Source organism: Macaca thibetana, chromosome 7 (assembly GCF_024542745.1).
Source record: "Macaca thibetana thibetana isolate TM-01 chromosome 7, ASM2454274v1, whole genome shotgun sequence".
In the NCBI taxonomy this organism is placed as follows: domain Eukaryota; kingdom Metazoa; phylum Chordata; class Mammalia; order Primates; family Cercopithecidae; genus Macaca; species Macaca thibetana.
In genome coordinates, this window is record NC_065584.1 from 12424272 (window position 1) to 12496360 (window position 72089).

General features: G+C 39.5%; 1 protein-coding gene across 1 annotated transcript; it reads left to right on the forward strand.

The window, feature by feature from the left end:
* Positions 1 to 6727: 6727 nt before the first annotated feature.
* Positions 6728 to 54558, forward strand: DICER1 (dicer 1, ribonuclease III). The gene is given in 27 exon segments (XM_050799008.1): positions 6728 to 6769; positions 6771 to 6890; positions 7531 to 7693; positions 8896 to 9026; positions 10352 to 10486; positions 10911 to 11071; positions 13811 to 13979; positions 15884 to 16356; positions 22779 to 22911; positions 23822 to 24064; positions 24702 to 24856; positions 27253 to 27385; positions 28209 to 28284; positions 29005 to 29144; positions 31948 to 32127; positions 32357 to 32570; positions 32694 to 32847; positions 34510 to 34692; positions 34966 to 35071; positions 35499 to 35674; positions 36629 to 37403; positions 40800 to 40955; positions 44029 to 44917; positions 46601 to 46869; positions 49396 to 49558; positions 49652 to 49727; positions 50089 to 54558. Coding segments are annotated over 27 exon segments (5766 nt in total). The 5' UTR covers positions 6728 to 6742; the 3' UTR covers positions 50255 to 54558.
* Positions 54559 to 72089: the final 17531 nt, after the last annotated feature.

Sequence of the window (72089 nt, forward strand, 5' to 3'; positions counted from 1 at the left end):
ATTACCTATTGGATTTTTTAGTCTTGGATTTGTTTTCCCTAAATAGAAAGGGCGTTACTGGGGCCAGTTATTGTCCACTAAATGAATGAAAATTAATTTAAACATTGTAACCTTATGGAAAATGTAATTGGAAGGGTTAAATTGTTGTTCTTTATGTCCTTGTACATCCTCTCTCCTGCACTCATCTCTCAGGGCTGGTCGGAGTGGGATAGATGTGTGTTTCCAAACCGAATAGAAATATATCTTGATTCTGTTCTGTATATTGTTTTGTGGACATTCATGAGTCTCTAATTCAGTTTGTCAAATATTTACTTAAATGTATATACAAAATATTGTAGCAGGAAATTTAAGAGGTGCAAAGAATAAGACTCACGTCTTGTTCTTATGGAGCTGTGCTCCAGTAAAAGAATAATGTGTATGTTGTGTATGTGTGTCTGTGAATAGATGTAAAAATCTGTGATAGAAATTATGAAAGGCAAATAGAAGCTGTTTGAGGTTTTAGTGTCACTCAGGTGGACATTGTTTTCATTCTAACAACCTGCAGTTTTGTTTACCATGTCCTGGATGTGGTTCTGTACAGTGGGTAATACAGGTAAGGGTAAGATATGCAACTCCTGTATCCAAGGAAATTCTAGTCTAATTGGTTATATTTTAGTGAGAAAAGAGTTAAGAGAAATTATCTAAATAAGAATTCATATAAAATTACAGAAGTACATTTTATGGATTAAGACTATACCCCAAGCCTCTGTAATATAACTGCTAGGATCACTTGGATTGAGCACATAGGATTGAAATACAGGATTAAACACTTACAGTTGGTCAGTCAGGGAGGATGCATAATATGCTGTAGGCTTTCAGCCAACAGGGATTACTCTTCTGTTGTGGAAGTTGCTGGTGAATGGTGGTGAGGCAGCAGTAGGATAGCATTCTAAGCCTGGTCAACAATCTGAACGTAAGGTTACAGGTGGCAGAGGTCAGGCAGTCATGAGTAGGGGATGGCACTTTTCAGAGTGCATTTGGGACTAGATATCACAGAGAGTAGTGCTTTGCTTAATTTCGTTTTTAAATATCAACTTTTTAATGAATTCCCTTCCAATAGTTTGTATTATTTTCTTACACATGGTTTTTTGTGAAAACTGATAGAAACCTTACTCTTTTCAGATATTTTTGGTTGCAGATGTTATTTCTGTATTTCTTTATTGTTTGATATTTATTTTTACCATGTAAGGTATCTTATTTTCTCTTTACTTAGAGTCTAAATAATGATAAATGTATACCTTTCATTTCTCTGATTTTTTTTCACTTTTATTCTCAGATTGATTCTTAGAAACCAGCTACCTATCATTTTTTCTAAACCCTGTGAAAGTTGTGGGGTGGGGTGGGGCATTTATGAGAAATGTTGTGTTTGCTAAGAAAAAAAAAAATCTCTGTCTTTTGAAATGCCAGTAACAGAGCCTGGACACTGAGTGAATTTGCAGCTTCTCCTTTGCCAAGCTCTTTACCTGCTGGTTTGTAGAAATAGGATTGACATACTTGAGTGAAGTTGGTGTCTTGAGGTGAAACCAGGCATGAGGAACCTTGGAGGTCCAGTTCTTATTTTCCAGATAGAATTTGTTGGTCTTGGGCCAGCTTCCCTGCCCTGCCTGTTTTCTCCTTTGTGGTTTTATGAAAGCGAAGGAGGAAACAGGCAGGCCAGGGAAGCGCTCTCTACCTCCCTCGCTCTCTTGTGCAGAGGGAGAACTGTTCAGATTTTTCCTCAATTTGTTTCTGAAACAAGCAGCTTTGCAGTTTCAAAAATAATTTACTGATAGCAGAAAGTGAAAAAAATACTCCTAAGGACAAGTAAGGTGAAAATTTTCAAAGTCTTAGAAGCTTCTTGGTAGAGCTCATCCCTGGTTTCTTGGTGTCTAAAGACCCTTGACTTTTACCTTACAAACAAAGCTTTTGACCTTGCTTGGGATCTGGCTGCAGTACTTGTTCATTATCTCAATATTTGTGGCCTGATGGCTTTCTGCTTTGGTCCCTGACTTTTTCCCTTTCCCTTTTCCTTCCCTTTCCCTTCCCCTTTTCCTTCCCCTTCTCCATTCCCTTCCCCTTTTTCTTTCCCTTTCCCCTTTCCTTCCCCTTTTCCTTCCCCATCCACATTCCCTTCTGCTTCTTCTTTCCCTTTCCCCTTTCCTTCCCCCTTTCCTTCCCCATCCCCATTCTCTTCCCCTTTTTCTTTCCCTTTCCCCTTTCCTTCCCCATCCACATTCCCTTCTGCTGCTTCTTTCCCTTTCCCCTTTCCTTCCCCCTTTCCTTCCCCATCCCCATTCTCTTCCCCTTTTTCTTTACCTTTCTGCTTCCCCTTTTTCCTTCCCCTTCCCCATTTCCTTCCCATTTTCCTTTTTCTTTCCCCTTTCCCTTCACCTTCTTCCACTTTCCTTTCCCCTTCCCCTTCCTCTTTCCCTTTTCTTTCCTTTTCTCCTTTCCCTTCCTTTCCCTTTTTCCTTCCTTCCTTTTTCTTTCCCTTCTTTCCTTTTTTTTCTTTCTGTTCATATCTGTTCTTTGCTTTCCTCTTCTCTTTTCTACCTATACCTTTTATAGGAAGTGATAATAGTGATTTAGACAGTGTCATTTGGTTTGCTTTTATCCCAGAATATTCAATTCAAGCTAGCTTGGACAGTTAAGGAATTTGTTGGCTCAGTTAATTGGAAAGTCCCTTGTTAGGCTGGGCTTTGAGATTGGTTGATCCAGCAGTTTATTGATGTCATCAGTGACCCAGGTTCTTTATTTTTGCCGTCTGCAGTACTGGTTTCATCCTAAGGCTGGGTGTTTTCATGCGTCTGCGTAGTGTAATTGCAGCAGCAAATGGGGCTAATAATTTCATGAGTCATCTTTAGAGGGAAAGAAAGACAACTGCTTCTCTTCAACTATCAAATGAAAGTTCTAAATTTTTTGCTGTTGGATGAGCATGAACCAATTCCTCTGGCCAAGAGTAAGTTGTGTGCCCATCAGCTTAGGTTTGGGTGACTGGCAGATGGCAGAAAATAAGAAACTAGAGACTAGGCAGCATAGCGAGACCCTGTCTCTACAAAAAATTAAAAAATTAGCCAGTTGTGGTGATGCACACCTGTGGTCCCAGCTACTTGTGAGGTTGAAGCTGCAGTGAACCATCGTTGCACCTCTGTACTCAGCCTGAGTGATGAGTGAGTCTCAGTCTTGGTGAAAAAAAAAAAAGAAAAAAAGAAACTGGATCCTTGAAGACTTCAGTGAGCCACTGTTTGATTGAGACCAAGCAGAGTTGAGCATGGCTATTACCTGTAGAGGAAATGGAGTATTTCCTCTAATCACCTGTCCTTGTGCTTTTGAATACATAAAGGAATGAAGTATTTATTTATATTTGAGCAGAAAATGAAAAAGATTTATATTGGAAGAATAGGACAAAAATATGTACTGTACCCATTTTACCCCCTTGCTTTATCAGCTCTGTGTGTGTGTGTGTGCGCGTGTGTGTGTATCTACATGTAGATTCTTTTCTGTACCATTTGAGAATAAGTTACATGTATCATAGGTCTTTACCCCTAAGTACTTCAGTGTATGTTTCCTAACAATAAGGGTATTGTCTTACATAGCCACAGTGAGTTATATCAACTTCAGGGAATTTTAACATTGCTGTTACCTCATTTTAAAAATGGATTCAATAATGTCCTTTATGAATGAGATCACTATTTATGTTCTTTGCAACATTATTCATAATAGCCAAAATATTGAAACAATATAAGTGTCCATCCACAGATGAATGGGTAAAGAAATTGGAATATACAAACACACATGGAGGAATATTATTCAGCGCTAAAAAGAAGGAAATCCTGCCATCTGCAATAATGCAGATGAACCTGGAGGACATAATACTAAGGATAATAAGCCAGGCACAGAAAACCAGATACTGCATGATGTCACATGGGAATTAACAAAAGTAGAATTCTTACAAACAGAGTAAAAGAGAAGAGGTAGAATATGGGGAAAATGGGTAGATGTTGGTGAAAGGGTACAGAGTTTCAGTTACATGGAATGAGTAAGTTCTAGAGATCCAGCATACAGCATGGGATCCATAGTGGATAACAGTGTATGGAATACTTGAATTTGCTGAGAGAATAGATCTGAATAATTCTCACTACACCAAAAAATTGTAGCTATGTGAAGAGATGGATATGTTAGTTAGCTTGACTATAGTTTACTGCATATATGTGTGTCAAAACATCACAACAGTATACCTCCAATATTTTCCGTTTTCCATTTCTGGCGTTTTTCTCCTTCAGATAGGATCCAGTCTAAGTTCAGGTATTACATGTAGTTGTCATGTTTCTTTATAGTCTCTTTGTCTTTTAGATTCAGAGGGTATGTGTGTGTTTTTTTATTACACGGGTATATTGCATACTGGTAGGAATTGGACTTCTAGTGTACACGTTACCCAAATAGTGAACATTGTACCCAATGGATAGTTTTTCAGCCGTGTGCCCCTTTATCACCTTCCTCCCTTTGGAGTTCCCACTGTCTGTTATTTCCATCTTTATGTCCATGTGTATCCATATAGTCTTGTTAATCTGGAACATTTTCGTAGTTTTTCTTTGTATTTTATGGCATTGATGTTTTTGAAGAATACCCTCCCCAGCTTTAAAACAAAACATTCCTAATTTATTTTTAGACTATTTTTCTACAGTTATCTATTGTTATTACTAATGTTATCTATATGAGAAGAAATGGTGACAGTTGTAGGGAGGAGGGAGTGCTGCCGGTTCCTGGACATACCTGGTTTGTGGAAGTAGGAGAAGATGTGTTGGGTATTTAAATCACGGCCCTCTTTTCTCCTTTGTTTTATATTTTCATCCACCATCAGGACTTAGACTTGTTTCTTGGTACCTTTTACTGTGTCTTTAATAAGTCTAGGATTAGCATTTGGGTTGGGTGAAAGTGAAGGGTCAGGTTTAAAGTCCTAGACAGTATGCAGTCTGTAGTCATGAAGGAGAATTGTAGAGGTATCACGAGAGTGGATTCCAGGTGGGAAGGTCAGTGATGGGACCCGCAGGTCTTAGCCTTGGGCCTTCAGAGTGGCCTCTTGATCTCAGACATTTTTGTAAAATAGACTTCCATATAGGGTTCTTGGCAGTTGTATTAAGAAAAAAGTTTAACTGATGAGCCTGCAAGTCCTGAGTTCTTGCTGAATTTGGGAAAGTGGGTACTAGGCTTGGGTACTAGGGTGAAAGAAATGGCTCTTGGGGCTTTGATTCAGCAGAGATTTAGCAGATTATTTTTCATGAAGAACATAGTTCTCTTTGATCCAGGGAAATTATGGGTTAATATTATCTCATAAAGTACTCTGTGGTGCTTTGCTTGTTCCCTTCTGGAAAGATGATGAGCATGATTGTGCTGTTAGGCCCACAGATGTGCTGCCTTACTGGGCTCTCAGCTCCTGCAGTGGGGTGCCCCTGCACTGCTTACTTGAGATAATACTTTATGGTCGCTGAATGTTGAATTCTTGTCAACAGAACTAATTTCTCAAATTAGAATTCAGTATTGTGCTTCTGTATAAGAGACCCCACACTTGAGACTTCTTGTTGAAATAGTTGCAACAACTTAAGTTGTGTGTTCTACTTAACACGTCCGGAGATTCAAAAGTTTTGGTTGTTAAGTAACAAAGAACTGAATTCTCTCTTCTAGTTTCATAGAGTAATAGCAATGAACACTCCAAAGCAGTGCAAGAGAGGAAATTTCCTTCTGTGGGGCGAGGAAGTCCTGCTGACAGTAAAGCCAGTGGTAGGCTTTCACACAGATATTTGAATCCCTGACCCTCTGTTTGAAGGTTAGGAATTTTAAAGATTCAGTTTTTATCATTTTACATAGTCAAATTTATCTGTGGGAAAAACTATATGAAATATAGAAAATGCTTAGATACCATGAAAAAATTTTTATTTCACAGAGTGGTGTCATTTGTTTTAATTTATCTAGGATATGTATAATTTTAAAGATATATATTTAAATAGTTGGTCAGTTGTTCATTTATAATAGGTTGTCAATTGAGAAAAAGGCCTTCTGTGTTCATGGGCTATTGATAAAGTGACAATTTAGCAGGTGTCTAAATCTTTCCTCGTGCAGGCACGTGCTAAGTGCCTTCCATACATTATCATTTTATCAATAACGTCATAGAATATACAAAAATGTTCAAAATATATTTATATATTTACATATTTTATATATGTACATGTATTTAACAAGGCATCATACTTTACATATTTTAAAGGTTTATAATGGACATTGTTCTATGTCAGGAAATACAGATATGTGTTATAATTTTAATGGATTCAAAGTATTCAATTATAGAGTCATACCATAATTTATGTAGCTTATTTTTTTACTAGTAGATTTTAAAGTTATTTCTTATTTTTAAGTAATAATGCAACAACAAATATTCATGTCCATCTCTTTGTGCAGTTGCCTGATTCATTCTTTAAGACAAGTTTCTAGATGTAGAATCACTGGGTAAGGTACAGAATGCTTGACTCCTAAAATGATCCTCTTAGATCAAGAAAAAGTTAAAACAATTATAGGAAGAATTTGAATGACTCGTAGGAATGATATTCTGATGTTTCTCTTGTTTCTGTGCTTTCTTTTGTTTTTAACCCTGCATGGTTGTGTAATGGTATTCTTTTTCCCTTTTGTAGTAAGCTGTGCTAGAACAAAAATGCAATGAAAGAAACACTGGATGAATGAAAAGCCCTGCTTTGCAACCCCTCAGCATGGCAGGCCTGCAGCTCATGACCCCTGCTTCCTCACCAATGGGTCCTTTCTTTGGACTGCCATGGCAACAAGAAGCAATTCATGATAACATTTATACGCCAAGAAAATATCAGGTACTAATGCGAACACTAATACTGGAGCATTCTTCACTAAAATGGAATAAATTAGCATATAGTTGACACAACTTATATAAAACTCATTTACCCTTTCAAGCCTCCCACTTCTGATTAATTTTCTCATTCAAAATACTTTTATTCTTAATAGTCCTTTTCTTTTCTAACATCTGCTGGGTAATTGGATTTGATAGTTGTATTTGTGAAGTTTCTTTTTTCCCCCTCTGAAAACCTCACTGTTCTTTAATATTCACTTGGATGTGTCTGTCCTAGTGAGCTGGGTAGAAACCTAGATTAGTTTGCAAATGTCCAGCCATGAACTGGCAGAACCACGATTACTCTAAGTTTAGTTATTCATGTTATTCTAGAGAATTATTCTGTGTATACAAAAATAATGCTTAAAGAAAGGGTAAATGCCATTTCAACACATATTTACACAATACAGCATATATAGCAGCAGGCATTTTATTCCTCTTGAGTTATTCTTGTATAAAGACGTAGACTGTGGGGTTTTTTTCGTAAATTTATTGGAGGAAGATTTTAGAGAATAGTGAAATTTCCTGATTTAAAATAAAATCCAATTTTATAAATTTTGTACTTAGGTAAGAAGTGCATAACTTTTTTTTCACCATGTTTCTAGGTTGAACTGCTCGAAGCAGCTCTGGATCATAATACCATCGTCTGTTTAAACACTGGCTCAGGGAAGACATTTATTGCAGTACTACTCACTAAAGAGCTGTCCTATCAGATCAGGGGAGACTTCAACAGAAATGGAAAAAGGACGGTGTTCTTGGTCAACTCTGGTAATAAAAAATTATTTCATCAAGTTGTGCAGGGGAAATTGGATGGGATTTTATGTTTAAACAGATTTTCTTTGTGTTTCTTAAGTTAAATTATTGAAGAAAGTTTGACAGATAATGTACTCATTTAATCTCTTCTGGCAGAAATTGTTTTGTCCTATGTCTTTTTGGTGTTTCTCTTAAATGTTCTGGTTCTGTATTTTGTTTGAATGGATTGCTTTTGGAACATAAACGTTGGAACATATGTACATTAGAACATAATCTGGCCGGGCGCGGTGGCTCAAGCCTGTAATCCCAGCACTTTGGGAGGCCGAGATGGGCGGATCACGAGGTCAGGAGATCGAGACCATCCTGGCTAACACGGTGAAACCCCGTCTCTACTAAGAAATACAAAAAATAGCCGGGCGAGGTGGCAGCGCCTGTAGTCCCAGCTACTCGGGAGGCTGAGGCCGGAGAATGGCGTGAACCCGGGAGGCGGAGCTTGCAGTGAGCTGAGATCCGGCCACTGCACTCCAGCCTGGGCTACAGAGCGAGACTCCGTCTCAAAAAAAAAAAAAAAAAAAAAAAAAGAACATAATCTAAGATGTTACATTTATTTTTGCTCTTGATGTTTTAGCTTCACCAAGTATGTCAAAAGGTGCTTAATTATGGATAGTTAACTTTTGTACTTAGGATTTTGCTATGTCAGTTGTATTAATAGAAAGAAAGTTACATGCTGCTTAGAAATTAGATATTCAGTTAAGAGTTTAAAATACTAATTTTTATATGCTTGGATTATATATAAAAATAAAAAATATAAAATGTGAACCTAAGCTGGTAGGGTCCTAATATATTCATGTGACTGCTCTTTTTTTTAGATTGTCTCAGTATAACGATGTGCTTTAAATACATGTTAGACTGTCTTGTTTCCATCTGGTTTTATTGAAGAAAACAGGAGGGTGGCTTAGAGGAAATCAACTGTGAAGAAGAAAGGTGGTATAGGGTTCTCTGAAGCAAGTGACAAAAAGTGAGGTGGCAAGTCTAGTAGGTGCCATTTTTTTGGAGGATAACCTTGGAACTGTGGTTTTAAAGAGGCTATTAAAAACATTGTTGGTTGGGTCTAATATAATAATAAGGATTTCTGTAGACTGTTAATCATTAGTAGTCCAGAGAGCCAAGTAGACAAGATTTCTCGTATTTACATGGAGTGTTATATTTGTAATTAGCAAACCAGGTTGCTCAACAAGTGTCAGCTGTCAGAACTCATTCAGATCTCAAGGTTGGGGAATACTCAAACCTAGAAGTAAATGCATCTTGGACAAAAGAGAGATGGAACCAAGAGTTTACTAAGCACCAGGTAAGACTTGTAGAGAAATTTCACTTTATAAATCCCTACAAGTTCTTGACTTGGTTTGTAAGATTATCTGTAGCCTTGGTTGTCTAATTTAGATTTGAAAACTAATTTCCTGTACTTAATCAACCTAGAAACTAGTCCTGATGTACTCTATCTTACTTTAAGTCTTACCTTAAAACCGAATAAAGGCTGGGCACGGTGGCTGCCACCTGTAATCCCAGTACTTTGGGAGGCTGAGGTGGGCGGATCACCAGAGATGAGGAGTTCAAGACGAGCCTAAGCAATATGGTGAAACCCCGTCTCTACTAAAAATACAAAAATTAGCTGGGCGTGGTGGTGTGCACCTGTAGTCCCAGCTACTCAGGAGGCTGAGACAGGAGAATTGCTTGAACCTGGAAGGTGGAGTTTGCAGTGAGCTGAGATCACGCCATGCACTCCAGCCCAGGTGACAGCGAGACTCTGTCTCAAAACAAACAAACAAACAAAACTAATAAATTACTAATTTTTATTGCTCTTAACTTTGTAGAAAAGAAATAGCTTTCAGTATGATCTGCTTGCTTGAAAAACACAAATTCCTATGACCTATTTCCAACTTGCTGATAATGCGCTTTCAAAAAATTTACTCTTGAGTTAAATGTCTTGAAACTGGAGAAGTTTGTTGCTTGAGGTGTTTAGGGCTTTGACAGAAACTCCCTCTAACTGAATGTTTGCGTGTGGCCAGCGTGTGCTGGAGACTCCTCTAACTTACATGTTTCCATGTAGCCAGCATGTACTGGGGCTTTTGGTGTATTAGTCATTGGGGGATACACAGTGGTTAAGAGGCACTTCCTCACTGAACTGAAACAGCCCAGCCTACTAGTGTGCTTCACATATTGGGATAAGTCCTCATTAATAAAGCACTTAAATATCCACATAATGATAGGCTACAAAAATAACATTTAGTCTGGGTTTTCTTTCAGAAAACCAAGTCAGTTCAGCAGAAAAAAAAATAAAAAGTGTGAATTGTTTTGTGATTTGCCTAAATTGACATATCTCATCAGTCATAATATGGCTGTGGGGATCTAAGAACCTGAAGTAAATTTGGATTTGTCATCAAGACATACTTTCCATTATCAAGATATTTTTTCTCTACTCTTTTCCCATGTTTTCCTGATTTCCTTCTTAGTACTGATATAAACAATTATATATATTTAGTATATTAGTTTTAATTTTGACTAATGAATTCCTTAATTCTCACCTATGATACAATGGCTCTATGATCTGATTTTATGTAAGTGTATCCAGGCAGTGAATGCCATGTTTGTTTATTGATGTTGATTTTATTTTAGGTTCTTATTATGACTTGCTATGTCGCCTTGAATGTTTTGAAAAATGGTTACTTATCACTGTCAGACATTAACCTTTTGGTGTTTGATGAGTGTCATCTTGCAATCCTAGACCACCCCTATCGAGAAATTATGAAGGTAAGTTTTAGACCTAAGTCTTAGTAATTCTTTTTAAACTATTTAGTATAGGCAGATTTTTTTTCTTTTTAGATTTCAAAAGCAATAATATTATCAATATTGGGAGTTTGGCTCCAGCGTATGAATGAATGAATATTAAATTAATGTTCATTTAAATCTAAAATAAACTTTAACATCATAATAGTAAATTCTATATGATTTTCATAGTGTATCTAATTGAGCCTTTTTGAAAAACAGATCTTTTAAACAAACTACAGTAATACTATGAGTAATTTTATGTTATTCTTGGTATAGTGGCATTTCCACCAAACAAATTCTTTTTTAGTATTTGTGAGTGATTTTGATATGTTTTAATATGTGATGTCTCTCTTGTTGTGGCCTTGCAAAATGAAGTCTTTACTGTCAGTATCTTTCATTACATTAGCTCTGTGAAAATTGTCCAGCATGTCCTCGCATATTGGGACTAACTGCTTCCATTTTAAATGGGAAATGTGATCCAGAGGAATTGGAAGAAAAGATTCAGAAACTAGAGAAAATTCTTAAGAGTAATGCTGAAACTGCAACGGACCTGGTGGTCTTAGACAGGTATGCACTTCCAATTGACACGGCTTTAATGAGATTAGTTGAAAAAATATTAAGTCTTTGGTGTTTTTTGTAGTACCTTGCAGATAGTACCTATTTAAGTGAACAAATGGCAGTAAAAAGGAATGGGCAAGAGTAAGAATTCTCTATAAGTATTGTTACCTGTGAGTTCAAGAATCTAACCTTGTTTCCACAGAGTAGCAGACAGGCATTTCTGCCTTAAGAGATTATGCGTCAGCTCTTCTTATTTGCTGATGTTGCCAAGGACTGGGAACTTTGACAGTAAATTTATATTTTTTTCTGTCAATATGTGTGCTTTGTTGTTCTGTCCTAAATGTCTTACATGATGCTTTCAAAGAACATTAATTTATTTAGATAATTCAGCAGTATACTTTAAAACATTTGGAAATACCCCATTGTTTTCAAAATGGGTTGTGGATTACAGAGAAAGTTGCTGTTTGTTTTTCTAGGTTTGACTCTTTTTGAGGGTGTTTTACTATTTTGAGTTTCATTGAAAAGCGCGCGCGCGCGCGCGCGCACACACACACACACACACACACACACACACACACACACAACCTTCATAACTGAAGTTGGTGGAACGGAGCCTTTACAAATTAGGAAAATGGCTTTTCAAATGTAACGAATTTGATTTATGTCAAAATGGCCTTCCGTTCTTACTACATGTAGTCTTAAATAAGGCTAAAGATTACCTAGTGGTAGTTCTCAGGACAGTTACAATAAATAGAGAAGACTGATTTCTCAAGTTGTGGAGTTGAGTCAGACGTGGGTTTGAATACTAGCTCTGCTAATTGTAAGCTGTGTGACCTTGAGTGAGTCACTTATTTCCTTGAACTTGTAAAATGGCATTGACAGTGGTTTCATGGGATTCTTTGATGATCGATTCCATTAACACATAGAAAAATCTTGCAGTGTGCCTGGCATTTAGTAAGTATTTAAGGAAAGTTTTCTTTGGAGAGTGAGAAGGAAAAGTAACATTTGGAATCCCATCAAACTTAGGTATCCAAATGCCATATGAAATGCAAATCTTGTGACCTCTAGAACGGGCTGTGTCTGACTTCCTTGAGCCAACACTGATGGAGAAGTAGAAGGCTGTGCTTGTGCTTTTGTCTGCCTGAGTTAGAGTGCTTCACTTGTATTGCCTAAAGGTTTTCTGAGAAGTAGAAGTAGTAGAGCATTTAAGTAAGACTGATAAGCAATCTATTGATAAGCATTACCTAATTCTCCAAATAATGACTCTTTGGTTGAGTGTAAATTCTGTTTTGGGTAAATAAGAACTATAGTATACATGTCTGTGCTAGATTTATTTTTCTTATTACAGTTATCATACGTGCTTTTAGGGCATTATGTGCCATTCTGGTTGTCATTTTTTATGAAAGACCCAAGGAATGATATTAGAAATGAATGAAAGTTGGGGGAGTTTTCCTTATGAGGATTTAAAAATACGTTAAAAGCGATATTTGCAAATACTAAAAATTTCACACAGATATGGAAATGGATAAATTGAATGATAAAACTCCCCGTGATCTGTCTTGTCATTCTTCTTTCCGCCTCTGAGAAGTGATTGAGTTTCATGAGTATTTTGAACACCTGTGTTCCTCATTCTGGCAGATGCCTAAGGGGGCAAAAGATGGAAGTTTAAACCTAAAAAACAAAAGAAAGCAAACTGTAATAATAATGAAATCTGTTGGCAAATTTATTTGAATATCAGCCCCATGTAGTCATTCCTTGAGACCTAACAGGCAAACATAGTACAGATTGAGCATCCCTAATCTGAAAACGTGAAATTCAGAATGCTCCAAAATCTGAAACCTTTTGAGCGCTGGCGTGATGCCACAAGTGGAACATTTCATATCTGACCTTGTGATGAATTGAAGCCAAAATGCGGCCAAAACCTGTTTCATTCACAATATTATTTTAAAATAATGTATAAAATTACCTTGAAGCTATAAGGTGTATATGAAACATAAATGAATTTCGTGTTTAGACTTGGGTCCCATCCTCAAGATACTTCATTATTTATATGCAGATATTCCAAAATCTGAAAAATATTGGAAATCCAAAACAGTTCAGGTCCCAAGCCTTTCAGATAAGGGCACTCAACCTGTGCAGATAAATGTGAGTACCACTTTAGGAAGGCGTGTTGTGAGGCTGCCTTTTATATTGATTAGATATACAGACTGAAACTAGGAAGCTTCTTTTTGGAGTTAGGCATATAAATGGAGCATAATGCTGTAGTGAGTTTTTTTAGAAATGAAACAAAAGGTGTTCAGGGAGGCAGTAGGGTTTGGCTGAAAGAGCCCTCAGAGGAAGGCAGTCCTGAGTTTTGTTTAGACAGAATCATGTAATGTCTTTGAACCTTCATTTTCTTCATCATCCTCACTGTGTGTGGATTAAGTCAGAAGGTATGTAAATTCCCAGCATAATGCTTTGGAATGCAGTGGATGCTCATTTGTATTATTTTCTTTCCCCTCTTCTCCCCTTGCCTTTGAAAACATCTTTTAAACAATACTTGACTGGTTTATAAAATATATTATTTACTGTTGAGAAATACAGTAATATAGAAAAATAATAATTAAACACACCTAAAATCTCACCCCAGTGCCAACATTCTGGCTTTTTTTTTTTTTTGTATCTATTCCCCTTTTCTTTGCTTTTTGAAGAATTTAAGTTGCATTCTCACTACTGCAGTATTGATACCTTTTGTTTCTTACGTTAAAGGTATACTTCTCAGCCATGTGAGATTGTGGTGGATTGTGGACCGTTTACTGACAGAAGTGGGCTTTATGAAAGACTGCTGATGGAATTAGAAGAAGCACTTAATTTTATCAATGATTGTAATATATCTGTACATTCAAAGGAAAGAGATTCTACTTTAATTTCAAAACAGGTAAGCATATACTAAGTAGGTATAGTGATTGTATTTTGAAAGCTTTATTTTTAATATTGAAATGAAAATATGCCTCTAATGAGGCTCTTTTTTTACATTTTAGTTTAAGGTCTTAATCTTTTTATCTCCTTAGACATTTTTCATTGAACATACCATATTAGGTTGAGTTCATTGTTACCCATTGCACATTTGTATTAAGTGTAGACTTCCCCTATCTGAACTAGCATTCATGTCATGGTTATTTAAGTATAAGGAGTGAGTCCAATTTTTGTTTCTTTTTGGTCAGATGAGTTAGTTCCTGCTCAAACCCTTGAACTAAACAAATTCTTCCACAGTTTCCTAGTGTGTGTAACTGGATATGAGCCTATTGTCTCTGAGTGGTAATGCTTTGAAAAGAGATCCCTTAGGACAGTGATCCTTCCATTGTGGGCCCCACATCCTCATCAGCAGCATCTGGGTGAGGTCCTCAGGACTGAATTTTACGGTTTGCAGAGTCTTCAGTTTGGAATTTTGACAAGCCCTGCAGTAATCTGATTCGTTAAAGCTTGAGAACCACTGCCCTAGAACTTTGCAACCATTTGTGAATGTTAACACTGTATTAAATATGGGTCTTAGTTTCTCTCCTAATGATTTTTTTTTCTGGAGCGGCAGTGCCCACATTTTTCTCAACCTTTGAATTCTTTCTTCCTTTCCTTTTCCCTTCCCTTTTCTTTCCTCTTTTCTTTCTTCCTTTCCTGTCTTTTTTTCTCTCGCTCTCTTCCTCTCCTCTCCTCTCTTCTTTCTGTACCTCCCATCCCTCCCCCTCCTCCCCCACTCCTTCCCCTCCTCCCCGCCCTCCCCTCCCTGTCCCCCCCTCCCCTCCCTGTCCCCCCCACTCCCCGTACTCTCCCTCCCCCTACTCTCCATCCCCCTACTCTCCCTCGCCCTTCTCCTCCCTCCCTCCTCCCCCCTTCTCCCTCCTCTTCCTCCTCCTCCCTCTCTTCCTCTCCCCTCCTCCTCCCCCTTCCACTTCTCCCTCCCTGCTGTCCCTCTCCCTCTCTCCCTCTCTCTCTCCCTCTCCCTCTCCCTCTCCCTCGATTCCTCAGTTACACCCTGGCCGTGGATTAATTTTCAGCTCTCAGTTAGAGTTGTAAGACACAGCACTCTGGGAGGGTCCAGGATCAGAGTCTGAATTTAGCTGAGATGTTAACGTTGAGGAGCCCTGACCTTGTGATGGTATTTTCATTGAAATCGGGTAACAGGGGCTTTTGGAGAACTGTGACAGAGTGTGTGGAGGCTGCCCCAGTGCAGCTGTCCTATCTCCTCCTCCACTTCCAACTAATAAAGGCCTTTACTACTGTTAAGAAAGAGAGAGAGAAAGAAAGAAATAAATTATAATAGAGACAGCTGTGCAGTGTTTTTACAATTTCACCGTGGCATCCAGAGGTGCTGACTGTAGATCGACCAAAATTCATCCGCAGTTTCTAGTCAGTATAGTGAAAAACATATAATACTGGGGGATATTGTACATAGATAAAGTTCAAGGAAAACTGTATTGCTCTTCCTTGATGCCTAAAGTTAAATTACTGTGCTACATATATGCAATTTGGCAGGAAGTAAATGACTCAGGTATAGTTCTAACTAATTACAGATCTAAAAATAGGCTTCATTAACCTCATACAATTGCATCTTTTAATTTGTGTTTGGTTATTTTATTGAAAAAAGGAGATGGTTCTAGGCATATACATATGAAATGAGCTCAAAAAAACTATTGGCCTCTCCCCCCACCTTCAAGGACTTAAGCTAAGGCTGAGTTACATTTAAGGAGTCATTTGAGAACAACTGAAATCCCAGTTAAACCCCATATGAAAATGCTACATTATTATTGTTTGGCATTAAGTTTTTTCTTTTCTTTTTTTTTGTAGATACTATCAGACTGTCGTGCCGTATTGGTAGTTCTGGGACCCTGGTGTGCAGATAAAGTGGCTGGAATGATGGTAAGAGAACTACAGAAATACATCAAACATGAGCAAGAGGAGCTGCACAGGAAATTTTTATTGTTTACAGACACTTTCCTAAGGAAAATACATGCACTATGTGAAGAGCACTTCTCACCTGCCTCACTTGACCTGAAATTTGTAACTCCTAAAGTAATCAAACTGCTCGAAATCTTACGCAAATATAAACCATATGAGCGACAGCAGTTTGAAAGTGTTGAGTGGTATAATAATAGGAATCAGGATAATTATGTGTCATGGAGTGATTCTGAGGATGATGATGAGGATGAAGAAATTGAAGAAAAAGAGAAGCCAGAGACAAATTTTCCTTCTCCTTTTACCAACATTTTATGTGGAATTATTTTTGTGGAAAGAAGATACACAGCAGTTGTCTTAAACAGGTAAATCTCTAAGTTGACTCCTTTCACATGAGAACAGGGAGGCGTCCTGTGTTGTGATGTGATGCGCTGCAGCAGCTGTGAGAGCTAGCATGAGGGTTATGTAAGTGTCCTTGACTTGGCGCCATCATTGCTGGTATGTCATGCTGTCCTGGGATTGACGGAGAGGATGTTTTCCCAGAAGGCTGCTTTTCACATGGCTGATACTTTTTTTTCTTAAAGGATGCTAATCCATTCTAATCTACCTAAAATAGAGGACAATTATGGTCTTTAAAAAAATCAGTGTGCATTTAAGTAAAGCATTGTTTTATATTCAGTTTTAGATTCAATTTAGGTATTTATTAATCCTTAACTGTGTGTTAGACATTGTGTTAAGCATTTCACACCAAGTGTTCCCCTCAGGTAGTCTTAGGATAAATTTTATCTGGGTATTGTGACTAATTTTTTAATGTTGATTTTTTTTCTCTTAAAAATATTGATTCAACTTTTCAAGGCCAGGTTGGGCATGATGGGTTGTGCCTGTAATTCCAGCACTTTGTGAGCCTGAGGCAGGTAGATTGTTTGAGTTCACAAGGGGCAACACGGCGAAACCTTGTCTCTAGAAAAATTACAAAAATTAGCCGGTGGTGGTGTATGCCTGTAGTCCCAGCTACTCGGGAGGCTGTGGTGGGAGGATGGGTTGAGTCTGGGAAGCAGAGGTTGCAGTGAGCTGAGATGGCACCACAGCACTCCAGCCTGGGCAACAGAGCCAGACCTTGTCTCAAAAAATAAAGTTTTCAAGGCCACAGTGAAGAAAGTTTAGAACAATTGAATTTATTTTGGGTTGGTTCATAGACTGCATATTAAAATTTTGTGAATCAAAAGAGAATAAGAATGTTAGGGAAAGTTCTAAGATTATTAGCAAAGGTGATAATGAATCCAAATTTTAGGCTGTGGATTCCTGCTCTTTCTCCCTTCTTCAATGAAAGATTTTTTTCTAATTTGGAACCAGCCAGGGAGCTGTACTTCAGATTTCTGTCAGATGGTCACTTAATGTATGGTCCTTTTGGTTTGTGGATACTCTTTTTTTTTTTTCCTGCCAAAAAACGTCCTTATTTTGTACTTAAATCAATTTACTTTTCTATGAGGTCCATTAATTGGCCACAGTTGATCCCTAACTTTTCTGCAAGTAGTGATCTCGTAGGAAAAACTAAGCTTTGTTTCCTAAAGTAATTTGGGATTTTTTTTCTTTTTCTTTTTCTTCGCGCGTGTGTGTGTGTGTGTGTGTGTATGTGTGCGCGCACGCGCTTGTGCTTGCGCTTAACTGCTTCTGAATGTTTAGGGGTTTTAAAAACTTTTTTGAATAACGAGAAATTGGACTCAAGGGTAGTCATCTGGCAGTTTTTAGTCTGGTAATTTTCATAGTCATTGAGCCTGATCCTTCTGATGAATACAAAGGAAAATAACTTTAGGGACCAAATTACATTTAAATCAGAAGTTGTAGTTGGAAGGGGACCTCACTGACTATATAATCCAACCCACTTATTTTTGTAAAAATGAGAAAGAGCCTCAGGAGAGAGAGAGAGATTTGCTATAAGTTAAATTGCTAGTCAATGGCAGAGACAATTCTAGAATCCTAATATCCTGACTCCTAGTGTCCAGTTCTTTCTATCATAGTAATGCCCCTGGGCGTCACAGAACACTAGAAACCGGTGCTTTACAACAGGAAGATTGCCAGGAGACGGACCTGGGAGAGCGTGACTAAGGAGGGATTATTTCTTAGAGCAGGGTAAAGCATTTTGGGAGTCAAAAAAGTTTAATGCTGGCGCAGTTCTAAGCCTAGTTATGGACATACTCCCCGTCTCCATTTAGGATTGTATAAGGATTAAATAAATTTTCTGGGGCTTGGAGAGAAGAAATGGGGGTGTATTTTCCACCTTCCCCCTGTTTTCTACATGTATTTTTATGTAAAGATGTGCCAGTTTTTATTGCAGGAATATTAGCCTGAAAAGGTTTATCCAGAATCAGTCAAGTTACTTCCTATTGACTTTAAGGATCAGATTAATTGTGATCAACTTTCATAAAATGTGACTGGAATTTAGTGCTGTATGATGAATCAAGAGTGGTCTGAGGGTTGACTTTATGAGCAGCTAATTAAATATACAATAGACGTCTTGTTCCAGTAAGCTTTTTAATAAGCTTAGAAAAACTTCCTGAAATCCAGATTCTTTCCTTCCATCAGTTTAATGGGAGGAAAAACCCTTCTTTAGTGAATAGTTTCATGGGCATATAAGCTATTATAATGTACATGCAGTTTTCTGCTCTCCTAATTAAAAAAATAAATCACAGCCACTTCTATGTGTAGTGTAGGTATGTGCACAGTCTTATGTTTATGGGTTTCTTTGTACCTTATATTTACATAGGGGTTTGTAAGTTACTTTTATATATATTTAAGACGTATTCACAACACTCCATGGGGGAGGAAAGTAGATGTTCTTTCCATATTACAGATGAAGAAAACAAGCATCAGTGTGTGACCTTCCCCAAATTACACACATATCAAGTGGCAGAAAATGGCTTCCAGTCTCAAGTCTAGTATTCTTTTCACCGTGGAATATACTAGTATTGTGTGATATTGGCATTGGACAAACGTGGGTTCACATCCTGTCTCTACCCCCCCCCTTTTTCCTAATAACTTTATTTTGGAAGAATTTTAGATTTACAGAAAAGTTGGGAAAATGATACAGAGAGTTCTCATATGCCCCTCACTTAGTTTCCCCCATTGATGTTATCTCCTGTCACTGTCACAACTAAGAAAACTTAACATTGACCCATTACTATTAACTCCAGACTTTATTTGGATTTTGACAGTTTTTCTACTAATGTCCTCTTTTTTAAAAAAATTAATTTTATTTTTTTCTAACCACTAGACAGTATGGAATAATGTCTTCTTTAATCCAAGGTGTCATATCATATTTAGTTGTCAGTATCTGCCCAGTTTCCTCTGGTCTGTCACAGTTTTCACAGTTTCTGTCTTGTTTTTGATGACCTCGACAGTCTTCAGGAGTACTGGTCAGGTATTCGGTGAATGCCCCTCCATTTGGGTTTTTCTTATGTTCTTGAAGTTGGACTGGGTGATCGGATATGGAAGAATACCATGGAGGTGACCTGCCCTTCTAGTCACTTTATATCAGGGGCTGTCATGGTATCAACCATGAAACATCACTCATCAATGGATTGTGACAGTGTTTGTCTGCTTTCTCTACTGTAAAGTTACACTTTTTCCCTTTTCTTACTCTATTTGGAAGGAAGTCTCCAAGTCTAGCCCATCCTGGTATGGAGGGATTAATCTCCACTTGCTGGAGAGGGGTGTATCTATATGTATTTAATGGAATTCTTCTGTAAGGAAAACTTGTCTAGTTTATCCTATTTATGTAACTGTCTACTTATATTTATTAATTGAATCATATATTTCAGTTGGTGGTTTCATGTTTATTTTATAATTTGGGCCATAATCCAATACTATGTTATTTATTTGTTACCCAAATTGTTCCAACGGTGGCCACTGGGAGCTCTTTGAGGATAGCTCCCATGTTCCTTTGACATACCTTCATCCTTTGGTTTTTGAGCACTTTCTTTGTGATACCACGGGGTGCTCTGGGCTCTTGTATTTCTCCCTGCCTGGCCCTAGAATCAGCCATTTTGCCAAGGAGACTCGGTTTCTTTTCTACCCACTTTTTGGATGTATATTTTGTGAAAGTTATTTAACTTTTAAGTCTCAGTATGTTCATTCGTAAAATGGAAATAATACCTCCCTCTTTTACTGGCTTGTTTGTAAGAGACTTTGTATTAAAAATGGCAGTTTTATCACCTGGCACACAGTAGGTGCTAATTCTTCAGCTGCTTATGCATGCATATAGGGGGTGCAGTATCAGTATGCTATTATGTAACTGTTAGTGATCTTTTTTTAGTGAGATCATAGAGGAATTATATTTGGTTTTCTCACATTGACAAGAAAGTATAAGGTGTAAGGGACACTGTTAAAGGAATTGTTGATAATGTATTTCAAGAACCTGGCAGAAATTTCAAATGATGGGTTTATATCTTTGAATTTCTTTTCCTCCTATGGTTGTCAGCATTAGTTAGCATGTTTATTCAGATCACAATTTTCTGTAATACATCTGCTAGTTTTCTGAAACTACCATACATATTTCCTATTTTTGGTTATGTTATTTTCAGTCTAATTGGGGAGGCAATGTACATATACACACAAAGTGTAGGCTATGGACTGGTGCCAGACTTTACCTCTGTCATGAGTTAAGTACAGATTGAGAAGAAGCATTTATAAACTCTTAGAGCAGTTTGACAGTAATTTTATACCTGCTGAATACAATAAAATTGATGCTTGAATTTTAATGCTTTTTAAGTTTCATTTTCTTAGTCGTTCACTTTTATGAAATTCTACAAAACTGTTTGTCTCTGATGGATTGGAAATTTAAGAAGACAACCTGGTTCTCTGCTGCAGATCATTTCAGAAACACTGTGCATTAGGGAAGAGTATACTTGATCAAACAGCTTGCTGGTGAACAGCTTGTATAAACTCAGTGTAAAAACCAAAAGAAACAAATAATACTTTGTCTTATGTTTTCTGTGGTGTTGCGAGCTCTTTAAGCAGTTTGCACTGTCCTCTGGGAGTTCACATGTGACTGCCTGGCTTTGTTTTCCCTGAAGCCTGTAACTTTGTCATGGGTACTGGTTACGCATGGCCGAGATTCACCAAGTAGAGAAATATATTTTTCTCTCTAAGCATTATTAGCATAGGTATATCCCATGTAATTATTGCTTACAAGAGATTTTATTTACTGTGCTTGTTGTCTCTTCTGTTCTCTGTGGTTTTGATGTGGGTTTCATTAAGGAAAAATGAATTGACTGTTGTTGCCTCTATTTCTTAGCTAATTGAAGTCTGCCAAATGGATAATTTATAATTTTGGCAAAGTAAAATACATTCTTTGCCTAATTAACAGTAACTTAAAATACATTCTAAATCTCCATTATATTCAAATTGATGCTTATTTATATAAAACTTGAAAGTATGTATTATTTCTAAGGTGATTTATTTTGTATTGTAGACTTTTGGGCATGCTATTTGTTTGCATGTAACACTGCTTTCTGTTACATCTTAAGTTTATTAAAATAATTGAACACACCTTGGAACATAATAAGGGAGCCTCTGATTCTGAGTATTTAAGTACTTGAACTGTAGAACTTGAACTACAAGCTGTAGTTTGTAGACTCCCAAACTAACCTAGACACGCAAGTGTTGTGCTGATTGGGATCAAGAGAGATTCTGGATGGCCACTTCCAGCTCTTTAATATTAGTCTGTTTCATGTGTTTTTTTTTAAAGAATGATTCAACTTAAAAATGCAATTTTCTATTTGGAATTTATACTATGTAGTATGACTTCAGAGAAACCATGTGGAATCGCTTATATCAGGTGTGGAACCATTTATCCCGTGTGCTGAGTTTTTGAATGTGGATATTTCCAAAATAGCTGTAATGGCAGCACTAACTGTTAACCTTCTGCACCCGTGTAATGTGATCCCGTCCTGTAGCTCTTTGCCATTTCTTAGCTAGAAGGCCAGCTTTCAGTCACAGGCACTCTGGGTTAATACAGAGGAGCAGGCAGGAAGAGAGAGCTCAGGAATCTCCTCTTTCATGACAGGGAAGGGTGGGGGATGCCTTGCCATTTCTGTGCCCCATCCTATGCTGTGCAGAATTTTGCTCAGTGGCCTGGGGACCACAAAGCATCAGGAATTGAGAGGATACAACATTTCTTTCCCATGGGCTCTTCTTCTAATGATATCAGGTGGTAGGATAAGAGGAAAAGAAATTGCAGCTGGAACTCTTTTGTTACATTTGTGGGGGGTGAAGGTTTCCTTTGGTGTTGGGCTCACTGGTCCTTTCTGTATAAGCACAGCAGGGCCTGTTGCTGAAGCTGTGCATGGTCTAGAGAAGGGTGTTGAGTTGGGAGAGGAGCGAGTGGAACTGGTAGAGGGATGAGTCGAGCTTTTTTCATTGGACGTCCTATTCCGAGGCCAAGATCTATGAGGATGCATGTTTCTCTCTGACTAGCTCAGTCTCATCCTGGGCCACATTTCTATTAAGTCACCATTGCCAAATCAGCTGTTGGAGGTAATGTGACCATTTCATTTGTCAGTACAAACCAATCTTGTATTTGGCATTATAAGTACTTGGTCAACAGATCTATGTGGTGAAGAGTGACAGTGATTTCTGTTTAAGCAAGTTGGGGAAAAAAGGACCAAGACCGTTTTGTTAGGTATGTTGACAAAAAATACATGTACTTCCATTTTAAAGGAGACTTTAAAAACAAAAGTTTATTTTCTCTCAGCAACGTTTAACTTCCAAATGTGTGTAATTTTTTTAGATTGATAAAGGAAGCTGGCAAACAAGATCCTGAGTTGGCTTATATCAGTAGCAATTTTATAACTGGACATGGCATTGGGAAGAATCAGCCTCGCAACAAGCAGATGGAAGCAGAATTCAGAAAACAGGAAGAGGTAACTTAAAATAAGTGTACAATAACAGTTTTCAGGACATATACAGACACAGTGCCCATAGGGTCTCCCTTTTTTCAGAGTTCCCCAGAATTATTATTATTTTTTGTATTAGGGAATACTTCTTCATATATTAGAGCAGCTGTCCACATGAGGTAGCTGTATAGTGATTTATGTGCTCAGAATTAGAATAGCTATCTGGCAAACCAAATTTGTGTCTTAATTGCCATCACCCAACTTATTTTCTGTGATTGGATTGATGTCACACAACTGCATTTCATGGAAAGACAAAGCATGTATGACTTTTACTCTTGTACATTCCATATGACTATGAATTAACAAACTGAAATCTTTTCCTAGAAAGTGTTTTCTTTTTTTCATTTAAAGGCCTATTTTGTTTGAATTCTTAAAAAAAACAGCACTATATTTTGTAGATTTTAGCTTAAATGTTGTTGTGCTTTTTAAGGTCTTAATACAGGAAACAGCATTGTAAAGATGCTAAAACCTAATACCATGTTCTGGCTTGTACACAAAAACCTATTTAAAGTTTATTATTTAACTTAAAATTAGCAGAATAATTCCTGTTGAAGGCCTTTTCTACATTGTAGCTGTTTGATAATCTCCAAGTTTGGAGAGTCCAGGAGCCAGTCTAATAGATCTAACTGTCTGAAAACTAGCTTATATTACCATTTAATTTATCCTGAATTCGTTAAATCAGCTTCTTTGTCCAGGTTTCCATGCATCCTGAGTTTTCAGTGATACTGTCATCTTCTTTAGCCTGGCCTTAAGGATTTAGAAGGCCCAAGAGCATGTGTGTCAGAAATAACAGTTGTCATTTACTTTTAGTATGTTTTTTTTTTTTGTTTTGGAAATTTTCTTAGAAGTGCTTTTCTTGGTGGATTTTTTTTTTCAGGTACTTAGGAAATTTCGAGCACATGAGACCAACCTGCTTATTGCAACAAGTATTGTAGAAGAGGGTGTTGATATACCAAAATGCAACTTGGTGGTTCGTTTTGATTTGCCCACAGAATATCGATCCTATGTTCAATCTAAAGGAAGAGCAAGGGCACCCATCTCTAATTATATAATGTTAGCAGATACAGACAAAATGAAAAGTTTTGAAGAAGACCTTAAAACCTACAAAGCTATTGAAAAGGTAAGATCAACAGATTAATATATGCTGGCAGATTGGGAAAAAAAATTAATATGGTTTATTTGTTATTCTTTGTATCCATAGAAACAGATAATGAGTTTTATCTACAGGCAATAATCTCAAAAGAGATGTACCCTGTGTACATTGTAAGGAAGTTGAGAATGATTACAAAGACCCAGCAGTGTTATACAAAGTGTTTGAAAGGGCACAATAAGATAACAGTGAAAATGGTCATCACATACGTTATTGGGGATGAATGTCTGGGAAATTGCATTGTAAATATGGACAGTAACTGTTGACTGCTTACGTTATTGAGTGATTGGAAAATGATGACATGGTAGTTACATTCAGAAAGACTGACAGTCATGTGTACGTGTGTGTGTGTGTGTGTGTGTGTGTGTGTGTGTGTGTAGGCACGGTACAGTATAGACTTTGTACCATATGGGGAGGGTCTCCATATTATTGGAACTGGGAGGCATTTATTGGAAGAAGGTGTCTGCAGCAGGTGACTTTGGAGTATTGAAGTATGTTTAGGAGAGAGAGATATTTTCAAGAGAGTTTTTTCTGTAGGTACAGAGGCAGACAGCATGCGGCAAAGAAGATGTGTTTTCATCATAAGTTCTGTTTTTCAAATGTTCAGATCTTGAGAAACAAGTGTTCCAAGTCGGTTGATACTGGTGAGACTGACATTGATCCTGTCGTGGATGATGATGACGTTTTCCCACCATATGTGTTGAGGCCTGACGATGGTGGTCCACGAGTCACAATCAACACGGCCATTGGACACATCAATAGGTATGGCATCATATCATTTGTGTGGAAAACCTGGGAATATTGCACAGTTTAAGTCTAAACCTGTACATTTTGTATTGTTTACATTTTGCGGTTACCAGTCTTCTCTTAGACGGGCCATATTTTCGATAAAGAAAAGTTACTTTTTTCATTTTTTTTAATCAAAAGGCAAAAACAGTATTGTGCAGCAATAAAAGTTCAGTATTCCTTGGCAAGGCTAACATGATGAAGGCATTTTAAATTAGGTTTAATTTAATTTTATAATTCTCACCAATTTTTTTCTAAATCCTGAAATTTTTTGTTTTGTGCCATAACCATTGGGTAATGTTGAATTTTCCCCTAGCAATAAAGTAACATTGTATTTTTGGGTACATTGTAATTTACTTTGTCCAGAACTGATAAAATTTCTAGGAGCCAAGAAGAGCAGATTCTTTGCTGGATTATATATCAGGATAATTTCTATTCAGAGACGAAATAAAAGAGCAAGTATAAGATTTTCTTTGTAACCTTTTATTTTGAAACAATTTCAAACTTTAAAGTGTGCAAGAATACTAGAATTCGCATATGCCCTTCACCTACACACCAAGAGAGACTCATTCAGTTTCATGAGAATGTTCTTTGTAGCCAAAGAATCCACCTTAGTGTCAGGAGTTGTCCTCATGCCCTGTTGTCACATCTTCCTAAATCTCCTTCAATCTGGAACCGTTCTTTAGTTTCTCCTTGACTTTAATGACCTTGAAACTTTGGAAGATGATAGGCCGTCATTTTGTAGTCTGACTCTCAGTCTGGGTTTGTCTGATATTTTCTCATGATGAGACCCAGGTTACACGTTTTTGGGCAGCACGTCACTGAAATGATGGTGTCTTCTCCTCATCCCAGCTTACCAAGTTGCACACCATGTTGATTTGTGTCCTTTCCGGTGGTAACTTAGATCACTTGAGTGACGTCTGCCAGTTTTCTCTACTGTAAAGTTCCCTTTCACCTCTTTTATTACTAGTAAATATTTCATGGGGAGATACGTTGTATAAAAATGTATTCCTCTTCCAAGTTTGATTCATTAGTGTAAGCATTCTTTGATATTTCTGGCCCAAATTGATTATTACTATGATGGCTACTAACTCCATTATTTCTGTATTTATTAGTTGGCATTCTGCCATCCATTTCTTCTCTCCATTTATTCATTCTTTATTATCATTTTTTAATGTCAACGTGAACTTATGGACTCCTGTTTTATTTAATGGGTTATAATCTGTCGTCATCATTTACTGTTTGTTTTGATGTTAAAATTGTTTCATATTTGGCCAGTGGGAACCCCTTAAAGCTAGTTTCTGTGTCTTTTTAACATCTCACTATTATTCGTTGAACACTTCCTTGTTTTATGGCACAAGACATTCTAGACTGCCCTAGCCTTGATGTTGGCAATTTCCTCAAATTTAGTGGAGAATGAGTTGTGGTTAGAAACCAAGAACTGGATACTAAATTTATTCATTGCTACCGAGGTGTTGCTGCTGCCAGGCTTTTGAGTGGACAGAGCTAGAATGTTTGTTTGTTCATGTTTACATCTGTATTTGTTTCAGTGTCTATCTGTTGATACCTGCATTTTCAGTGTGACGCTAGAGGTTTCATTCTAGATTTCCTCTTTTCTGTCTTTGTACCTCCTTTCTCTAATAGTCAGAAGTTTGGCTCCCATTGTCCTCAAAATAATTAGTGTTCAGTCTTCCTGTATGTAGCTAGTCTTCCTGCTCTGTAGGACTGCCCCTGTGGTCAGGTGCCCTTGCTGCACAGGTCACAACCTCACAGGGCTGCTGCCCATTCCAGCACCCTCCTGATGTGAGTCCTGTCCCAGCATCCCTTTCTGGGCTAGCTTTCTGCCCTGCTCCAACCTTCCCTAGTGCTCTTGCTCAGTGAGCTGCTAGTTCTGCAGTCCTTTTTGTGTCAGCACTGGGCTGTCCCGCCCTCTTCTGATGCCTTCCTTGCACGTGTGCTGGTAGTTGGTGGCAGATATAAGATGATTAAGGAGAAAACGTTGGCAGTGTGTTTTCTTACTGGATTCTGAACAATACTTTGTGCTCTATTATGGTAACACTCAACACATGTGGCTATCAAAATTCAATTTAAAATAAAATAAAAAATGGAGTTTCATAGTTGTACTTGTCACATTTCAAGTGCTCACCAGCCACTGCCCTGCTGGGCATCGAAGATACGGAACATGTTTGCAGAGTTCTGTTAGACAACACTGTTCTGTCTTGTTCAAAGTTTGAAGCAGTAAAGTTTAAATGCCACATATAAATACAAAATCAGTAGAGTGGAAGAGGCACATGACAAATCAAACTTGAGGTTGTAAATATCAATATTTTCTCAGTTGTATATTCAGCCTCAGACTTTCTTTTTCTTCACAGATACTGTGCTAGATTACCAAGTGATCCGTTTACTCATCTAGCTCCTAAATGCAGAACCCGAGAGTTGCCTGATGGTACATTTTATTCAACTCTTTACCTGCCAATTAACTCACCTCTTCGAGCCTCCATTGTTGTAAGTTTAGAAAAAGAAATGATTGTTATATTTTAAAATATGTCATTAGTGGATTTTTTTCCAGCTTTTCTAAGACTTGCAATTTATAGGGAAATTTGATTTTAAAATCTGCTTTCATGAGCAGGAGCCTTGTGTTGACAGACCAAAAATAAAAACAAATTTACTTCAAAAGTAGATTTATAGATCACTTTTGTAGTCATCTACATGTTCATATTTGTAATAGACTGTCTAATTTACAGATACTTAGAACCGGACTAGGTGATCTCTGAAGTTTCTTCTAAGGTGTTACTAACATGCACATTTTTGACAGTCGTTCAACTGTGGCTTAGACACTTAGAGTGATATAAAATGTATTATGCGTTGTCCTAGCTATTTTGTTGGTGACTCAAAAATCTGCTTTTTGTAATACTGTTCTTGGTCCCAGTACTGATTTCCAAATATTCCAAGATGACTAATTTCTATTGCACATAAAAAGCTGCTCAGTACTATTAATGTTACAGCTGTGTTTTGATAAATCTTTTTGTTACATATTTATTGATTAGTAAAAATAAGATACTTTAAAATCTTACTGAAATTTAAATTCATCAAAATTGTAAAATCTTAATTATGACTTAGTTTTTACTGGGCAGGACTTCTAAAGATGAACATTTCAAATATGGAGATTAGAATTTTTAAAAACTTGCTGGAATTTTTAAAAATAAAGAATTTTGTTTTGGCAAATTGAACTTTAAAGATGTTGGGGCAGTGGTTTCATAGGTGTTTCATGTGCTAGAGGTAATATAGCAATGTGCATATACAATGGAAAGGTTTTTGTTATTTTCAGGGTCCACCAATGAGCTGTGTACGATTGGCTGAAAGAGTTGTAGCTCTCATTTGCTGTGAGAAACTGCACAAAATTGGTAAGGATGTTTGAAAAGCATATACAAATAAAAATAAATTGCAACCATTGTAAAAAAAAAAAAAGCATATAGAGGACTTTATAGATCTCTAAGGATTTTGTAGAGCTATTCACTTGCTGCTCTTAGTGTGCTTTGGTGAATATAAATATAAGTGTTAGTAACTTGAAGATCCTACAGTGTTGTGGGAGCTCTTTATTTTCCATAGCTTAACTGTAAACAACTGTCATTTATTTGCTCTCTTTAATGACTCCTTTTAAATACATAAAGGTATTTTTGTAATTGTTGAATCATGCACCATAAACACTTGTGTTTTAATATATGAGTCTCTCAAGTTAGTCTATACTAGTACAGAAATCAATCCTTTTTTAAAAATGGACTCAGTTTCTTTTTTTTTTTCCCTCAATCCTGCTCCTTCCATGTAAGTGAACCCATTTTCCATGGCCATTTTATTTAGCATTGATATGTGCTGATGTCATGTTTAGATGTTTTTGTTTCTGAGCCTTAGAACAGAATTTGCAGTCCTGCTCATATTGGTACATATGGATGCCAAAATAGACTTTGCCTGAAGTGTGAATCTGATTACATTTACATTGTGAAAGGCAAAGGTGCTTTAGTTTCCATGACTTTTCCAGGTCCTTCTAACATAGTTCTATTCTAGATTCTTTACTGATTAAATAGTTAAAATCTGGATTGTGTTAATTCTCTCTTTAAATTTCTTAGGGGAACTGGATGACCATTTGATGCCAGTTGGGAAAGAGACTGTTAAATATGAAGAAGAGCTTGATTTGCATGATGAAGAAGAGACCAGTGTTCCAGGAAGGCCAGGTTCCACGAAACGAAGGCAGTGCTACCCAAAAGCAGTTAGTATTGGTTAGAACAGAGTAAAAATCTAGCATTTCTGACTTTGTTTTCTGCTACATCACATCTCAGCTCCTCTGCTTGGCTGACTTCCCACACCCTTGCAGTTTGGCCCACTCTGGATCTCAGCTCCTTTCTCCAATTCACAGCTTCTCTCAGATCAGCGTCTTTCCTTCCTTATGTAGACTGTGTGCTCTTCCACTTCAGAGGTTGCTTTTATTTTTCTTCTCAAAAGGATTCTTGGACCCATCTCTCATATTCTATCCAGAATGAGGTTATTTGATTTAAATAGACATTCTTTGTTTCATTCATTTTAGTGGTGTGATTCTTGTTTTACTTATGATTTGGGGCTAAGACAGAAGAGGATTTGTATGATAAAATAAGCAAGTGAAAAGATGCCCTCTCAAGATGACAGGTACACTGGAAGGTAGAAGCACAAATATCTGTCAAGAGTTAGGATGTGGGCCATTGGGAATCAAAATAAGTTATTTCCATGGGCTGTTTCCAGCTCAGTCTGTGGGCATCCTAGAGAGCTCACCCATGAAAGCATGTCTAAATCTGACTTCTAGTAATAGACATACTTGGCTGAAGTATTTATTTTAAAAATATTTGTTAATATTTTTACCTCATAAGAACCCCAAGCAAAAGCAGAATTTTGCTATGTGTAGTAGTCCCGCTTACCCTTGGAGGGTATGTTCCAAGACCCGCACTACTAAATGCAGTGGAAACTGCAGATAGTACCGATCCTCCAACAGCTCAACGTTGTTTCATTAGAACGTCGACGAGGAAAAAAAATTCATTCCCAGCCAGGGCCACTGTCTCTGTGTGGAGTTGGCACATTCTCCTCGTGTCTGCTTACTCCGGTTTCCTGCTACATCCCAAAGCTGTGCACATCAGGTGAACTGACATGTCTGCGCTGCCCCACTGTGAGTGAGCATGGGAATGCGTGTGCATGTGCCCTGCCACAGAGTGGTGTCCTCTCCTTGATGGGTTCCCGCACGGGGCCCTGAGCTGCCGGGATAGACTCTGGAACCCTTGGCCCTGAACTGGAATAAGTGGGTGAATAATCATCTTCCTTGTTTTTATTCATCTTTCTTAATTGTATCTATAGCTCACATTTCTTTTAATGCTTAACATTAAAAGTGTTTTTTTAATTTAGAAATTTGGTGATGTTTTTGTGATCAGAAATATGCTGGAAGAATTTAACTGGTTTATGTCAATTAGCCTGTGGGAAAATTGGTTTCTTTCTACCAATTGGTTGTTTCCCTTAGCCAGTTTCTAAGAACCTGCCACAGACATTAAGTGAGGACTTATAGCATATATTATGCTTTTAAAAATATGTTTATACATATTTATGATAGTTTAAGATATAAATTAGGCACAGTAATAACAAAATAGAACAATTGTAACCATATACTATAATAAAAGTTACGTGAATGTGGTCTCTCAAAATACTGTACTGTACACACCTATTACTGGACCGTGGCTGACCTCAGGTTCTGAAGCCATGGGGGCTGCAGATAAGCAGGGACTGCTGTGCTTGTATCTCAGCTTAAATATGTGGTTCTTTGGTTTTACTTATGCAGTTTTACCGAGTTTTTACTTTATACAATTTTGCATCCAGCTTAGCATTTTCAGGATTCAGAATCATGTTAGTTTTTTAAAAATCATGAATATTACCCATCTTCCCAAAATGCATGTTTCCCTCATACCAAATTTTCACATGAGACTAGTTTCATGTGATAAAGTCGTTAATGATAAGTGTTTCGAAAAGCATAGTATTGGCTGGGTGTGTGGTGGCTCACATTTGTGATCCCAGCATTTTGGGAGTCTGAGGCAGGAGGATCACTTGAGGTCAGGAATCCGAGACCAGCCTGGTCAACATGGTGAGACCTTGTCTCTACAAAAAAAGAAAAGCATAGCACTGCTTGGCATCCTGTTTAATTAATAGATACATTCTTTATTTTCTGATTCTCTGTTAAATATAACGGTCTCTTTTACCAGCATTTTTGTACCTTTTAACTACAGATGCAGTTCTTTTTCATTGAACCTCAGGAACTGCAAGACCATAATCTGAAGGATTGTGTTAATATTGAAAGCCTAGCAGCAATCTCCATTTAATTATGGTTCACTCACATAATGAGGTAGCCATTGCAAATGATGATATTGGTTCATATTGACTCTGACAGATATTCTCTTTATAGTAATGGGATAAAAATCAGGCTATCTCACAGACACACACATGCCCTAATATATACTAGTGTTGTGTGATTTTATTTGTATTGAAAAATATAAATGTATATATGTTTCTTTACATTTATACATTAAAAAGAGTCTAGGAAATTATACAGTATATCAAAATGTTAATAAAGGCTGTCTTTGAGTGACAGGATTATATGTAATTTTTTAAAAATTTGCCTAACTTTATTTTCTGATACTCTACAGTTAGTACTTAAAAAGCCCAAGGAAGAGATGAGTTTTCTTGTCAAAAGAAATAGATCAAATGAATAGTATTTTTAAAAAGGCCCTGCAGTGTTGAATTGTTTTATATATAATTTTGGTATTAGGTATATAGTCAACAGTGCATTATAGTGTATGTGAACTTGGGCCACTATCAGCAGCCCTGGCCTGAGATCCACTGACTTACCCCGCAGGGTTAAGTAATTAAGAGGTGTCATGCCTTGGGTATTTTCTTAGCTTTTTCTCACCAGCTTTTAGTAAAGCCAAAATTAGTTTTCTTGCTGACATCTGGAAAAGAGGCTAGTATACTTGAGCATGACACTTAATTTTCCTTTCCACCTCTAGATTCCAGAGTGTTTGAGGGATAGTTATCCCAAACCTGATCAGCCCTGTTACCTGTATGTGATAGGAATGGTTTTAACTACACCTTTACCTGATGAACTCAACTTTAGAAGGCGGAAGCTCTACCCTCCTGAAGATACCACAAGATGCTTTGGAATACTGACAGCCAAACCCATACCTCAGGTAGATATTTCATAATGACTACTTATGTCAAAAACATCTTGCTTAGGAAAAGAAAAAAGAAAAAACTAGTAGAAAGTACCTTTTTTTACCTCAGTATGTTTAATATTTAAAGATGAAGGTGCCTCTTCTATTTCTGCACTGGAAAGCATCATTTCTCTTCTGAAGTTAACTGTAATGGAATAAAATACCTGTTAATTTTGAGGGGTGCTTTATGTTTCCTTTTGCTAAGATTCCACACTTTCCTGTGTACACACGCTCTGGAGAGGTTACCATATCCATTGAGTTGAAGAAGTCTGGTTTCATGTTGTCTCTACAAATGCTTGAGTTGATTACAAGACTTCACCAGTATATATTCTCACATATTCTTCGGCTTGAAAAACCTGCACTAGAATTTAAACCTACAGACGCTGATTCAGCATACTGTGTTCTACCTCTTAATGTTGGTAAGAAAAAAATCTCTTACTTTGATGACTCTAAATTAGATACATATACAGATATACAGCTTAGGTATGAAACTTATCTGTATCTTGTTTTAACAAGCTAAAGAATCGTTTTTCTCTTCTAAGTTAATGACTCCAGCACTTTGGATATTGACTTTAAATTCATGGAAGATATTGAGAAGTCTGAAGCTCGCATAGGCATTCCCAGTACAAAATATACAAAAGAAACACCCTTTGTTTTTAAATTAGAAGATTACCAAGATGCAGTTATCATTCCAAGGTAGGTATTTAAATGGAAAGAAAAATGATGGTGATACTTTGTTTTAAAAGATGCACTAGGTCGGGCTCAGTGGCTCATGCCTGCAATCACAGCACTTTGGGAGGCCAGGGCGGGTGGATTATGAGGTCAGGAGATCGAGACCATCCTGGCCAGCATGGTGAAGCCTCAACTAAAAATACAAAAAATTAGCCAGACGTGGCGGTGCACGCCTGTAGTCCCAGTTACTCGGGAGGCTTGAGGCAGGGCAATCACTTCAAGCTGGGAGGTGGAGATTGCAGCAAGGGGAGATCATGCCACTGCACTCCAAGACACAGCAAGACTCTCTCTCAAAGAAAAAACACGGCCGGGCGCGGTGGCTCACGCCTGTAATCCCAGCACTTTGGGAGGCCGAGACGGGCGGATCACGAGGTCAGGAGATCGAGACCATCCTGGCTAACACGGTGAAACCCCGTCTCTACTAAAAAATACAAAAAACTAGCCGGGCGAGGTGGCGGGCGCCTATAGTCCCAGCTACTCGGGAGGCTGAGGCAGGAGAATGGCGTGAACCCGGGAGGCGGAGCTTGCAGTGAGCTGAGATCCGGCCACCGCACTCCAGCCTGGGTGACAGAGCGAGACTCCGTCTCAAAAAAAAAGAAAAAACACTTATTCACGTGGGAATATAAGTGGGCTGTGACTTTAGCATTGTAATTACTAATAGGAAATATATTAGTTCGTCAGGCATGGTGATGCATGCTGTAATCATAGCTACTCGGGGCTGAGGTGGGAGGATTGCTTCAGTCCAGGATTTGTAGGCTGTGCAGTAAGCTGTGATCACACCACTGCACTCCAGCCTGGTCAACAGATCGGGGGAAGAAAAAGAAAGAAAAGAAAATATAGGTAATTTCTTAAGGTTGACCTGTTCTCTCCAGTTTACTTGCTTACAAAATAAAACCTAAAACATTATAGATAAGGAATTTTCCTTTGTAAAGGGTCAGATAATTTAATGTTGGTAGGCTTTCTTCTTAAAATCTCCATCCTTTTAGTCTCCAAAGTCTTATAGAATTTGATTATAATGATTTCATTTCTTAAAATTTTTATAAGGAATATTAAGCTCTATGAAAATAGTAAATCCAGAATGATTTTCTTTTCTATAAAAGTTTAGGGGATGGAGTTTTGGGGCAATAAAATACAGACAGTTTTCAAATAATTATAGTACTAGTTATAATTCATCTTTGATTTTTTTTTTCCTTTTTGCACCTCAAAACCATATTTTAGTTATCAGGACTATCGTAGTCATAGATGATGCAGTAATACGTTTTATATGACAAGTATCTTTAATGTTTAGCATTAGTAATATGCAAAGTATTTATTTGCATAGTGTACATTTTTTACACTGTTTATATTGATAAAATAGATATGTAAAGGTGCCATTTAGCTTCATGTGTTATCAAAATATAGATATTTAGAACAAGAATAATAATAAAGTGGGACAATAATGTGTCTGTTTTTACTTAATAAAAATACAGTTGTTATATACTTGAAATATATTTGGAATAAAAAATTTTACTTATTTTTAATCTTTTGAATTCTTAATCATAATTTCCATACTAAAAACAGTTGTGTTTTGAGAACAGTTGATTTAAACCAAAAAGCAACTGATTATTTTTTGTTTTTCTTTTTTAGATATCGCAATTTTGATCAGCCTCATCGATTTTATGTAGCTGATGTGTACACTGATCTTACCCCACTCAGTAAATTTCCTTCTCCTGAGTATGAAACTTTTGCAGAATATTATAAAACAAAGTATAACCTTGACCTAACCAATCTCAACCAGCCACTGCTGGATGTGGACCATACATCTTCAAGGTAAGAAGCTTCAGAGATGACAGTTGGAATTGCACTTGAGGCATTCTTACCAGACATCACTAGACACGCAGAGGTTCACTGTCTGCCTGCCCACTCGTGGACTCTCTGAAATCAGGAGATGCTTTGCACACAAACTTGCCTAAGGGGTAGCCCAGGAGGCTGCAATGTAAATGAGCTCTTCAGATGATTTTCGAGCACAGTGAAGTTGGAGAACCACTATGAATATGTATGCATTTTTGTGTGTTTGATAAAATTGTTTTGGAATTCTTACAGACTTAATCTTTTGACACCTCGACATTTGAATCAGAAGGGGAAAGCTCTTCCTTTAAGCAGTGCTGAGAAGAGGAAAGCCAAATGGGAAAGTCTGCAGAATAAACAGGTAATGATAGTTCATTGTACTAGCATAACTTAGTATTTGTTTGGGTATTAAAGATTATTAAAGATAAGTTTGAATTTTATCTTATCAAGTTTAATGCATGATTCGTTGAGGATAAGTTACCTAATCCTCAGATTTTGTTTTGTTTTAATCAGTATTATTGTTGAATGTTATTTGAATGTTCTTTTTGGTAAGTATTGAGAGTTTTGTTTTTATACTTAGCCCATTAATATATCACAAAATCATTCTCATAAATCCTGTGATAAATCCCGTTTGGGCTTAGGGATTATTTTTACAAATATTTTTTAAAATTTAAGTTTTACTAGCATTTATGATTTTCTTTATCCATTAGTGAAATTGGTCTTTTTTTTTTAAATTCTTTTGTGTGTGCGCTTTGTATTTATCTGTCCGTTTTTCCCCTTACTTGAAGATACTGGTTCCAGAACTCTGTGCTATACATCCGATTCCAGCATCACTGTGGAGAAAAGCAGTTTGTCTCCCCAGCATCCTTTATCGCCTTCACTGCCTTTTGACTGCAGAGGAGCTGAGAGCCCAGACTGCCAGCGATGCTGGCGTGGGAGTCAGATCACTTCCTGCGGATTTTAGGTATGCCTGTGCAGTCGGCCAGAAAGAACACAGATCATGAGATCCTGGTTGCAGAAGAACAGAATTCAGTTAAAATTGTATATAACATAATTCTTAGTAGAAAGAAAATATAGATATCGTTTGTTCTTGTCAAGTCTCAGAGGGAGATGAGAATCTGAGGTCAGAAATAACCATTACTACTTAAGCCGTAACAGTTGGAGTGAGAATGAATTTGTTTTTTGTTACTGCATCAGCATTTTCAATCTGTTTTTGTTTTAAAAATCCAAACATATGTTAAAAACAATAACCTTAGAATGTTCTTTGTCTTCATTATTTTCTTCCCATTGGTAAAATCTCTGCATTCTAAAAAAACTATTGGCTTAAGCACTCACATTAATTTTGGTTATCCAATTGGCAATATCACGACTGTTCTAGGGACTGAAGGAATTTTAAAATATAATAGGAATAACCACAGTATTTATTGAGTAGTTACTACAGGGCCAAACACTAGCTTAAATGCTGTACCCTGTGTCAATTAGCTCATTTAATCATTAAGACAGTGCTGTGAGATAGGAATTATTAGCCCTTTTCTCAGGTGCAGAAGCTGAGGCACAGAGAGTTTATGTAAGTTGCCCAAAGTTACTCAGTGGGTTAACCAGAGTGCCTGGGATTCCAATCCATGAAGCTAGGCCCCAGGTCCTGCAGGATGCCTGCAAGCTTCATGACATTCTTAACTACCACACCTAGAGTCTAGGGCCGGGGATTAGCAGTAGAGAAAACCATGTCCCACTTTATAATTTACATTGTGCAGAATTCCAAATAATGTTAAATTCTGGCTTGGAAACTTACTTCTCTTCTAAAGTTTAGGAGTACATTTTTGGGATCTTTGTTTTTGTTTTTAAATTCAAATTGCTGTTGCTCTCAGCCTAGCTGTCTCGAAGAATCTGATATAAAGTTATAAAAATGTCTTTGCAGATACCCTAACTTAGACTTCGGGTGGAAAAAATCTATCGACAGCAAATCTTTCATCTCAATTTCTAACTCCTCTTCAGCGGAAAATGATAATTACTGTAAGCACAGCACAATTGTCCCTGAAAATGCTGCACATCAAGGTGCTAATAGAACCTCCTCTCTAGAAAATCATGACCAAATGTCTGTGAACTGCAGAACGTTGCTCAGCGAGTCCCCTGGTAAGCTCCATGTTGAAGTTTCAGCAGATCTTACAGCAATTAATGGTCTTTCTTACAATCAAAATCTCGCCAATGGCAGTTATGACTTAGCTAACAGAGACTTTTGCCAAGGAAATCAGCTGAATTACTACAAGCAGGAAATACCCGTGCAACCAACTACCTCATATTCCATTCAGAATTTATACAATTATGAGAACCAGCCCAGCGATGAATGTACTCTCCTGAGTAATAAATACCTTGATGGAAATGCTAACAAATCTACCTCAGATGGAAGTCCCATGATGGCCGTAATGCCTGGTACGACAGACGCTATTCAAGTGCTCAAGGGCAGGATGGATTCTGAGCAGAGCCCTTCTATTGGGTACTCCTCAAGGACTCTTGGCCCCAATCCTGGACTTATTCTTCAGGCTTTGACTCTGTCAAACGCTAGTGATGGATTTAACCTGGAGCGGCTTGAAATGCTTGGCGACTCCTTTTTAAAGCATGCCATCACCACGTATCTGTTTTGCACTTACCCTGATGCTCATGAGGGCCGCCTTTCATATATGAGAAGCAAAAAGGTAAGAGATGATTTTTTTATTTTGAGCAGTTAATTATTCAGTGTGCCTGAAAGTGGTTTGCAGCGTTGGATAATCTCAGAGGATGAGAATGTATCATGCTCAGAAATTGCTGCACTGGCTGAGCACAGCTGCTCCCTTGTTCTAGCAGGGCCAGCGAAAGCCTGTGGCAGAACTACCTGGCAGTAGATGACTATTGCTTTACATCGACCCCACACTCAAGTTTTGGGGCTTGGCTGATCTCCATGCGTCTTTTTTATTGAAATTCAGTTCAAAGGAAACTATGCAGGAGTGTACACCTCTTGATCCCGATTTGAAGAAATGTGCATTGTAGTCAGTCAAGGAGCTTCTGCTTTGTTGAATTAAACGTTTATTTGAGAGGGTACATCTTGGCTTACAAGGCGTATAGACAGGAGTAAGACGCAAGTCTTGTGGAGGGGCTCATCTCCAAAGTTTTGGAGAGTGAAGGGGAGAGAGTAGCAACAGGCTTCACAGAGCTTGACTGCCGTCCAGTGTGAAGAGGGTGACACCGGAGTTGTGAGTAATAAACGCTCCATAGCTCCGAGGAAGAGCGGGCTCTTAAGCTCAGCATGGACTGAGACTTAAGAAAAGGAATGAAGGTAAGATATTCAAGTTATGGTGGGAAAAAATGGAAAAAGAAGTGTCACCAGGCAACATGAGCCTCCTGGACAAATACCGTAGAGAGCTGCCGATCACTTGCAGCACTTAGAAGGAAGGAAGGAGCATCACTGTTGAATCAAGGATGGCATCAATGGAGGAGGCAAGTTGACAGTGCATAAGCAAAGTGAACAGATGGCAGAGCATGTCAGTGTCAGGGAAGCAGCCGTGGCAGCAGTCGGAAGTGTGGAAATACCTGAGAAAAGGCTTGAAAAGGCAGGTATGGTGAAGCTGTGTCGTGGAAGGCCTTGAATGCTGGGCTGAGGAGTTTGCACGTGTTTTGAGTGTTGTAGGCACTGTTGAAGGAATTTGGAGCAAGGAACTATTAATAAAGTGGTAGTTTAAAATGATTAATCTGGTAGCAGAATGTAGTGTGAGTTGAAAAGCAAATCCAAACCAACAGCAGAAGCAGAAAATGTTATACTAGTGTTCTGGTAGAGAGGAAGGGGCTGAGGTGAGTGAGAAGAAATAATTTTAGCTAACAGTTTAAAAGTGCTTACTCTGCACTACTCTAAAAGGTAATCATATACACACACACGTACACACACACACATATATACATATATATAAGCCTAATTTAATTTTTACAATTCTGAGAGGTGGAAACTTTGATTTTCCCCATTTTATAGGTGAAGATAGGCTAGAGAAGTTAGCTTGCCCAAGGTCACTTGGCAAGCAAGTGGCAGAGCTTGGGTTGAATCCAGACAGCCTGGCTTTGGAGACCTTGCTCTTCCCCATCACACTAGCTGCTTGGGATAGAACTATCACAACAGGCAGCACACCAAGCATTTCCCCGGTGTTCACTCGTTTACTCTTCTCTAAGCCTCTGGGAAAGAGCCGACACATCCCTGTTTTGCAGATGAGGGGACTCACACTTAGTCGAATGGGCTTCTGTCAGGTCACCTAACTGTTCATCCAGGAGAGTCGGGAGTGTGTCCGAGGTCTCCCAGGATGATCTTGAGGTGGACTGGAGGCACAGTCGTAACAACCATGTAAACTGGCAACTTGGGGGCAGGGGCAGTGGCAGTAGCAGGGAGGTAGGGAGAAATGTGGGAAGTCAAGGTTAGAGTTGAGGTTTTAGACCTCATGGAATATGAAGTGGAAATGTTCAGATAATTGAGGCTGTAGGATTCAGATATGGTTTTATAGAGTAGTCGCCATATGGAAGCTCTGAGAACGGATGAGATTTCCAAGAGGTCAAGAGGTGGTTGCAGGAAGAAAGTATCAGAGGCTTCGACAGGTGTGGCATAGGCAGTAGGATAGGATACTCTGTTAGCTAAGATAAGACAGAGGTGGCTTTCTATTACAAAACTTGTCCATTTGTCTGCTCAGAAACCTTCAACTTATTTCTGCAGAAAGAATGATCACTCCCTCAGCCTGCTGTTCAGGCCCTTTCAGCCCTGATGCGTTTTGGATCCTAAGCAGGTGGAAGCCCCTTGCAGCTCATTGGACAGACTCCATGCTCAGACCCCCAGCCTTGGGGCCCTTGCTCTGTCCTTCCTTCTGCAGAGTGCTCGCCCCCATCTCTATGTGTCCAGAATTTTGCCCCATATCTGAGACCTTATGTAACTCTTTCTTCTTCATCCCGCCCACCGTTTCTGTCAACTTGGAATGTGATTTCCCTCCTGTGGGTCCACGTTGCACTTTATCCTCTTCTTGGCACTTGTGATGCTTTGTTCTCTTAGCTTGGAAAGGGAAGCTGGCAGTTACTTCAGCCTGCTACGTTTCAGGCAGAGAGGGAGAGTACTTTTGGCCATAGTGGTCACACGTGCACTCCTTTTCCCTGCCAGCCTGTGTGTCACGAGGACTGCCCCTCTGTCCTGCTGCCGTGATTCCCTCAGTGTTGCCCAGTCGAGGGCCTCTCACTTGGGGGGTGTCTATTAAACAATAGTTGAGTTACATGGGAAGAGGGCTAATGAAGTACTTAATGAACCCAGCTTTATGAAAATGAAAATGGGATTGACAATTCTAGACCCTAGTTTCCAAGTAATAACTTGACAGAAATGCAATAATGTGAGCAAATTAGGAAGGAGATAGAGGCATTAGGAAAAACAGACCGGAGTAGAGGATAGACAGTAAAGCTGTTCCATTAATATAAATAAACAGAAACCTTTTGGTTCATTTTTTTAAAAGCTGAATACAAGTGTCTTGAAATGCCTGTAAAACAAAGGAATAATATTTGAGAGAGCATTACAGTTGAAATCCCATTTGTGGCTTCCATTCTAGGAATGTAACATAGTTTCAGTTTTGTTTGGTGCCAGTTTTCACTTTGCAACTAGAGCTGATGGCATCCTCCCCCCATTTCATTGAAAATATTGTGACATCTTGACTTTTTATATGGGTTCTTTTCTACTTTGGTAATTCCAGTTAGCAGTTTGCATTTTATATCATCAGGTTGTATTTTCAAGGCTTTGATGTTGTCTGAATTGTTTCTTCTCAGTCATTCATAAAGAATTTGCATAGCTGTATACATTATTTTTTCTGCTCTGCATCTTATATTCAGAAATATTTGCACCAAAAAAGTATAGAATATGTGGGAATTTAATATTCTTTTTATAACATGAATGGGTAGAAAAACTGTAGAGCCCTTATACTTAATTGATGACCATATAATTAATTTATTAATTTGAGGAATATTTAACTGAGGATATGTTAATATGCCTTGAATGAATTCCAGCAGTGGTCATTTATGGATAAGTATCCTAATATTTTCTGCTAAAGGTCAGCAACTGTAATCTGTATCGCCTTGGAAAAAAGAAGGGACTGCCCAGCCGCATGGTGGTGTCAATATTTGATCCCCCTGTAAACTGGCTTCCTCCTGGTTATGTAGTAAATCAAGACAAAAGCAACACAGATAAATGGGAAAAAGATGAAATGGTAAGTTTGTGTGTGTGTGTGTGTGTGTGTGTGTGTGTGTGTGTGTGTGTGTAACTGGAGGGATTTACTTTTTGGTGAGCCAAAGAATTTTGTTTTATTAATTTTTTGTTTCATTTTCTTGGTGTGTTTATAGTAGAGTAGATGTTTGATATATTTAATTCCTTTAAATACACTGTCTTTTCACTGAATTCAGAAATAGTGTTATAATTTTGATGGAGGCAAATTTCTATTTTTATTACTTCTTTTCCAAAGGCATAGAGTATGTGATGTTTTGACTTTGAGTTTTGCTCTTTAAAAAAAAAATTTCACTTTGCTGTTATTACAATTTATCCTAGATCCTTAGCTCTGTTCAGTGATATGACTTTTCAGTGACCTGTGATCTCCAGTCTGTCTGTGAAATAATTAATTTCAATAAAATCTTGCTTTTGTAGCTCAGGGTTTTCTCAGTCAGGACTCCTGTGAACTTAAAAAAAATATATATCATCCATAAAGATTGTTATTTTCTGGAAATAATTTAAATCTTGCCAGTGACTTAAGAAGACTCCACATATCAGCAACAGCTACTTCATTTTGTCTTGTCTTGAAGGCCACCAGAGGGCACTTGGGAGGGCCTCCGAGCTGCAGGAATCAGTGCGGTGGTGGTTGACTGGGGGAGTTCTAGTGCCTCTTCCAAAGTGAAAGGCAATGCTTCAGACAGTTTCATTTCCTGGAGATTTACTTTGCATTAAAGATAAATTGGCTCATTGTTACTTCATTTTTACTTCAGGCCAACAATGATAATGCCATTTTTTTCTTTCACAGGTTATATTTTTAAATATACATTTTCTTCGTGTCTTCTTTCTGATACGTGTATCTTATATATCTGCCTTTAAGTATTTCCAGGTTGCATGTTCTGTGACACTATTCAGATTTTTTATCTATTTATTGAGGATGTTTTTAACTCATGTAGTATTTGTCTTATTACAGAATTAGAACTTATTTGGAAAGCGTTAAGGGAATATTTTAATGCAAGTTAGGTCCAAACAATTATTTGTTACTAATTTAGAAATATGTAGAACCTTAGAGGAAAATACATAGATTTTGAACTTTAGAAATGGCATTGTATTTCTACGAATAACATTCCAATAACAGTCATCTTCTTTTATTAATACCGTTTCATAATGTATTTGGCTCTTTTTAAAAACTTGTAGCATAAAGGTGACATTGCCATGTCATACTGATTTTTTTTTTTAAGATACAACACAAAGTTCAATTTATTTTTCTTAATGTTTATGATGACACTTTGGTTATTGGAATTCATTAGAAATACTGTTCAGATTTTTATTTAGTAACTTATTTTTATTGAAATATAGGCCCTTGCATTATGTTGAAAAGATACTCTGTGGTTTTGGCTGGTTGCATTGCCGTTCTCCCTACCTTGCTCTGGCCCTTCAGCAAATGGGCTTAAGTGAAAACCTTTGCATGCTAAAACGCCTCTTGATAGAAGAAAGTATCAAAGTTGACTTGAATGATACAGGAAAGGATTTCATGTGGCTGTTTTTTCTTAAAAGGCTTGAAGTGCTCTTGAAAAACATTTTATGAGGTAGAACCCCACTCTTTTGTAGATGAAGAATCTGAAACCCAGAGGCACTAAAAGGCTTTGCCCAGGATCACACAGTTTGTGATAAAAGTCAGCCCTTTGTGATTTTTGTGCTCTGCCACTTTTGGCTTATGGTAGCACCTTTCTAAAGATACAGAAAGTTTTTTTCAATTAAAAAAAAATGTATGATTTTTTAAAAATTGCAGTTTGGCCCTTTTTTTCTCAAGGACCAAACAGTAATCTAAAACATCTTCATAATGCCTTGGAAAGTATAAGGTTTTTAGCAGGAAATGTTCCTTGAGGTCTGCCACTATAGTTGCTTTTGGTGTTCTTCCTTATTCTTGAAAAGATGTTTTTTTCTTAATTAAAACAGTGAAAAGATAGTTATAGATATAGCCCGGCTTACTGCTATTTATTTTCAGACAAATATAGTGTTTATATCTTGAGTCTAGTTTAAAATGAAATATTTGTAGTATTTAAAAAAATGCCTGAAGGTTACAACATTTTTTGGTCAGAACACTCTGGAAAGTTGTTACAGTCAACATTGATGCACACCCTTCGCCTTCCCCCCTCACAAGTAAAGTTTTTTGGTTCTTTAAAAACTTGCATAACAGAAATTTGGCATCTTTCTAGGATTGCAAAAAAGTTACATCATTACTGAAATCTAGCCCATTATTAAGGTTGTCACTCACAAATAAGCTTTTGCCAAAGAAATTGGAATTAGCAAAGATCTTTTGACAGAAATTGGATTGTTGTGTTTCATGTTAGTCTAAATTTTCTTCCATTTTTGTCAGTTATGCTATAATCTGTTCCCCTGATTACTGTAGCTCAGAGTGGAGGGGAAAAGCATAATTTCTCAAATTCATAGCTTAGTGCAGTGATCACTTTTATTTTTTAAGCAAAGCTGTGTAGTTTTTTGTGGCAAGTATACTTTGAAGTGGAAATAGGGACAAAAACTTTATTATAAAATCCTATTGTACATTTTAAAAATTGATTTTATCTGTTTTTATATTATATGCTTAATTGCAAAGGTAATGCTTTTCTACATCTGGAATTTCATTTTATTAATTTGAAAATCAAATTACCACATTTTCAAATTTTGTCAGCAAAATTGAAGATCTGTGTGATCAGCATATGAGTGCTTTCATTGTGTGTCCTACCGGAGTTAGACTTCTTAGTTGAAGTTTTGCATTGTGAACATTAATTTTAACTTAATATCCATGTTCAAAATCCTTAACTTAAAGCTTCATACTGGATAAAGGTCATTTTATAACTTAGAAAACGAACATTCAAAGAACATGTTTTACTTTGTTTATATGATTAAATAACTTATTTTATGTTAATTGAAAACAAATGGCCATGATTTTAAAGTTGCCTTTTAGTATTTGTGGTTGTCATTTGAAATTATCCATAACCCTTTCTTTTATTGAGTTTCAAACCCTTTTAAAAACAGCAGCTATGTCTCCCCTCCTTCACCATTCCCCCTCGTTTCAGACAAAAGACTGCATGCTGGCGAATGGTAAACTGGATGAGGACTACGAGGAGGAAGATGAGGAGGAAGAGAGCCTGATGTGGAGGGCTCCGAAGGAAGAGGCTGACTATGAAGATGATTTCCTGGAGTATGATCAGGAACATATCAGATTTATAGATAATATGTTAATGGGGTCAGGAGCTTTTGTAAAGAAAATCTCTCTTTCTCCTTTTTCAACCACTGATTCTGCATATGAATGGAAAATGCCCAAAAAATCCTCCTTAGGTAGTATGCCATTTTCATCAGATTTTGAGGATTTTGACTACAGCTCTTGGGATGCAATGTGCTATCTGGATCCTAGCAAAGCTGTTGAAGAAGATGACTTTGTGGTGGGGTTCTGGAATCCATCAGAAGAAAACTGTGGTGTTGACACGGGAAAGCAGTCCATTTCTTACGACTTGCACACTGAGCAGTGTATTGCTGACAAAAGCATAGCGGACTGTGTGGAAGCCCTGCTGGGCTGCTATTTAACCAGCTGTGGGGAGAGGGCTGCTCAGCTTTTCCTCTGTTCACTGGGGCTGAAGGTGCTCCCGGTAATTAAAAGGACTGATCGGGAAAAGGCCCTGTGCCCTACTCGGGAGAATTTCAACAGCCAACAAAAGAACCTTTCAGTGAGCTGTGCTGCTGCTTCTATGGCCAGTTCACGCTCTTCTGTATTGAAAGACTTGGAATATGGTTGTTTGAAGATTCCACCAAGATGTATGTTTGATCATCCAGATGCAGATAAAACACTGAATCACCTTATATCGGGGTTTGAAAATTTTGAAAAGAAAATCAACTACAGATTCAAGAATAAGGCTTACCTTCTCCAGGCTTTTACACATGCCTCCTACCACTACAATACTATCACTGGTAAGGAGCCCACAACCAAACTGCATTTCTGGGAAAATGAGACTTTGTGTTTATCACATTGTGTTGGCCTTGTAAAAGGTGATCTATGCATGTACAGTGTTTGTGCTTAATATTCAAGGGATGGGGCGGGGAACAAAAGGAAAAGAAAGAGTTCTTTTCTTTATTATTTAGGGAGCACATATTGCTTTATAACTTTGGTTGTTGGGAGTATGGCTATCATATTATACCCTCATCAGTGTCATTTTATATGCTGCCTAATTAGAGAAATTTGAACCTTAGTATTTTGATGTGGTTTCCCCATTTTATCCTCCCCAGGTATCTTTCTCTTGCCCATTCAGTGCTGCTTTTGGTTTTTGATTTAGTTGTATATTCTGGATGTATTTCCACACCCTTTTATTGTTCTTCTTGGACAAAAAGACTCCTCCTTTAGGGTCTTTTTAAAGATGGATAGAATAAAAGATTAACAGCAATGATTTCACAAGAAGGTTGCGTGGCCCTTGCTGTGACTCTGCTGTCATCTTCTACTTCTCACTGTGCTCTGTATTTTCCCCCCCTTTAATAGGCTGTCAACCCATTAGATTAGAAGGGAGAACAAGCCCCTCACACCCAAATCAGCTTCAGGTTGTGAAACACAGCTGAAGTTTACATTTCGATTTCTGTATTGGAGGTATAAGTGCCTGAATTCAGAATACCAAAGCAAAATATAAAATTTGTAGTTTGTATAATAAAAACAGTGTAGGTTAAGGTGATCAGCAAAATGTAAAAACCAAAAAGTGAAAAACTACCTGACTGTGGACTAGAAAGACTGATGAAACTAAAGCCTAATTTTCATTATGGAGGAAAAATGATACATGGCTTTCAACTACATTCTGCTGGAAGTTCCGAGACCTGGGTTCTCTCCTAGCACAGTCCCTGCTTCTTAACTTCTTGCTTATTCTGGGACAAGTCACCATCGGTCCCTGCCTCAGTTTCCTCAGGTGGATGTATTATTTTAATCACTGTGAGAAAATAGAGATGTTGATTTAACATGAATCAGTTTCACAAAATGACAACCAGTTTACCTGCCTTTGCTTCCTTTCACAGCTCTTCTTTCTCAATCTCTTGGTTTGTGGTAAATTCATTTCTATAATAGCTCACGTTAAGAAGAGAGTCTTCTTTTCCTGTCATCCTGTGTAACAAAAATAACGCAGGAATAGCGAGGAATGGTGTCACTTATGCACACATTCCAGAGTGTGAATGAGACTTTAGCGATGGCAGTGCAGTGTAGCCACATGGAGAGGTGTGTGCGGCCCTGGTTTCACTTAAGTGACGATGTGTGAGGGAGACTTGAGAGGAAGGCCCCAGCACCTACCTGCCCAGACAGCACAGTGCCAGAGAAAAGCGTTCAGTGATCACGATAGCGCCTGTGAGGTTTTGGTTTTTCCTTCTTAACAAGCATTTAGTCTTTTGACCCACTTGAAGATTTTTATGACCCCAATTTATATAAGAAATGTACTTAATTTGCCATTAAAATTTAGTTTCCGGGGGCCTTTTAGTATGATATGTCAAATTTCCTTATTGAAGAATATATGTGTGAAAATGATTTAAATACAAATCTTCTTGGGATTTGGGGATCAGTTGCCTATGTGGGGATAGTGTAAATGCTTCTGCACAAGCTTACGGTTCCACTTTGGATCCCCTCAGATTGTTACCAGCGCTTAGAATTCCTAGGAGATGCGATTTTGGACTACCTCATAACCAAGCACCTTTATGAAGACCCGCGGCAGCACTCCCCGGGGGTCCTGACGGACCTGCGGTCTGCCCTGGTCAACAACACCATCTTTGCATCGCTGGCTGTAAAGTACGACTACCACAAATACTTCAAAGCTGTCTCTCCTGAGCTCTTCCACGTCATCGATGACTTTGTGCAGTTTCAGCTTGAGAAGAATGAAATGCAAGGAATGGATTCTGAGGTTAGTGCTGTTCAAAATGATGTTGAAAAAAGCGATCTGACTAGGGGTCTCAGTAATTTCAGAGTTCTGACTGCATAGTGGTCAAAAGGGACAGCGAGAGGTCAGGGGTGTGGGACCCAGTGTGCTGTGTTGTCTGGGAGCACTGAGTGAACTGCAGTTTGCAGGTAGGCCTCTTAAACTTGTCTGCCCCCACTGTGGACTGTGTGGTCATTCATGTGAAGAGAAGGAGCCAGGCCTTTCAGTTATGTGCCCTTCCCACACCTTCATGAAGGCTTCCAGCATTGAGGCATGACGAAGAAGTGGCCACCACTGCCGGACCCCAGGGCAGGTTTAGCTTTAGTAAAAGCCCAGTGTAGTTTATTCTTCCTTTTTAAAATGGATCAGAAATATTTGCTGATATCTCAGGGAAGCATCGTAAATATACATTCTGCTTCTACTTGAAGTGGGAAAATCTAGTTTAAAAAACAAACTTCTAAATTTTTGACCATTGGAATTTGGGAGGCTTCTGTTGTAAGTTCAGCCAAAGGCTCTCTGGTGACGGAGCTAATTCTAATGTGTTTGTGAGCTATTTTGAATTTTTGTAGGAAAGGATATTGCTTAGATCTTTCCAGTCTCTTACATTCATCTGCATACCTGTATCCCCCAGAGAGACTCTCATTTCCTCTTCTTCCAATTTCATTTCCTTTGATTTTCTTATTTTTGTAGATTTTCCTATAAGGAGTCAAGAAACACAGCCTTACACTAGTAGCTGTTTTAGTTGTCCTTGCTTTAATTTGTACCTTCCCCTTTTTAATTGCACCAAGCCTTTGTTGGGGAGTAGTGAATTTCTCTTTCTATGAGAAAAATTAAGAGTAGGTTTGAAGTCTAGCCACAGAGCCAAGTTCATGTCCTGCCAGCTGCCCAGATGTGCACCAGAGGAGTCAGAAGGCCCTGCTCTTACTTCACCGCGCCTCTGTGCTCTTGTCCAAGATGAATAGTCTGAGCTGGAGCGCGGCAGGCCGTGAGGCGAGAAGGTGGGACTAGCTCGTAGACTTCTAAGTGTTACCTAGTCTCATTCTTTAGAAATAGCTAAGCTTGAAATTTGAGGAATTAGCTAAAATTAGATGTAAGCTGTCTTTGGATGCCAGTGGGGCATATTGGTTTTGTTAGTTTTTGTTCATTCTTTTCCTTCCCTTTGTTTATATAAACATATGTATAGAAGTTACATGAACTGATTGGAAATGTCATGGTCTGGCATTTCTAACTTACTATTTGATCTTAAGAAAGTCTCTTTACCTCTCTGGGCCTCCGTTTCCTCAGCTGTAAAAAGAGAGAATTAAACTTGGTAAGTTTTAAAATTCCTTTCTATCAAAACCATAATATGTGAACAATAAGTCTGCTTTTTAAGTAATCAGCAGTATAAATGTATTATATAGAACTTTGTATGGCTAAACAACCTATTAGATATTAGTATTTTCCCACTTTTTCTTTATTTCTTTCACAAATGATTTGTGTTGATTTTAGAAAAGTTAGTACAAGTAAATAAAAAGAAAATTAGTTAAATTTGCCTGATTATGCTACCTCAGAAATAACCAGTATTAACATTTTGGGATGAATTGTAGATGTATATAGATAAAAAACATATCTAAAATGGAAAATGGAGTTCTGTTATCTATAGGATACTGTAACCTGTTCTTTTCACGTATAATATGTTGTGGCTGACTTTCCCTGTATTGATTGGTATCATGATGCTCAGGAGCCACATGCTAGTCAACACGTGGCTGATTTATTTAAATGGTTCTTTATGGCTGAGTAGTTAAGTAGTTTTTGGTTAGGATGTTTAATAACCGTGGATGTGATAAGTACGCTTATGTACTTAGTTACCTCCTTAAAATAAGTTCTTAGAGATACAATTGCTGCATCAAAGAATTGTGAACTTTTCAAAGGCTTTTGATATAGACGTATGATTTTATTTTATTAATTTGCATACCTGCTATGTCAGATACTCCGTTATAGTGAACACATATCTAGTGGCTTAATGAAGAGGGAACTTGGAGGAAAAAAATCTTTCAAGTAGAATTTCCCTGTTTCCCTACAATAGCGATTTCTGCTCCCCAAAGCAGCATACACCCTGTGCCAGCACCAGACCAATTAGTACTACTGAATGCTTGCCAAGCAGCTAGGGGGTAGAACTGTTTTAAAGTACAATTCTTTGATTATGAGTGAATTTGAATTTTTTTCATACTTTTATTGACTATTTCTAATTCTCTGTTAAAGTTGTTCAAATTTAGAAGTAATCTTTTTTCTTTGCTGGGTATAGAATAAGAAATGGGTTGGGGATTTTTTTCTTTTTTTCTTGAGAAGTTTGAAAATTTTTTTTAAAAGATAACATTTGTTTTATTATTACAATATAGTAGGCATACCATAAGTGGTATTTCCCCCCTTATTAAAGTCACAAAAGTCATATATCCAAGAAAAGAAACTACATCTGTGGACTGCCTGTAAAATGGCCTTTTTGCTTATAAGTCACTTTTCTCTCTGTAATAGCTTAGGAGATCCGAGGAGGATGAAGAGAAAGAAGAGGATATTGAAGTTCCAAAGGCCATGGGGGATATTTTTGAGTCGCTTGCTGGTGCCATTTACATGGATAGTGGGATGTCGCTGGAGACGGTCTGGCAGGTGTACTACCCCATGATGCGGCCACTCATAGGTATTGTTGGCTCCCTTTAGAAAGAAAAAAACCCACAACATTAAAAACAACTTCAAAGATATTATTCATATTATTCTTTCATTTTGATTGCAGAAAAGTTTTCTGCAAATGTACCCCGTTCCCCTGTGCGAGAATTGCTTGAAATGGAACCAGAAACTGCCAAATTTAGGTAAGCAAAAAATGTACATGGAAAAAAATTAAAACATCAAGGGGAAAAGTTCGCAAAGATATTGTAAACTAATGATTCTGAAAAATATTTACACTGCGGCATGCTGTTGTCAGATTTCTATTTGTAATCTGATTGACTTCTCTTTTTTCTTTCTGTTTTTCTGAAATAATGCTGTAATAAAGACTAGATGGCAGCCCTGTCTGTCGGGGGTATGCAATTGCAGTAAGTCGTAACGCGTGTTTCCTTTGTGTGGTGTCAGCTTCTACATGGGACTCCTGGCCTGAGAGTGCACACTAAATGCTGATTGACAGTGATAATAAATACTCTGACTTCTAATTCAAGCTGTTTGGATTTTTTACAGCCCGGCTGAGAGAACTTATGACGGGAAGGTCAGAGTCACCGTGGAAGTAGTAGGAAAGGGGAAATTTAAAGGTGTTGGTCGAAGTTACAGGATTGCCAAATCTGCAGCAGCAAGAAGAGCCCTCCGAAGCCTCAAAGCTAATCAACCTCAGGTTCCCAATAGCTGAAACCCCTTTTTAAAATTCAAAACAAAAAACAAAAAAATTAAGGGGAAAATTATTTAAATCGGAAAGGATGACTTAAAGTTGATATTGAGTGGAATGAATTGAAGGCAGAATTTAAAGTTTGGTAACAAGATAGATAACAGAATAAAACATTTAACATATGTATAAAATTTTGGAACTAATTGTAGTTTTAGTTTTTTGCGCAAACACAATCTTGTCTTCTTTCCTCACTTCTGCTTTGTTTAAATCACAAGAGTGCTTTAATGATGACTTTTAGCAAGTGTTCAAAATAATTGACAGGTTTGTTTTTTTTTGTTTTTTTTTTTTGAGTTTTATTTATGTCAGCTTTGCTTAGTGTTAGAAGGCCATGGAGCTTCAACGGAACTCCAGCAGTCCTAGGATGATGTAGATTCTTCTCCGTCTCTCCGTGTGTGCAGTGGTGCCAGTCCTGCAGTAGCTGATACGCTGAATAGAATGATAAGGTTTTCGAGAGGAGAAGTGCACCAGTGTTGTCTTTTCTTTCCATGTTATACTGTATAAGGTGATGTTCCTGGTCGCTGCCTGTTCCTGGTCATTGCACCTGATAGTAAGGGACAGATTTTTAATGAACATTGGCTGGCATGTTGGTGAATCACATTTTAGTTTTCCAATGCCACATAGTCTTGGATAAAAAAGGTTCTTGCCTTAAAAGTAAAACCTTCATGGATATTCTTTAATCTCTGATCTTTTTGGAACAAACTGTTTTACATTCCCTTCATTTTATTATGCATTAGACGTTGAGACAGCGTGATACTTACAACTCACTAGTATAGTTGTAACTTATTATAGGATCATCCTAAAATTTCTGTCATACGTATACTGAAGACATTTTAAAAACCAGAATATGTAGTCTACGGATATTTTTTATCATAAAAATGATCTTTGGCTAAACACCCCATTTTACTAAAGACCTCCTGCTAGGTAGTTCCACTGATGGAAATGTTTATGGCAAATAATTTTGCCTTCTAGGCTATTGCTCTAACAAAATAAACCTTAGACATATCACACCTAAAATATGCTGCAGATTTTATAATTGATTGGTTACTTATTTAAAGAAGCAAAACACAGAGCACCTTTACCCTTAGTCTCCTCACATAAATTTCTTACTGTACTTTTCATAATGTTGCATGCATATTTCACCTACCAAAGCTGTGCTGTTAATGCCATGAAAGTTTAACGTTTGCGATAAACTGCCGTAATTTTGATACATCTGTGATTTAGGTCATTAATTTAGATAAACTAGCTCATTATTTCCATCTTTGGAAAACGAAAAAAAAACTTTTAGGCATTTGCCTAAGTTTCTTTAATTAGACTTGTAGGCACTCTTCACTTAAATACCTCAGTTCTTCTTTTCTTTTGCATGCATTTTTCCCCTGTTTGGTGCTATGTTTATGTATTATGCTTGAAATTTTAATTTTTTTTTTTTTTTTGCACTGTAACTATAATACCTCTTAATTTACCTTTTTAAAAGCTGTGGGTCAGTCTTGCACTCCCATCAACATACCAGTAGAGGTTTGCTGCAATTTGCCCTGTTAATTATGCTTGAAGTTTAAGAAAGCTGAGCAGAGGTGTCTCGTATTTCCCAGCACATGATTCTGAAGTTGATGCTTCATGGAATGCTGCATTTATGTGTAAGTGACATTTGAATACTGTCCTTCCTGCTTTATCTGCATCATCCACCCACAGAGAAATGCCTCTGTGCGAGTGCACCCACAGAAAACTGTCAGCTCTGCTTTCTAAGGAACCCTGAGTGAGGGGGATGTTAAGCTTCTCCGGTGTTTTTTGTTATCTCCAATCTTAAACTTAAATTGAGATCTAAATTATTAAATGAGTTTTTGAGCAAATTAGTTTAGGTGACTTGTTTTAAAACTATTTCATTCTGATTTGGAACCTTAAGATGTCTATTTGATTTTTATAAAAACCTTAATGTAAGATATGGCCAGTTAAAACAAAGCAATTCTTGAATTATATAACTGTAAAAGTGCAGTTAACAAGTAAGGCTGGATGTGAATTTTATTGTGAGGGTGATTTGTGATCAAGTTTAATCACAAATCTCTTAATATTTATAAACTACCTGATGCCAGGAGCTTAGGGCTTTGCATTGTGTCTAATACATTGATTCCAATGTTACGGGATTCTCTTGATTCCTGGCACCAAAATCAGATTGTTTTCACAGTTACGATTCCCAGTGGGAGAAAAATGCCTCAATATATTTGTAACCTTAAGAAGAGTATTTTTTTGTTAATACTAAGATGTTCAGACTTAGACATGATTAGGTCATACATTCTCAGGGGTTGAAATTTCCTTCTACCATTCAAAATGTTTTATCAACAGCAAACTTCAGCTATTTCACTTTTTGTTGGAGAAAAATAGTGGATTTTAATTTGACTCACAGTTTGAAGCATTCTATGATCCCCTGGTTACTAAGTTAAAAAATAAAAAAGTACGAGTTAGACATATGAAATGGTTATGAACGCTTTTGTGCTGCTGATTTTTAATGCTGTAAAGTTTTCCTCTGTTTAGCTTGTTGAAATGTTTTGCATCTGTCAATTAAGAAAAAAAAAATCACTCTATGTTGCCCCACTTTAGAACCCTATGTGCCACCCTTCTGTTCCCGTGATTGCAATGTGAGACCGAATGTAATATGGAAAACCTACCAGTGGGGTGTGGTTGTGCTCTGAGCACATGTGTAAAGGACTGGGGAGGCATATCTTGAAAAAGCAACTGCAGAAATTCCGTATGATGATTGTGTGCAAGTTAGTTGACATGAACCTTCATTTGTAAATTTTTAAAAATTTCTTTTATAATATACTTTCCGCAGTCCTAACTATGCTGCGTTTTATAATAGCTTTTTCCCTTCTGTTCTGTTCATGTAGCACAGATAAGCATTGCACTTGGTACCATGCTTTACCTCATTTCAAGAAAATATGCTTAACAGAGAGGAAAAAAATGTGGTTTGGCCTTGCTGCTGTTTTGATTTATGGAATTTGAAAATGATAATTATAATGCCTGCAATGTGTCATATACTCGCACAACTTAAATAGGTCATTTTTGTCTGTGGCATTTTTACTGTTTGTCAAAGTATGAAAAAGATTTGTTAACTGAACTCTTATATTTTTAAAATGTTTGTTATATTTGTTTTCTTTTTTCTTTTATATTACGTGAGGTGATGAAATGTAGAATGACCTCTAACACTCCTGTAATTGTAATTTTAAAATACTGATTTTTTTTATTTGTTAATAATACTTTGCCCTCAGAAAGATTCTAATACCCTGCCCTGACAACACGAGACTTGAGGCTCTTTGGTTCATGAGTCCAGGTGTTCCCCTGGCAGTCGGTGCCTTCAGTCGCTCCCTGGAGGCAGGTGGGGACTGCAGAGGGTCACTGGAATCCAGACTGAGCGCAGTTGATGCACAAGGCCCTGTTGATTTTTAAAGTATTGGATCTTGTTCTGTTAGGGTGTCTAATCCCTTTACACAAGATTTAAGCCACCAAACTGAGACCTTGATACCGTTTTTTAACTGCATCTGAAATTCTGTTAAGAGTCCTTAACCCATTTGCATTATCTGCGGAAGAGAAACTCCTGTCATGTATAATTCTTACCTATATGGTTGTTTTAATTACATTTGAATAATTATATTTTTCCAACCACTGATTACTTTTCAGGAATTTAATTATTTCCAGATGAATTTCTTTATTTTATATTGTACATGGAAAGTTTTAAAGATATGTTTAAGACCAAGACTATTAAAATGATTTTTAAAGTTGTTGGAGACGCCAATAGCAATATCTAGGAAATTTGCATTGAGACCATTGTATTTTCCACTAGCAGTGAAAATGATTTTTCACAACTAACTTGTAAATATATTTTAATCATTACTTGTTTTTTTTTTTCTAGTCCATTTTTATTTGGACATCAACCACAGACAATTTAAATTTTATAGATGCACTAAGAATTCACTGCAGCAGCAGGTTACATAGCAAAAATGCAAAGGTGAACAGGAAGTAAATTTCTGGCTTTTCTGCTGTAAATAGTGAAGGAAAATTACTAAATTCAAGTAAAACTAATGCATATAATTTGATTGACAATAAAATATTTACCATCACATGCTGCAGCTGTTTTTAAGGAACATGATGTCATTCATTCAGACAGTAATCATGCTGCAGAAATGTGCAGTCTGCACCTTATGGATCACAATTACCTTGAGTTGGTTTTTTTTGTAATAATTGTAGCCGAGTAAATCTCCAATAAAGTTATCGTCTGTTCACTTTGTGTCCTTGCATCTTTTTTCAATTTAAGTGGGTAATGACATTTAAATAGTGGGAGCCGAAACGATCTTTATAATGTTTTCATTCCATGGTGAATCATATGAAAATGCATATTTAATATAAAATTTTGTTTACCGAGTTCTGCTGCATGTCCCCCTGCAGAATTATATAGTAATAGAATTATATAGTAACAACTGTCTTTTTTGAAGACTTAATTCCAATCTGCTTTTTGGAAATTCTGTCACATTGATTGATGCATTCTAGGTCTTGGATTATTTAGATGATACGTTTGACACATTCTTTAGGTGAACTTGGCTTTTCTAAAATCAGGTGGACAGAATGTTCAGCTTCCAGATTTTTAGGACACATTTCCAATATTGTTAAGAAATAATTTTAGCCTTTTGACCCAATTTTTTTTTGTAACTCAGTAAACCAAGCACTAATACTAATCATGTGGTTGTAGGAACAAGATGGTAAGAAGTTTTTTAGAATGAGAAAACCTTTGTAAGTTTGAATTAGTCCCTTCCTTTCCTCTCTCTCTGACTGCCCTAAACTAGAGGAGGAAAAAGTATCTGTATTTTAATCCTGAGGAATTTGGGTAAGTGCTACATGCTTGTGTGTGTTGGTGTTACTGCCCTGAATTCTCTAGAGAGTTCAGGCCAAGCCTCAGGGCCACAGGTCCTTCCTGCCACCATTGACCCTACCCTCCAAGACAAGCAACTGCTCATGTCTGCAGCTGTCATGGCTAGCAAGAAAGAACACAGCCAGGCTGAATGTATCATTTTGCAGATTGCGATGTGGGTGAAAAGAATCCAGATGGGATTGAATTTTTGTGTGTGTGCAGATCCGTGAGCACATGTATGTTTTAGATGGAATGGTAAATGCTGGGTCCCAGCCAGCTCACGTCTGTGCCCCTTGCGAAGATGCAAGGAGCAGAGAGATGTGCAGGTCGGGAGAGAGTGCTTTCTAACCGGTCTGCAAGGCAGTTTATGAACAACCCTTAGAGGGTTTTTTGGTGTGTATGTGGTAAAATACACATAAAGTTTACCATCTTAACCATTTTTAAGTGTACAGTTTAATGGCATAAAGTACATTCACGGTGTTTTGCAGTCCTCACCACCCTTCATCTCTAGAACATTTTCTTTTTTTTTTTTTTTTGAGACGGAGTCTCGCTCTGTCGCCCAGGCTGGAGTGCAGTGGCACAGTCTCAGCTCACTGCAAGCTCCGCCTCCCGGGTTCAAGGGATTCACCTGCCTCAGCCTCCCGAGTAGCTGGAACTATAGGCGCCCGCCACCACGCCCGGCTCATTTTTTGTATTTTTAGTAGAGAAGGGGTTTCACCATGTTAGCCAGCATAGTCTTGATCTCCTGACCTCGTGATCTGCCTGCCTCAGCCTCCCAAAGTGCTGGGATTATAGGTGTGAGCCACCGCACCTGGCCCACCTCCAGAACATTTTCTTTATCCCAAATTAAAACTCTACCCATTAAACACTAATACCCCTTTCCCTCCAAATCCCTGGCAACCTCATTCTACTCTCTCTGAATTTAATTTTTCTAAGTAGCTCATGTAAGTGGAATCTGGCAATGTTTGCCCTTTTGTGTCTGACTTCACTTAGCGTAAGGTCTTCATGGTTCAGCCATACCATGGCACGTGTCAGAATTTGCTTTTTAAGGTGAATAATATCCCATTATTTGCATAGACCACATTTTGTTGATTCGTCTGCCAGTGGACATTTGGGGTTGCTTCTACCTTTCGGCTGTTGTGAACAGTGCTGCTGTAAACATTAGTGTAGACATAGCTGTTTGGGTCACTGCTTTCAGTTCTTTAGAGTATATACCCCAGAAGTAGAATTGCTGGATCATATGGTAATTCTGCTTAATTTTTAACATATTGTTTTCTATAGTGACTGCACTATTTTACTTCCCCACCAGTAGTGCACCAAGTTTCAGTTTCTTCACATCCTCACCAATACTTGTTTTATGTGTTTTTGGTAAGAGCCATCCTAATGGATGTAAAGTGGTATCTTATTGTGGTTTTGATTTACATTTCCCTAATGATTAGGGATGTTGAGCATCTTTTAATGGCTTATTGGCCATTTGTCTCTTTGGAAAATTACCTATTCAAGTCCTTTTTACCCATTCTTGAATTGGGTTTTTTTGTTGTTGAGTTTTAGAAGTTCTGTATATATTCTGGATAAGAGTTTTATAGTTGTAGCTCTTACATTGGGTCTTTGATCCATTTTGAGTTAGCTTTTCGTACAGATGCTTCTCTATTCATGATGGAGTTATGTCCCAGTAAACCTATCGTAAATTGAAAATATCTTAAGTGAAAAATGGATTTGGCCGGGCGCAGTGGCTCACACCTATAATCTCAGCACTTTGGAGGCCAAGGTGGGTGGATTGCTTGAGCTCAGGAGTTTGGACCAACCTGGGCAGCATGGCAAAAGCTCATCTCTACTAAAAATACAATTAGCTGGGTGTGGTGGCACACGCCTTTAGTCCCAGCTAATCAGGAGGCTGAGGTGGGAGATCACCTGAGCCTGGGGAGGTCAAGGCTGGGGTGAGCCATGATCATGCTACTGTACTCTAACCTGGGCAACAGAGTGAGACCCTGTTTCAAAAAAAGTTGTAACAAACCTTCACGTTGTGCACATGTACCTTAGAACTTAAAGTATTAAAAAAAACACACACACACAAAGTTATTCAATCCACCCGACCTACTGAACATCATAGTTTTGCCTAGCCTATGTAAATATGCTCAGAACACACATTAGCCTACACCTGGGCAAACACAAAGCCTGTTTTATTTTTATTTTTTTGAGATGGAGTCTTGCTCTGTCATCAGGCTGGAGTTCAGTGGTGCGATATTGGCTCACTGCAACCTCCACCTCCTGGGTTCAAGCGATACTCCTGCCTCAGCCTCCCGAGTAGCTGGGACTACAGGCGCCTGCCACCACGCCCGGCTATTTTTTGTATTATTGGTAGAGACGGGGTTTACTATGTTGGCCAGGATGGGCCTTGATCTCTTGACCTCAAGATCCGCCTGCCTCAGCCTCCCAAAGTGCTGGGATTACAGGTGTGAGCCACCGCGGGTGGTGGTGGGGGGACCGGCCGGGTCCTCAAAGTGTGGTTTCTGCTGGATGCATATCACTTCTGCACCATCAGAAAGTCAAGTCATTAAGCTGAACCATTGTGCATCGGGGACTCACTCTCTGTGGTATAAGGTAATGGTCCAGCCTCATTCTTTTGCATGTGAATGTCCAGTTTCTCCAGCACCATTTGTTGAACGCTCACACTTCTCTAGTGCTCTCCTATTGAAATGGTGCTCTGCAAACAGTCCCTCCACCCATCTCAGCTGCCCAAATGAAAAGCTTACCAAGGGTCATCCTTGGTTCCTGTTCTTCCCTCGTGTCTTGCATCCTATCAGTCGTCTTGTCAGCAAATTCTGCTGATTTGGCCTCCTAGATAAAGCATAACCCCCTTTCCACTGCCAGCACCCTGATCGAACAACCATTGCTTTTACCTGGACTATGTCACAGTCTCCTAACGGGTCTTCCTGCTTCCACCCTTTTCCCCTCTGATCTATTTTCCACATTGTAGCCAGAATAATCTAGTTAAAATAGAAATCAAAATAGATCTAAACTCCTCCCATGGCCTACAAAGCCTATGTGATCTGGCCCCTCCATGACTGAGTCCTCTCAGTGTGCTTTAGTCATGAGTGTCTTGCTGGTTTCACTGAGCACTAAGCCCATCCTAGTACAGAGTTCATGGGAGGCTCTGGGGTCAGACTTTCTGTGTGTGAAGCCTTCTCTGTCACTTGACTGTGTGACCTTGGACAAAACGCTTTGTCTCTGCACTCCTCTACAATAGTGATGATAGTAATAACTGGAACCCAGAGGGTGGTCATGAGGATTCAGTGAAAGGATAGAGGGAAGGCGTTTGGTGCAGAGCTGGCATCCAGAAAACACGCATCTTTTTTTTTTTTTTTTTTTTTTTTTTTTTTTTTTGAGACGGAGTCTCGCTCTGTCGCCCAGGCTGGAGTGCAGTGGCCGGATCTCGGCTCACTGCAAGCTCTGCCTCCCGGATTTACGCCATTCTCCTGCCTCAGCCTCCCGAGTAGCTGGGACTACAGGCGCCCGCCACCTCGCCTGGCTAGTTTTTTTGTATTTTTTCTTTTAGTAGAGACGGGGTTTCACTATGTTAGCCAGGATGGTCTTGATCTCCTGACCTCGTGATCCGCCCGTCTCGGCCTCCCAAAGTGCTGGGATTACAGGCTTGAGCCACCGCGCCCGGCCAACACGCATCTTTAATTCAAATGTGTTAGCATGGTTGGCTCCTATCATTCAGGGTCCCATTCAACTACGGCTCAGAGGACAGCCCTTATTAACATAAGGTAGCCCCCCATAACTATCATGGATTTAACATTGCACTCTATCACTTTGTCTCTAGCTATCCCCCACACGATACTAGCAAGGATGCTCCGTGAGGGTAGGACCTCGTCCTGCTTCCTGCCATAGGTAGTACTGAGCACACAGCCCAAATTTGACAAAATGAATATATGGTCAGTTCTCTAACCCGTGGCTGAACCAAACTTAAAGAACATTGTATCACCACAGGACCAAAAATGATTTTTTATTTTGCGTCTCTCACCCTAAAGCCAACCATTTTCAGAAGTTAGCTTTGGAGGTCTGCAATCACCTTCAGGGTGCTGGGTGGAGAGGAGCCAGGAGCAACATAGACACGTGTGTGGACATTATCCCTTTACACATTTACTCAAAGCCTATGCTGAGCTCTGTTCCCCTGCCTGATTCATACCTCCCTGACCTTGCTTGTAGGCCCCCACAGTTTGGATTAGGCGTTCACACTACTCATCCTGACCTTTGGGCCTGAGCTCTCAAAGCTCCAGTTTATCTGCACGTTCTCCCCAACTTTGGAAATTGATCACAACCTAGTGCCACTGTAGTCAGTCACCTCGCCCTTCCCTGGATCAGGGAGAGAGGGTCTGGAGAACTTTATAGTTCAATCTCAATAGTATAGGTAGTAAGCTTTTAATTTTTTTTTAATTTAATTTTTTTTGAGGCAGGGTCTCACTTTGTCACCCAGACTGGAGTGCAGTGGCGCGAACACGGCTCACTGCAACCTGAACGTCCTGGCTCAAGTGAACTACCTCAGCCCTCCAAGTAGCTGGGACTACAGGTGTGCACCACGACACACAGCTAATTTTTGTAGTATTTGTAGAGACAGGGTTTTACTAAGTCGTCCAGGCTGGTCTCGAACTCCTGGAGTCAAGCCATCTGCCCACCTTGGCCTCCCAAAGTGCTGGGATTACAGGAGTAAGCTTTTTTTTAAAGAATATTTTTTCCCTATAGGAACTACAACCACAGGGTTAAAATAAAAACACCTAAAAATGTACAAAAAGCTCTACCATGAAAGTATTTCTCTTTATGTAGTACTTTTCCCCAAAGGCAACCAACATTACTTAGTTTCTTTGAGTATTTTTTTCAGACATTTTACACAAATAAGTGACTGGCTATGTCCCTACTGCATTTACATGGTAGCACACTCAGTACGCTTCTATTGCTTTTTTAGCTAACATATTTGAGAATATTCCATATCAAATCTGTCTAGGATTTTTTTCTTTATAATTGAGGTTAAAACATATAGTAATATGCATAAAGTGCACTAATCTTAATACATGTAGCTCAGTGACTTTTTACGTGTGTATATGTATCTGTGGACACACACTTGTAAAGCCAACTGTTTCTTTGTAACATTCACATACTATTTTGTTGTATGGAGGTTCCCTCATTGGTTTAGCTTATTCTCTGCTAGGTATTTGTAATGTTCTCACAGTAATTTGTTAGGAGCAAAGGTGTAGCTAGTACCCTCACACATACTTCCTTGTGCATATGGAGGAACACCATGTATCTTGGGCACTAATTCAGGTTCCTAATCCTGAAGTCCAAAACACACTGAAAATCAAGTTTCCAGAGCTTACTTGGCAGCGACACCTGACTTAGACTGAGTTGAGCCTATGTATAGTCTCTATCCCATTTAGCGTGGCTAATCGTAGGTTTGGCAACAGCAATATTAGCATGTCTCCTTACTGGTCCTGCTGCAGACGCTGCTGGGGCTGTCACATAATAGAGAGCTGACACACTGAATTACTTTTCTAAAATTCAGAAAATTCTGAATTGCCAAACACATTGGTCTCGAGGCAAGGATTTCATATAGGGACTTGCAGCCCACGTAAGATCTGTCAAACACGTAATAAGTGCCATGTCTGTGCTCAATGTTTTATCAGTTTTATGCCATTTACTCCTCAAAGCAATTATGAAAATGGTTGTTTTTGGAGGAATGTGGCTCGTAGAGATTCTGATTGAGTACTAGAGTCGGGTCACCTGGTTTCCAGCACTGTGGGATTTGGGCAAGTTACTTAACCTACTTTAGTCTCATAACCTTGCCTTTGCTATGAGGAGCCAAGAGTCATTTGGATTAAGTGAGAGTTCATGTAAAACACTGGGCGCAGTGTCCTGACAGTTGTCCATGACAAGCGCTAGTGGTCACTACAGTCCTCGCTTTAGAGATGGGCAAAATGAGGTATGGAAAAGTGAAGTAGTTTGCCTGAGATCCCAGTAAGAGGGCTGTGCCTTGAACCCATGTCCACCCAAAACAGAAGCATTTGAACCATCATCCAAGAATTTCCCGGTTTATGTGGGTCTTTTGAAAGAAAGGTGGTGGAATTAAAATATGTCTGCACGTAGATCTTTCATGTTAAGAAGAAAACCAGATGGTGACTTCTCTAGCCAACATAGGCACCAGTTGCAGGCCTTCTTTGTTTTGTATGTGACCCTAGTATCATTTCTGTTTTTCAAAGGAGGAAAAGACTCATCACACTCTTCCTCACTGGAGGAGAACTGAAGGTGGGACCTACGCTTACTCTGTTCCCTATGTCCCCTTAGCCTGAACTGTTAGTGACTCACCCAATGGTCATTTCAAGGCTGTGTGCACCAGTCCTGGTAAGATAAACCATGGGCATGTCACTTTAAATAATGCTCTGCCAAACCCCACTTGCCAAAGCAAGTGTTGGCTTTAACCTCTTTGCTTTTTTCCGTCCTGTTTTTGCAGTCCCTTTTTTTGAAGAAAAAGAAGCGCTCCTTTACCTCAGTAAAACCACTCCCGTTATGCCGTAGAGCATCACGGTAGCAGGATGGAAAAAAGGGGGAGGTTTATCCAGTCGTGCCGCCAGGAGACAAAGTGACTTTAGGAAGCTAGTGGTCTCTTCCACTCAGCAAGTGATGCCGAGGCTTCAAGTTCTTTTTTTTTTTTTTTTTTGAGACGGAGTCTCGCTGTGTCGCCCGGGCTGGAGTGCAGTGGCCGGATCTCAGCTCACTGCAAGCTCCGCCTCCGGGGTTTACGCCATTCTCCTGCCTCATCCTCCCGAGTAGCTGGGACTACAGGCGCCCGCCACCTCGCCCGGCTAGTTTTTTGTATTTTTTTAGTAGAGACGGGGTTTCACCGTGTTAGCCAGGATGGTCTCGATCTCCTGACCTCGTGATCCACCCGTCTCGGCCTCCCAAAGTGCTGGGATTACAGGCTTGAGCCACCGCGCCCGGCCGAGGCTTCAAGTTCTGTACTAGTTTTGTGTGTGCAGGTGTCAACCCCTGACAGTTGCAGAGAATGTAATTCACGAAGTTCTTCTCCCCAGAGGAGTTGCACCCCACCCTCTCAGGGCAATGGGCATTGTCTTCCTAATGACCCCACATCTGCACCTCTCTATGTGCTGTGGACTCCGCCTGAGACACTCCCTTCCCTCCCCCTCCCACCACCTTTCCTTATCCAGTCCTGCCCAGTCCTGCCCATCCTCCCACACCCTGCCTCACCCTCAGCCTGAGCCTGTCCTCTGGTCCCTGCTACAGTCCCTGGCCCTTCTCACAACACATCTCGCCCCGTTGACACCATCTCTTCACATGTCTGGGAGCCACTGGAATACAAGGGTCGTGCCAGTCACCACTGCACCCAGACGCTGCTCCACTGCAGAAGAACCTCAGTCAGTGTGGATCTCAGAGCGCTGGCTTGTGCGTTATCATGCGCTGACATGGTGGAGGGCAGGGGGCAACCAGGGGAGTAGAGAGGATGGGGACATTTTTTGTTTTTTGTTTTTTGGTTTCTTTTAATCATGTTTGCAGCAAGGGGCGTGGGACCTGGGGCCCTTCTGAACGTTGGTGTGTGGCGGTCCCTCGTGCAGGGCAGTGTGGCAGGGGGTGGGGGCATCTCCTGGTTAGTCTGACACAGTAAACTGGGACGAGAGGGCTTGGTGGAGAAAGGTCCAGAAAAGCCCGTGCTTTTCCTAAAGATTTGGTTTGAACGGACGCTACAAATCCCGTAGCTGACCTTTTCTCTTTGTGCTTTGACTACTAGGTAACTCAGTTCACCTGTTCACATTCTTCTGGAACAATGAGTAACGTGGCGTTCCTGGCTTTGTTACAGACATTTACGTCCTACGGGGGAAGATAGGCCACAAGTCCACCTATAATTATCAATATGGTTTGGCTCTGTGTCCCCACCCAAATCTCATCTGGAATTGTAATCCCCATAATGCCCACATGTCAAGGGAGGGACCAGGTAGGAGGTGATTGGATCATGGGGGTGTTTTCCCCCATGCTGTTCTCGTGATGGTGAGTGAGATCTCACGAGATCCGATTATTTTATAAAAATAGGCAGTTTTCCCTGCTCTTGCTCACACTCCTCTCTCCCGCCATCATGTGAAGAAGGTCCTTGCTTCCCCTTTGACTTCTGCCATGATTGTAAGTTTCCTGAGGCCTCCCCAGCCACGTGGAACTGTGAGTCAATTAAACCTCTTTCTTTTATATGCAGTCTTGGGTATTTCTTTATAGCAGTGTGAAAACAGACTAATACAGTTATCCTGTGGGAATAAAATCCAGTGTTTTCAGTAGTAGTACTCTCTCATTTTCCCCTTGCCCCATTCCCCTAACTGTCCATGCTCTCCTGTTACGGCATCTGTGCTGTTATGGTGGTTGTGTTGTTGCCATCCCATTCCTCTTGGGAATGAGGTGTGCTATGACCAAACACACGGATATTCATTGGTTCAGTTTATGAGGCAGTGACTAAGTATTGGGCATGAAGTGGACCTAGGGGAGCCAGGTGGTTCGTAAGGAGGCAGAAAGCACTCTATGATCACAGCTTTGAACTCTGCAGCTCCCTGTGCTGCCAGATCCCAGTGGGCCGACCTGTTAGAGGGGAACAGCCCCGGTTCACACACTGTTCTGTGAAGAGAGGCAAAATGACAGCCCGCCAGCTCTCATGCAACAGGGGGCATTGTGCTCTTAGATTTCTCCCATTGAGAGCACAGGCTCAATTGTGGGCAGACAGTGGGACATAAGTGGCTTTTATGGGAAAGTGTTTGAGCTTTAAGTTTTCTTAAGAGCCTTAAGGCCCACTTTGGGTTTTGTTTGGTGGTGGTTTTTTTTTTTAAAAAACTTCTATTTACCTTTTTGGAATAAAGGGCTGAATCAGTCCTCCCAAAAAGCCAGAATTCCAACTTGAGGTTATGTTTATAAATAGAAAATCTAGGTTTTCCAGAACTGAAGCTTGCTAAAGCCAATTTTGTTGACGAAGGGGAAGCACTGGCAACTCATGGTCTGAGCATTTCTAGGCATCTGGAACTCCTGCATCCCAGGACACTCTGACTTAACCCTCCTGTACCAAAGACACTGAAAGGAGCATCAGCTGGTGCCTGGGACCCTGCACCTGGGGTAGCCCTGGAACTCACTCCCCAGTCAAGTCATTCGCCTCTTGTAGCCTCCATCTCCTTCCTCATCTAGGAAATGGAGTTGGCCCCTAAGATCCACTAACAGAGTATAATACTCAAAGCCACAAAAATTCAATTTGTGAATGCAGAAGTATGGGAGATTTGGGCCAGACATGGTGGCTCACACCTGTCATCCCAGCACTTTGGGAGGCCGAGGTGGGAGGATCACTTGAGTTCAGGAGTTTGAGACCAACCTGGTCAACATGGTGAAACGCTGTCTCTACAAAAATTAGCTGAGTGTGATGGTGAGCGCCTGTAGTCCCAGCTATTCAGGAAGCTGAGGTGGGAGGATTGCTTGAGCCCAGGAGGCAGAGGTTGCTGTGAGCCAAGATCGCCCCACTGCACTCCAGCCTGGGGGACAGAGCCAGACTCAAGAAAAAATTTAAAAAGTAAGGGAGATTTGAATCATGTCTGCTTAAGACTATGTTCCTATAAGCTGGGGTTATGATCTTGCTGTTTTGCTGAACATATTTCTTCATTCATTCATTCACAAATAGCAACTCAGCATCCTCGATGATCAGGCACTGCAGAGTCAATGGGATTTAGTGCAATGGACATGTCTGTCACATGCATGGTAGCTTACGTCCTGGGGATCAGGGTGAGTGGAATGGGGAGACAGATCTTAAGGAAACCTGCTAGTTTTGGAGAATATTTGCCTTAAAGACAATAAGATAGGATGATATGACTGAGTGACAGGCACAGCCAGTGTAAATAATAATGATAAATAACAATGATTAAGTGCTCAGTGTTCTAAATACTTTTCTCTGTTTTGTATAAGAGTAGGTATTACTGTTATTCCCATTCTTCAGATGAGTAAAGACATGCAAGGATGTTAAACATATCCCTGAAAATGAATCATGAACCTCATTATATTCAGGACCCAAATTATGATGGGGAACATTGTGTATAACCATATAATTTTAATCCAATGTCCCTTCTAATAAGGACTGACCAGGGTACACAGAAGAAGGTCGGAAGGTGAAGGGAACATTCACAGCTGGGGGTGATACTTGAGCTGGGTTTTGAGGGATGGGTAGGAGTTCTCCTTATGGTGTCTCACCATAGTAGTTGTTGGTTCATGGTGCCATGGAAATTGGTGGTCTCTTCAATAGACCAAATTATACTTTAAATGATGGGTCCAGAGATGCTCCTAAGATGTTGATCGTGTAATTTGCCTATATCATAAAGACCTGAATACTTTTGATGAATTATTTAAGATATGTGATCACTATAAATCTTCAAAATTTACTCACACATTTCAACCCAAAGTTACAATCTCAACATGCATAATGACATCCTGCAAACATTCTGAGGACTGGCTCGGCATTTCAGGCTCTATGTTTCTGGGTTGTAGTTTTAAACCTGTATTGATCCCTGTGATCTAGATCTTGGTACCATTTCTGCACTCGGTAAAGCAGCGGCTGCCTTCTGTCTCAGCCCTGCCTACCCTTCCTTGATAGGTGAGTTAATCCTCTAATGTGGCGGTGGCTGCCTTACAGTGAAGTATTTGATTACCTCGTTATGAATTACGGTGAAGTGCCCTGGTGAAGGGTCGAAGGTATTTGAGATCCTTTGGGATCGAATGTGAGATATTACTAAAACGAGACTCCATTTTATAGGTGATAAATCTTGATATTGTAAGTTTAATACAGTTTGATGGTTGTAAATCCAGTGAATCTACTGCAGGAATTTGCTGTGCATTGCATTTATGAAATATTTAGTCAGGTGTTTCTAAAGGTACGGCTTTTCTCACAAGGTACTAACGTTTATGGGCTTAACAAGAAAGTTTCATACTGGTGTCAGATATGCTGCTGTTCAAGGCCCTTGGAAAAGAAAAACTATCGTAGTTTCTTTTTGTGTGTATTGTAAGAAAGCTCTTTGATAACACTGAGATTCATGGCCAAATCAAGAAGTAGATTTTTGTATATATGAGAATATATTTTAGGATAAGAAAATAGTAGGATAGAAGCAAATTTAAAGTGAGCTTTATTGCATGTGTAGACTGGAAAGATCAGAAAGGAGTTCACAAAGGGGGTTGGAATGGCCACGGCGTGGATGTTAAGGCAAGTGTACTTGATTGGTGGTCACATGTGTACTTGCTTTCTCTTGCTGTGTAACAAATTGCCACAAATTTAAAGGCTCAAAACACATTCATTATGTCACATTCTCTGTGGGTCATGAGTCTGGGCACAGCTGAGCTGGAGTCTTCCGCTTGGGATCTCACAAGGTTGCAATCAAGGTATTGCTGGGGCTGAGGTCTCCTCTGGGCCCGAGATCCTTCCAAGCTCAGGTTGTTCTTGGTAGAAACCATTTCCTTGTAAACGCAGAACTCCTGGAATCTTGCTTCTTCAAGACCAGCAGGAGAGCTGTTCTCTCACTTTAAATTTCCCTTTTCAGGGAAGGCCTGGATTCTCTGTCTTTTTTTTTTGTTGTTGAGATGGAGTCTTGCTATGTCACCCAGGCTAGAGTGCACTGGCACGATCTCAGCTCACTGCAAGCTCTGCCTCCTGGGTTCCCGCCATTCTCCTGCCTCAGCCTTCAGAGTAGCTGGGATTACAGGCGCCCGCCACCACGCCCGGCTAGTTTTTAGTATTTTTTAGTAGAGACGGGGTTTCACTGTGTTAGCCAGGATGGTCTCGATCTCCTGACCTCGTGATCTGCCCGTCTCGGCCTCCCAAAGTGCTGGGATTACCGGCGTGAGCCACTGCACCCGGCCTGGATTCTCTTTTAAAAGACTCACCTGATTCGGTCAGGCCTACTTAGGCAAATCTCCATTTTGATTAACTCCAACTCAACTGATTAGGGATCTTAATTACATCTGCAAAATTCTACCACCTTTGCCTTATAAGGTAACCTTACAATAGCAGGGACATCTCATATTCCCAAGTCCCGCCTGCACTCAAAGGGTGGACATGCAATGCATGCCTATCAGGGAGCAGGAATCTCGGGCCAGTTTAGATTCTGCCTGCCATGCTACAAATGTGACCTCAAACTCTTCGAGCTCTATTTTTGATGGCTGTCCAATGGGCATGGTAGTTCTTACCTCTCTTGGAGGGATGTCATCAGCTGCAATGAGATGACGTATTAGAAATCTGGGAGTAAGCTGAGAAGCCCCTGGTGCAGGCAGGAAGTACCTGGATAAAAGAGTAAGATGTAGGGTTGTTGCTAAGACTACATTTCTGCTTCAGCCCAAAGATACCACTGCATACACTGGGTGGATATAACAAGGAAGGCACCATGGACAAATATTCAATTGTCTTTCCTTTGATCAAAGAGTAGAGTGAGTAGGCACTGAACCTGCTTCTAGTTCACTCTTCATGACAGTTGCCTTTCCAGATTCCCGTATTCTCAACAATGGCACAGACGTCTTTTTTGGATTAGAAATGGAAGCATTGCTCCATCATTGACGCCTTAGTTTCGTTCCCAAATATTTCTCAAGATCAGAAAGAGGATAATACTTTGATAATACTCAGAGTCATGGCCAAATCAAGAAGTAGATTTTTGTATATATGAGGATATATTTTGGGATAAGAAACTAGTAGGATAGAAGGAAATTTAAAGTGAGCTTATATTGGATGCGTAGACTGTAAATATCAGAAAGGAGGTCAACAATCCCATGCCTGACCACGCAAATGCCCTTCAGTGGAACCATGTTTTCCTCTGCTTCCTACCTACCCTGTGCTTCCCTGTACCTGCCTCCCCCAAATATTCCCCACGGATCACTTTCCATTTCGCAATTAATGTAGAACCCAATTGGAGGCAGGTAGGGAAAGACAATTTTTTAAACAGATGCTGTGGGTCGCTGGGAAGTTATTGGTCAAATAATATTTGGAGAACAGATAACTGCTTTTGCCATTGTAACCCAAGGTGCACGCAGCACAGCCATAATTACAAATGCAGGGAAATGGAGGGAAAATCCATCTTATTTAAAAGTGTTTTAGTGTCAGCAAACACGTTGAGATGCCATTAAGAAAGTTTTTGTTAAGGACACGTTCGACTTGAGGTTTTTAATTTGTTTGAAGTAGTTTGCTAAAACAGAATTATATTGGAGTTTACATAAAAGTAGAGAATGACATGAAAAGTTTTAACTTAAGCAGCAAAATATAAAGGCTAATCTTATTTAAAAGTAATATGTATGTCTTGATTGAGTGCCCAGATACGTTCAACTGGGACTTTTTAGTGGAATCGGGTCTAAGCTGTTACACTGAGTTATACCGGGAAGGTTTTCCTGAGCTTATATAGCCAGACCTGAAATACTCTTGTGGCTGCATTTAATAAAGAAACGAAAGTCTTGAGTAAGGGGATATGATTTTTTATGACAGAAGGAATGCAAATAACTTTTAGTCTCATTGCCTTGACCGGGTTTGGTTTGATTTGATGGAGTTTAATAATGACTTATAACCTGTGCTGACAATATGCAGGCCCGCACAACGTCATTTAACTCATTTATTCTGCTTGCTGTAAAAACAAAGAGATGGCAAATAAATATATGGAACGTTCATTGTTTGTCAGAGGGCCCAAGCCAAGAGTTTTCAGTGACCTTTTAAAATATGGTCCCAGGCTAGTACTAAAATGTCTGTCACTCAGCACACACACTTGCACGCTCTGGCCTTTTAACCCATGCATCTTGTGTTTTTCTCTTTCAAATGGGTGTATGAATTTCCAATCAGCTGCAGCGATTTAGGCTTTTGCATTGGAGGATTACTGTAAATTGCAGCCTGACAATTACAATACGCAGGGCACTGGCGAGTTATTAATGGGTTCGCCTACTGATGGCTTTTCAGCGCAACCTCAGACCCGCTGAGCCGCGGTCTAATTGGATCCAGGGGTGGAGGCCCCTGCGGATGAGGATGGGGAGCGGGGCTCCCCGGGGCCCCGCCTCCAGCAGAGGAAGATATCAATTGATTATGGATGGCTCCTGTCCCCCATGTCGGATCTCTAATTCACCTCCTCCTTAATGACTTGTATTGGCTTAAGGGGCTCCGCATTATTTGACAGCGTCAAGCTCTGCTGACAAAGACCAGCAGGTGACTTTAATTGAGGACTTCTATTGCTAGAGATTTTATGCAAGACAGAGCAACAGTTCAACAGACACAAAAGAGGCCTGTTAAAAAAAAAAAAAAAATCCGCGGCACTGCTGGGAGCAGACCTGGAGCGAGCTACTTTACTTTCGTTTAGTTTACAATATATTTTTTTTTACCCCTTCAGTGGTGGCATCAAGAGGGAGACCCCCTCTCCAACTCCCCTACCCCTGGAAATTCTGCAGCCGTCTCTCCTCTCTTGGGTTTCAATATTTATCTTTAGGGATGAATTATGTCCAGGCATAAATTATGTTTGACACATCTTGATGCTGGGGGAAGAAATTAAATTTTTCACTGCTCTGAAAAACATTCCGCAGAACATATCACTCTCAGAGTGCATCCTGAAAAAACCAAGCGTGCTGTTTAGTTTTACAAAATTAAACGGACAGCCTGTCTGAAGCGTCGGAAGGGTTGGAGGATAATGATCAGTGAGTGAATGAAAGGAAAAAAAAAAAATGAAGGCTGATGGAATCGCAGACTTGGAGCCCCCAGATGAAGGAGGACTGAGCTGGGTCCAGCGAGAAAGCCCCCTCTGTGAGGGGAGGTTAGAAAGCTCTGCAGAGGCGCCGTTGTCGTTTGCGGGGGTGGCTGAGCCAGCTGAGGTATGTGCGGTCCAGAAGGCTGGGCAGCCAGAGTCTGTCTAGGGCCACGCAGGACTGGATCCACCTCCTTGGCACTATATATGGGCAGTCCACCTTGATCTAAGGCCTGGGACGCTATGTCCTTTTTAACCTCAAGCCCACACTTTTACCTCACCCAACTTCTTACCATTACCCAAATATGCCAAGTATTTTTGTGCCTGCAATCTTTGCTCATGCTACTTTCTCTATCTGAATTTTCCTTCTCTCTCCCTCCTTTGTCTTGAAAACTCCTATTTGCCCCTCAAGACACAGTTTGGTCACCTCCTCCAGGAAGCTTTCCAGCTTTTCCCTCCCCATTCCCCGGACATTATGAACACAGCCCACACTCTCATCCACTGAACTGTACTGCCTGCCCCAGAGGGGTGAGGAAGCACTTGAATATCCAGAATGACCAACCAGAACACAGTTTGCACCCCGTGGAAGGTACTAAAGGTGTCCCAAAGTTTGAGAGGAGGGAGTGATGGTTTCTGGAGGAGGTGGTGGGGTAGAATCAGGAGGGCACCTTGGAAGGCAGATGGTCCCTCAGGCTGGGCAGGACTTTGGGGCCTTGGTGGGGGCAGGGGGTGCTCCAGGCAGAGTTCAGACTCAGGAAGTCGACTGGGTGCCAGTGCCAGATGGTTTAAGGCTGGGAATGTTGCCCAGAAGGACTGCTGATTTGAACTAATGATGCAATTGGGAAACCCAGGGTCTGATCAACTCAATAGCCTAGCTTAGTCTATATGTTATGAACAGGTTGGCAGATGTCCCAAAATGAGCTAGTCCATACATTGTTATAGCTTCAACCTCTCTGCCCCTGGTCTGCAGAAATGCCTTCTCCTCCACCTGGCTAACACTGTCCAGCTCGCAAGACAGTGCCTCCTCTGGGAAGCCTTCCTGGATTCCTTACATTGGTCGACCTGGTCATTCCTCAGTGCACCTGTCACATGTTATCAGCCTTACTCTTTACATCCCTGGCACCCCATGATAAGCCACTTGGGGGCAGATTCTGTGTCTGTGGGTTCTCTATTGCCCAGGATGGCCACAGTCTGCTACAGAATTAATAAGAAAGCAAAATGGAGGTGCTGGTTCCAAATAATTCTCTTTGTCTTCAACTTTGGGAAGCCGGGTTGCTTTGATTTGTTTTTTAAAAAAATTACAACTTGGCATTGTATACAGGTATCAAAATATCACAGGTACCCTCAAAATATATACAACTATTATGTGTCAGTAAAAACTTAAAAGTTGGAGCCGTTTCATGACTGTCTGTCGGGATCTTGTATAAGGTGTCTGGGCATGCTAGGGAAGATGGTCTTTGACTTTGGGGCACCTTCGGCGCACTGGGCTCTGTGTGGGGGTTGGTGGTTCCTGCCGCAGGGGGGACCCAGTTCAGCCAAGGACGTGGTGTACCCAGGCACACAGAGAGTGATACAATGGGAGAAACCCGCACCCAGGGCAGAGGCGAGGGCTTTCCGAAGGGTTTGACAAAGCAAAAGACGTGGGGCTCATATCAGAGAAGCCAGAGCAGCCCCCAAATCTGAAGGGGACGGTTGGGGATGGGAGAGTGGGCTGGATGGAGATGGGGCTCCTGGGTCACTTCTGAAAGGAAGGAAAAGGTGAGGACTCTGTTCTGTCCCCCAGGGGGCTGGGACAATCTGAACTCCTGCTGTGCAAGGACCATTCTCAAGACACCGCCTCCCTCAGCATCTAGTCCAGAGCCTGAAACAGGAGATTTTCCACACGTGATTTATGGAATGAATAAATGAATGAGTGTGGAACCTGTCGCGTGGATTATGAAGCCACATCTCCAGCCTGGCCTTTAAGCCTGGTCTTCCCAAGGCCTATCCAGCTCTTCCCTGAGCCCAGTGCCTGCAAGGGGCTCCCATTATTTCTACCACTTTTTCTGTTCGACTGGCGGTCCTGCTTTTCTCCATCTCTAGAAACCTCAGGCCACCTTCCCTGTCTGCCTTAGCCATGGCTCTCCCCATGTCCCTCCACCGC